The following is a 72,089-nucleotide window of genomic DNA, read 5'->3' as shown; positions in this document are numbered from 1 at the left end:
AGGGAAATCGGCGCCAATGGCAGCTTCCAAGGGATCTTCAAATTCCCTCAACTTCGATTTAGGTTCCCGATCCACTCGTTCTTCTAATTCCTTCACTGCCGATTCCGCTAATCAGAAGAATCCAAACCAAAACGCTGGTGGCTTTGACGATCTGTTCGGTGGCTCCGTCAAATCGGAGAATCGTGGACTCGATGCTCCCTTCGATTTGGACTCCATGTATCGGGGTTCCAGTGATTTTGGTTCCAAATCCGTGAATTTGCCTGTGTACGACAAACCGGTCTACGACGACGACATATTTGACGGCGTCCCGGGCCTAAAGAGCTCCTCTAAGGTCACATACGATGGCGTTTTCGCTTCGGGAGGGAGCTCCGGTGGTGCGTTTGATGATCTTCTGGGCGGGTTCGGTAAATCGAAGAGATCGGAAAAGGATGAGAAAGTTGCCACTGATTTTGATGATTTGATCCCTGGATTCGGGAGCGCTAAGCCTTCCAGTGATAGGTATGGATACAGTGTGTAGTTTTAATTAAGCTTGTTTACTTGCATAGTGGAATGCATTTTACTTGAAAGCAAAGTATGGATTTTTTTTTTTTCTTTCTTTCTATGGTAGCTCTTTAATGTAACGTTTAAGCTAGTGAATGTTGTGTAGTGAGACCTGAGGTTTATTGATATGAGGGAAAACCTATTCATGTGGTAAAATAACATGTGAAACTATGAGATTATAATAAGCTCGAAAGATGAGTGATAAATGCTACAATTGACTATAAATTTGGCAGAGGCCTTGTCTTCCTCCCTCCTAATCAAAAAAACCAGAGAAGTCACGGGGAGTTTCAAATTCTACCCTCTTTGTTTAAATGTAACATGCACAAAAGTATAACAGAATGTTTCGTTGAAGGGTTTAGAAGCTTTTGACAAAATATTGATTAGAATAGTGATGGCCTATTAATTGTGTTTAAACTTATTTGATGGAAAAATAAATAAATCGTTGGCAATAATCTTAGTGAAATTTTGGATTGTTTATGTAACTATGGAGTATGATCTACTAACTATGTCTTTTGAGATGCCTTCATGTAGCATTCTTCTATACTTCATAGTTCATCATACCCGTGAATATAAAAAAGTTCACCACCATGATATACTAAACATGTTATAAAATATTATTTGTCTGCTGATTATTGTTGTAATCAAACAAGGAATCATAAGCCTACTAATGTCATCGGTGGATTATTGTCTAAATATATATATATATATATATATATATATATATATATATATATATTTTTATCTTCTGAAATTGTTCTTAGTTGTTTGGAACAAAGTAGTTATTTGCACCGCAATAGCGCCACGAGCTGTTGTGCCGTATGGGCGTTGCGGTACCTCGCCGCAAGAAACCGCGCCGCATAGCTATAGCGGCTATTGCAATCGCATTTGTGGCCAAATCCCGGCCATATTGTTGTCAGGTAAAATGTCAATTTTGTTCTAAATTTAAATGTGTAACAGAAAATTTGTAAGGGTTTTTTAGTCTATCGGCGTCTCTCTCTGTCACTTCTTCTCTCTGTCACTTATGCTATCTCTGCCTTTAAAAAATGTTTCTTTTTGTCATTATTTCTGTTATATATCTATTCCGCTATTTCCGCAACCGTAACCCGCTATAGCGTTTTTTGGGGTTGGCTGCGACATGCCGCAATCCGTATTTGATAACTTTGGTTTGGAACTTGGAGGTAGCTATTCTGGAATATGCCTAGTTTATACAGGTTTCATTTGGAGGGGAAGGAGATACTTTTTGCTGATTATGTATTCTCTTCTCCTATGCTGGCACAAACTGTCTGTTTGGCAATGAAGATTCAGGTGTATTGTTTCTAGGAGCTCACTATTGTAGTTAATGCATTATTCTTGTTGAATAGGTCTGTCAAGCACATTGGGTGTGTCTTGTGCATTTTGAAATATCGGACTGAGATTATTGTCTGTATGATATCAATTTTCGTGGTAATCTATCCAATAGATATTTAAGTTGGCACTGCATCATTTGAAAGCTAACGTATAGTTATGCTTGCTGATTTTATTCATTAAAGTCGACAATTGAATGAAGCTCAAAGGAGTTTGGAAGAAGTAGAAGAGGCACCAATGAGCTGATTTTCTTCAGTGGTTTAATTTTTTGTACTACATTTTCAAATTGGGTCATTATAGGTGGACACTCCCGAGTCTCATGGGAACTTTTTGATACAAAAGAGCATGAGTGGCACAGATAAAATTGTGTTCCTAAATTACTTCAAGAATTTGAGAATGCCATACACCTTGGGAAGATTAAGTTCAACATTTTTGTTTCTAGCTCAAGTTTTAATTTTTTCAGTAGTAACTTTTGAAATGTCAGGTAATAATTTTCCTTTTCCATGAATTTCTATCTAGGAAGTGCATTCATCATTTTATCTGGTTGCTGATGTGATCAGGTCTATACAGAAAGCAAATTATTGAGTCTTATGACTTCATTGTTGCTAAGCATCTCATTTGGTTAAACTATTGGTTGATGTATCGTAATCATTTTACATATCGTTTTATTCACAGGCCCACTCCTGATATTGGTGTGTCATCAGAACCTACTGTCAGTGCATCTAAAACATCCTCCATTGCAACAGAAGACCCTTTCAATGTATTTGAATCAGCTTCCACCCCAGTGGATTCATCCTCAGGTCACTTTAAAGACCCGTTGGAAGAAATTAGTAAATTTACTAGTTCTAGAAGCACAAAAAATGATAGTTCGTCAAATTCTAATGGTGGATTATATGATGATATTGATCCCTTCGATGGACTTGGAAAATCTGTTCCAGCATTCTCATCAGAGAGAAATAGCAGGAAGGGTAGCAGTTCCCCGACTCCAATGTCAAACTCAAGTTCAAGTTGGACCGGAGATAAAGAATCAATTGAGAAATCGTCTGTGAGGAGTCCTGAGAGACACTCACAAAACAAGATTCCTGTTGAACATGATCAGGAGTTTCATCGAGCTCCATTTGACATGCCTACATATTCATCTGAATCTAATAAACCAGTTGGTCAAAGGTCTACTTCCCCTTCATATGATAATGATGGTTTTAGACAGGCCAATACTAAGGGGGATATGTCTCCGAGATTTGAAGAAAAGATGGAATCAAATGATGATATATGGCTGACGGTATCAGAGATTCCTCTTTTTACACAACCAACTGCTGCTCCACCACCTTCAAGACCGCCTCCTCCCCGACCAGTACATATCCCCAAGTCAGGAACAGCTTCATCTGCTTTTGCCAATGCCAGAAAGAAGGATAATGAATTTTCTTCTTTCCCAAGTTCTACTCGATTTTCTCAGGGTCCTAAATCTGCTCCTGCAGCAGCCAAGTTATCTCCTGCAACTCAGTTTGATGAACTAGAAGATTTCGCTATGGGAAGGAGTCGTGGCAATGATGATGAACATGGAAGTGGTCTTCTTGACGAAGAATTAGAGATGAACTCAGCTGCTGCAGCTATGAAGGAGGCTATGGATAGAGCTGAAGCTAAATTTAGGCAGGCAAAGGAAGTTAGGGAGAGAGAAAGTACAAAAGCTGCTAGAAGCAAAGAACCTGTGCAATTGGAAAAAGATGACATAGCTGTGCCAGAGGAGAGAGAAAAACAGGAAAGGTTAGACCATGAGCGGCAGCAAAAGGAGTGGGAGGAAAAGGAGCAAAGAAGACTTGAGAGGGAAAGGGAGGAGAAAGAAAGAGAGCGACAGAGACTTGAGAGGGAAAGAGAAAGGGCAAGACAGGCAGTAGAAAGAGCTACTAGAGAAGCACGTGAAAGAGCAGCTGCTGAAGCTCGACAAAGAGCTGAGAGGGCTGCTGTTGGGAAAGCTAATGCTGAAGCTAGAGAACGTGCTGAGAGAGCTGCAGTTCAGAGGGCACAAGCTGAAGCCCGTGAAAGGGCTGCTGCTGAGGCAAAGGAAAGGGCTGAAAAGGCTGCTGCAGAGGCAAAGGAGAGGGAAGCGCGGGAAAAAACTGCAGCTGCAAAAGCTGAAGCTGAAGTGCGAGTTAAGGCAGAACGTGCTGCTGTAGAAAGGGCTGCCGCAGAGGCCCGAGAAAGAGCAGCTGCGGAGGCTCGAGAAAGGGCTGCCGCCGCTGCAAGGATGAACCAACAAAAGAATGAAAATGATCTTGAATCATTCTTCAGCATGGGTGCACGAGCCAACAGTGCTCCAAGGCCTCCTAGGCCTAGCTCTTCAGTAAGTACCTATTAGTGTCAAAAATTATTTATACTAATATATAGTGGCCAATGCTTGGCTTTGGTGTTGGTCTCTTTCCATCATGCGCCATTTATCCTAAAACTAGGAAGTTATATTTAGTGGGTTGTTATTTTAGTCCTTCCCCAAGTATTATAAATAAAAAAGTATAAATAATTGACAAGGGGGTATATGTAGTTATTTAAAGTTTAAAAATTATTTTCATGTTTCAAATAAAAACAAAAGATGGATTGACATGCACGTTAACTCTAGTATTGTACTATTGCAAATTCTTTTTACTAATTTCCTGGACCTCTTTGCTTTCAGGACTCTGTATTTGATGCCCAATTTCAGCCAGATGCAACCCGGAAATCTACGGGTGTATCTTCAAACATTAAGAAAGCATCATCATCCACTAATATTGTTGATGATCTTTCCTCAATTTTTGGAGGTAGGGTTGCGGTTTGCAACATATTCATTATTGATGCACAAGTTGTCTGAATGTTTTGGTCTCAATGTGTAAAGCACTAATTCAACCCCAAAGCTTAATCTATTAGGTGAAGGCCAAATTAATAATTTTATATTATATTTCTCTTACTCGTCACCTTACACGAGCCCATTGGGTTTGAAAGGTGGATAATGCGTTAAGAAATTCCACAACATTCAATCGTTTAGGAATATAATGTGGGGCTTTGAGGATCGAACTTGTGACCACTTGGTCATAGAAGCTTGATATCATATTAAGAACCAATTCAACTCAAAAGCTTAAGTCGTTGTACACATTAATCGTTTGAATTTTTTGGTTCCAATGCTTACTTGCTCCTTTTGTCCATTCTCTTTTATGGTTTGAAGCTGCTCCATCATCTGGAGAATTTCAAGAAGTTGAAGGGGAAAGTGAAGAAAGACGAAGAGCTAGGTTGGAACGCCAACAGAGGGCTCATGAGCGTGCGGTATGTCTTACTGAATTTTGCTCCTTAACTTGATTTCTTCATTGTTTCTTAATGGAAAGAATAGATGAACAATGTACTCTTTTTGAATCAACTTGACATTGAATTTATGTGTAAGTATGTGCATTCTCAAAAAAATCTTTTTGAATTGGTTGTCTATGCTAATAATGATCATTATCCTTTTATACTAGGCAAAAGCATTGGCTGAGAAGAATCAACGAGACCTACAAACTCAAAGAGAGCAAGCTGAGAGACATGTAAGTAATTTCTTTTGTTGTTTTCCTTTTTATTTGGGCTTGGGTTTTTTTTTGCTCATACACTTGCATTGCACCCGTTGCATGTACACTATATATATCATGTTCATCCCAGTTAGCTCAGTAGATGCACAAAGGTCAGGTTATTGTTCAACTTACTGATTTTCTATTAAATTTTGGTAGGCCTCAGGTTTTTTTATTTTATTTTAAAATTACCATATACCTATACCTCTGTTATTCTCTCTCAAAAAACTGTTTTGTGAGTTGGGGAGGTTGAGATGGGATGAAAACAGGGCCTTACAATCCACACTTTTGCTTACGTTTTATATATTTAATGATGAAGGGATTCTTTTTATGATGGATGATGGTGGTTAGTTGGATTTTACTTCTCAGCTCTCTGTTAATTTGCTGAGTTTTTAATTTTATTATCTATTTTTTTCTATACATTGATTTCAGAGGCTTGGTGAAACACTGGATTTTGAAATTAAGCGCTGGTCTGCAGGAAAAGAGGGGAACTTGCGTGCTTTACTCTCCACCTTACAATATGTATGTGCTTTGTATAACCTCACTGAATTTTCTCCATATAATGCCCAGAAGTTTGTTGGTTTATGCTCTCTTCTTTCTTTTTTTATTTTGTCCAATGCTTGGGCCCAAATTTCAAGATATTGCATGCTGGATTTGTTTTGGATAATCTGTCGTGTGTCTCATCTGATCATCAGTCTACCTCCTAGGGCTAGAAGTGCATTGGGCGTGCTAACACTATATTGCCAAACTGATTTTATTTGTTTCATATGCTCTGATTATTACGGTTTCACCCAGTATTTCAATTTCCTCCATTAAATATTCATATTAGCTTTTTTCATCAGATATTTACTAACATAATACACATCTTTAGGGGGAAAAAAACCTGATTTTGCATAACATTTTAACGAAGTGCTTGTTATCAATATCGATTAGTCAATCCTGGTGAAACTAGAGTAAAAGCTACTTGCTTCCATTAATAAACTCTAAAAAGTTCCTGCATGTAAATCTTGAAGCAGCAAAACAGTCCCTTAATTTGTAGTGTTTTCTAGGTGACATTCTTTTTCTTCTATAATTTGTGTCTATCATGTTAACTTGTTTCCTTCATGAATGATGATCAGGTGTTGTGGCCTGAATGTGGTTGGCAGCCGGTTTCGTTGACTGATTTGATTACAGGCGCAGCTGTTAAAAAGGCTTACAGGAAAGCTACATTGTGCATTCATCCTGATAAAGTGCAACAGAAGGGTGCCACTCTTCAGCAGAAATACATTGCAGAGAAGGTGTTTGATCTACTCAAGGTATTTTGGCCTTTTTGTATTATTTCTACATGCTCTCTAATCAATGCTTCATAAAGAAAATAGTTGCCATTGACAAATAAAGATTAGGCTAACATTGTTTTGAACTTGAAGCGGCTTCTAAATGTGGGTTTCCATGTAACATTCTATGGCCAAATGATGTGCATGTAAGGGCAAGAATTGCAATATCTATATTATTTCATATAAGTAGCTTCCTCGTGAATAAATAATAAGTGGCTGGGTGTGGTTTTCTATAATGTGCTGCCTCTGCAGCTTATCAGTTTCTTATCCAGTTGTATCCACCTCACAATAAATCTGTTTGGTTTCATGATTTTGCTTTTTCTTTGTTCCTTGCTAACCTTGATTCATAACCTTGGGATGTTTTCCTGCTGGTGAGTGTCCACATGTTTCCTCGTCACCATCAATCTTTTTTCAGCCTAAAATAGTAGTTGTATTGAATGGGCATTATATCTTGTCATATAAGATGGGGCGTTTATTGTGAAGCAATAATTGAGTCAGTTAATTTTGTATCTTGGTCACTTGGGGTATTTTCTGTCCTTTCTGTTTAGAAAAGCTAAATTGGATAAAATATAAAATATGATATAATTAAAATTTTGATTTTAATGAACTGCAGTTAACTATGGTGAAATTTTTGTCTCTGTCCACAAATATATTATAACTTCCATTGTAGTTGTATATTGCAACTCAACATTTGAGTTAAGATTTTGGATTATTTGTGTATCCGATGCACCATTCTGTTTGTGCACTAACCAACAGGAGTTACAGTTGATTTGATATCGTCAAACTTGAGCAGCAGTATGTGTCAAGCTACTGTTTGTTCCTGTTGGTCTGGTGAACAGTGTTTTACATCATGTTGCACGCTATGTGATGTCTTCTCCATACATGGCTTTGAAGTAACGTGTAAATGCCAATTAACTACATGATACAAATATTGGGAGATCCTCACCCTAAAAGCTAGTTCAAGAAGTAGGAGAGCCCAAAGTCCATATAAACTCCACATTAGTCACCCATATAACCAATGTGGAACTCCAAGTCCCACCATACCTTAGAATAGGATCCTAACACTGTACTAATATATATGTCTCAAGTTGGGTTTGGTCTCATAGTGTCTCTAACATAAAAAATATCAATAAAAATAAAATTTGTGTTAGTCGTGATAGTCATTTGCAGTTTCATACTTCTATAGTTCTTCTCAATCTTTTAAATAAAACTAAGCTCAAAAGTTGATTGACTCACGTGCATGTCAATTTATATTGCTATGTCCAGAATACTACAATGCCTTTATTTTTTCCTAAAAAGTTTGATAATTTATATAACAGGAAGCATGGAATAAGTTCAATTCAGAGGAGCTTTTCTAATCTCTGATGAACTTAGCTTCTTCAAGGTAGTTTGCTCCACCCATTCTGTTGAGATGAAGGGGACCCCGCGACCCTGTTTCGGCTGCTCCCCCACTGCATATTTGTTTTGATTCAAAGTTATATTGCATCAATGGTAAAAAAAAATTGATTTCCTTTTGTGGCGTTAGGATGCCCAAAGTTTACACCGGCGAGCAATCTTTGATGTGATTGATGTTATTCCAGGGGGTGGTTGGGTTCTATACAAATGCTTATGAATGTAGCATGTTTTGTTGTAAAATATCTTTGTGGGCATCTCTGTCAATTTAATTCATTATTTCTGTCGAGTGTAAGAGGTCATGGGCGGTCTTTTTTTTTTTTTTGGTTTTGTTTATTGTTTTTTCAATTTTATTACTTGTGATATAGTATAATCCCCTGAATGTATATCACACCATCTTGTGAATTGACAGATGAAATTTTTCCATGGACCTACTTCGCACAAGCGTCTGCATGTTGTAATACCATATTTGGTTTCTAATTAGAATCCCAAAACCATGGATTGGGTAAACGATGGAAAGTGACAAGCTTTTGCTCAAATTATAATTCAGGGCTTTTCAATTTTGAAACTAAACGTACTAAATCTAAAATTATTTGTTATCAAAGGTTTTCACTCGACCATGGTCACTAGTGTCTATGTTGCTGTGACAAAGTTTGAAGTCTACGACTGAATCTAGTTATGGAAAAGTATCAAGACACTTCTCATTTGTTGTGTTTAGCTTTGTATTCAGTTGGTTGACAATATTTGGATGTGGTAGGGATGGGGATGGGGATTGAAAAGTGACTCAAACTTTTGTTTAATAGATTTTTCAGAAGGAAAATGGAAGGAAGAGAGATATGAGTAGTTCCATCAAGGCCCCAAAATCGGCCCTCCGGAATGGGGAATAAGTAAATTTTTATTTAATTGCAAGTAAACTTGAAGATTGTAATAAGGATAATATAGGAATAGCATTATTCAAAAGATAATGCTGCTCAATCCATAACTATCACCGCCCCAAGCAGTTTGTTCCCACGAGGCATAAGATGTTGGATGGGGTTTAATAGTTCCAGTTGAATGGTTTGTATTTCTTTTGGTCAAGCACGATACTGGCCTCTGAGCCAGCACCAGCCGCAACTGATACTATGAGGCAGACAACAGTAAACACTTGCAGACAAATCCATCTTACACCCCATTTTGGGATACTCTTCTGTTTAATATACATCTCCACCGGAAGGTAGACAGTCAAAGGCCAAAGCCACAATGCTCCAAGCAATCCCAAAACGTCATTGAAAAATGGAACCACCATTGCTATAACAGTGGTTCTGATAACAAAAACTGTTCTCCAAACTATTCTAAATGGGCTTAGATTGTAAGGAGGAAAACCAGGAATTGGAATCTTGTATTCCGCGTCAACTTTGGGCCATCTTTTTGTTGCCCAATTCTCGAAGAGGGCGAAGAGAGGTTGGGCATACACTTGGTATGCACCCACAAGGTGAATTACGATAGCAGCATTAGCAATATCAATAAACCAATATGGGTTATAAAAACCAAATCCAGACTTAGCAGATTCCCAGGTGCTGTGTCTCCAAAAGGAGAAGAGTTTTGGTGCTTCCGAAGCACATCAACTCAGTAGCCAGGATCAATCGAAATCAAACTATGATTGAGGAAAGAGAAAAATTATTATTTTTATCTAAATGTCAGTCCCTTAATGAAAAGAGCACATATTCCTGGAGCACTAAAATGCTGTCGTTACTCCAATACTTATCTTTGCAGCCTTCTTCATTGTTTTTGTTTCATATGGTGGAGATTTTATTGTGTCCTGTGTAGTCACAGTATTATATATTAAGGGATAAGTGTGTGTCATTATAAATGGTATAAGTTATGTTATTTTATAAATATAATGAGGTGTGACCTACATCTTTATTTTTTTAATGGGACTCACACTTCTTTGTGTCTATGAAATGACACAACTTGTATCATTTAAAATGATACACTTTTCCTATATATTAAATAGTTTCACTGACAAAATTTTCTTTTGTTTTTTTGTTATTTTTAAAATAGGAAAAAAATGGTGGACCTGAATTTCAACGAGAACAAAACAATATGAATAGGCGAAAGTCCCCCGTACTTTTTGGGCTTTTGTCACATTTTTTATGATTACTCCAGTGAGGCTACCCTTGAAAGTACTTGTTTCTGTTCCAGAGCCAATTAAACAAAAAATATTAGCCGAGGTTTTTTTTTAATTTTATCAAACAAATTAAAAAATGGAATAAAAGGAACTTTGATCACTGTGCCACGATTCCCAATACAATTTACCTGATGCCACAAGGCTAATTTTTTTTTGCCAAACTACCACAACTCAAAATGTGCTGGCAGTTGTAGCGGGTATGGTTTACCATGTGGCATATTTCTTGAGGCCACCAAACTTGCTGCTAGTTGCAGCAACTTTCGTGGTTAAAGTGCTCGGTCTCTTTTCTACAACAGGGACATGTGGCAAACAGACATAAACTCGTTGTCAGTTGCATCAAGTATAGTTTGACGTGTCAGAAAAGAACTTGCTGCCACTTACATCGAGTCTGCCACGTCTAAGAAACTGCCATTAGACAGAGCGAGTTTAGTGCTATATAAACCTCCTCCCACTTCCCCCCATCATACATCTTCGAGTTCAGTAAAACAATTCCTCTCATTTCTCTCGATTTGAAACATCCCCCTGTTTTTGTACTTGTTATTTCTTCCTCCCATTTTTTTTTTGTTTTAATTTTTACAAAATGAGTGACAACAATGATTCAGTAATTGCCATCGTGTACTACACTGGGAGGAGATATTTTCGTCCTAATGGTCAGGTTTTTGAAGGATATACAAAAATGTTCCTCATGAGCCCCCAATGTAGTTATAATGATATGAAGAAGACAATATACAAGAAGTTGAGATCACAAATCTCTATCTCGATTGATTGCTAGACGTGTCTTGGGTAAAGAAAGTTGGGTTCCCGTGGAGATTGTTGAGGATGAAGATGTCGTGTTAGTAGTAAATGGATTTCAAAATGATTGAGACTCCACATTTATTGAACTGTATGCGGAAGTAGATTCCGGTGGATAATCTAGCAGTCATCATTCCCTCCCTTCAATTCACTCCATTGAATTAACAGGGAGCCGCATTTTGATCCTAAAGATAGGTATGTGTTACCCCTACCACTCCCACCCTTACCAATGTGAATCGAAATGGTCCCTGCCCAAGATGAGTATGAATCGATGTGGCGCAGATCCGAGGAAGAGAATGACGAATGTGTTGTTCCGGAGACTTATCAGACACCAACATCGAGGGTGATTTCGATTTATGTCTGTCTACCACAATGTGTCATTCGATTCCTTCACCGAGCATTGTTGGAATGCATGACCCGCCAATAACAGGTTAGTAACTGTAATTAATGAAATTTTTCTAAACATAATTGTTGACTACATAGTTGATTTATTACTACACAGGTGTGCTTATACGAGTCGTTATTTGCATATTAATTTGGCACACTCAAATCAGGAGTTGCATGCAATGGAGGGAATGCAAGTACCAAATTGGCAGATGAGTCAGGAGTTGTATAAGGATTAGGTCTTTGAGTTCAAGAACGATGTGCGGATAACAATGAAGTAATTTTGTATGACGGACTATCATACAACCGTTGTAGCAAAAAGTGATATCACAAGATTGATCATAGTATGTGAAAATCACAATGACAATTATCCGTGGAGGGTGAAGGCACACATGAAAAAGGGCGGCACTAAATAGGTTATCGACAAATAGGTTAACGAACATACATGTGTTAACCAAACTCTTTCCGAATATCACAAGTAGCTGGACTCTAATTTTATTTGTTCAATGATCATAGGTTAGGATTGTGCGTATCTTGTTGGACCATCACAAAGTCAGAGAAAAGAAGGGACTACATGCCAGATCTTCTTCTCTATCACCTATTCTGAAAATGGCAGCCTCAACGATGGGAGCATGATGGCTCATGGGGCTTAACCCCAGCATAAATAGGCTAGAGAAGGGAACTAGCCAAATACCCTAAAAAGAGTTTTGTGTCCATTGCCATCACAGAAAACCAATGTCACACTAAAACCTACATTGATGCCTAACTAGACCCAATACCAATAGATGCCATAAGCCTAACTCAATATGATAATAGTCAAAATAATATAATTGAAATATTCATTAACCCGATTAATTTTAAAACACAAAACTAATTAATTAATATTGCCCACATAAAGGAAATTTTCTAACATTTATGAGATTTTTTTTACTTTGAACAAGGAGAGATTGCTCCATTGTTGTTTGAACGAATTAGACTGCTATGAATAATTCTTGACTGTATTGAGAGAGCTTATAGGTGATAGGTTGAGAGTGGTCAAATGTGTTGATCATAGACTTGTAAAAACTCTTCGTAAAATAATTTTCTGGCACCGGTTGGAAACTAGAACATAGTGGAATCAACGACATCAGTCTGGACGTAGCTCTCAAGTGGTTAGAGAATGAACTAGGATAAATATTGGTGTGATTCTTCCTTTCTTTTCATCTTTTTTAATATCGGTATAATCTCTGTTATTGGACGACATTTGGTATGTATTAATTTAGTTTTTATATAAGGGAAGATTTAAATTCTGTTCTATTTCGTTTTGGTTGATTTTCTTGATCAAAGGTTTGATTTTCATTGATTTCTTGCGAAATGAGTTACTGCACAATTCACCCCCCTCTTGTGCTTTTGTATTAGTTATCTTTTCTTTACAATCTGGACCTCATTTTTGCGAGATATAAAGCCCAATCAAAGGCAAGCCCAATGAGCCCAAAAGACCATTTCTTAGTATAGGAAGAAAATGCATTAATCTCGCGTAATGTTAGTATCTCGCAACTTCCTGACACATGTAACTAGCGGCTCAGGCAAAAGGATCATGTAACATCAACTGCTTAAATTAACTTGACCTTTACATGAACCAATAACTAAAAGACAGCACTTGCACACCACAACATCTATAAGGGCTCTTAGCCTGACTGTAAGCACCTTGCCCACATCATAGCCTATGAAAGCTATCATTCTCCTCCAATAGGAATGAATACTGTCATATTAAGGCAGCAAAAGGAAGGAACCCCTCTACTATAATTACAGAAGTATTAAGCCCAGGTATAATCATCTTTCCATAAATACTTGAATTAGGGATGGCAAAACGGGCCAACTCGGCTTGACCCAGCCTAACCTGTTTGTAACCCAAAAAAAATGAGTCGGGTTAGGGTTGACTCGAAAAAAAATGAGTCAGAAAACCCAACCTGAGCCGAGTTAGGGTTGGCTCAAAAAATTGGGGATAAAAATAGTTTTTGTCACACTGCGTATTTAGAAGAGGTAAGAGGAGCATAGAGAAACACAAACACAAAAAATAGTGCAAATCTTCATAGATAATGCAGTGAAACTAATAAAGTAATGCATAACCTTACAATAAATAAAGCCACATTGTTTTAAAGTAATGAACAATGTTTATAATTTGAGGGGATATTTAAAAATAAAAATAAAATAAATAAAAAAGAAACTTGGGTAAAAGGATAGAACCATCATGCAATGGAAGTATGGAATCGAGACATTGATACTAGAATAACCATCACGTCGGAACAATGCTCGGCCGGCGGCGATGGCAGCTGCGATCACGGTGGTGAAATGGGAAAGGCAACAGCGAAGTGCAGCGATGACAATGTATGCGTTTGGGATTTAGCCTTTAGGTTTCTACTTTTTTTGAACAAATCTGGCTCCCTTATTATTATTTTGTATTTTTTAATAAATAAAAAAGATAACGTGTGAACTAACTTGTTTTACCTGAGGGTTGGCTTGGTTTTTTTCGAGCTGGCACGAGTTGTTAACTCATTTTTGCCAACCCAACCCGACTCATTTTATGCGGATTACGGGTTGGCTCATTTTTTCCATCCCTAACTTAAATACATTGAACTTATATTGACTTTAGCGTCGGAGTGCCTTCCAGGTATCCCCATCTCCTCAGATGATCTCAAAGACACAAACCCCAGTTCAACCATCTCGCGACATATCTCACCAATAATCAAAGCATCTTGCAAAGGAATATTCAGGCTAGATACTTACCAAATAATTATTGGGCTAATAAGGTTACATTCTAAATATACTTTGTTTATAAATAAATGAGTAAATACCCTTTTAGTCCCTGATGAACTTCACGAAGCCCCTTTTGGTCCCCAACAATAAAAAAGGCTCTTTTGGTTCCTTAATTTTGGAAAAAAAAGTGCCACGTTTGTCCTTCTGTTACTTGGCATCCAATGGCCAAACTAACGGAGCACACGTGGAACATTAGTTTCCTGAGTCACTGTTGGGTGTGAACTTGTTGGTTGCTTAAAATATTATGATGGAGGACGTTCCTTTACTTTATTCATTAAGAGAAAACACATTCATTCTCTTAACTTCAACCCAAGTGCGCAAGTTCACGCATCAAGTAATAAGTGGGACTATTAGTGCCCAGATTATCGTTCCCACGAGGATAGTATTCTAATTAATGCCTTAAACTATTTTACAAAGAATGAAAATGAAAAGAAAAGTTAGTAATTGACCTGTTTGGTCAAACATTCCCTACTATCTTGACAATGTTCCTAAAAAACAGTAGGTTCGATCTGACAGCAAACAGCTCATCGCGTCGTTATATATGAAATCCTTCTTGATGAGAGAAGGAACGACAATATTCATTGGAGATTTATAGATACAAGATTGAATAAAGCAAGAGTAATAATAGAAATAATATATTTAAGAGAAAACAATATGGAGGGTTTAAAACAGTTTTAACTTTTAACACAAGGAACGAATCCACTGTTCCATTCTTAAATAGTTATAATATCCACTCAGGACTTAAGCATTCTGCATTTGATCAGGTCTTTTCACTGCCAACTCTGATTCCTCAGCTCATGGACTAAATGGCTCACAAGTTTTCATATTCCTATGGCTCCCTTGACTCCAACAGTTACTTAGCACATAACTTTTAATGAACGAGGTGGTCCCTTATTCCTAAGACAACCAGCAATGTTGTTTCCACAACACTACCTTCTCCCTCTAGTTAAGTTGTCTGAAATCCCTTCCTTATGGAAGTTCCTTTCTCAGTATGCGTTCAATTTCCATTCATACACAATGAATATAGCTTACTTAACCAGAAAAATACAAAAGCTTTAGTACAAGAGTTTTAAAAATAGTTCTTTAAGAACTTCACAGTTTTTCCGTTCTACAGATAGCTTAGCCCATGGCTACTACTTCAAACATAATTATTCCAAACTAAAATCCCATAGACCCGAGATTCAGTTCAGAGATAACGAGTGGAAAAGAAGAGAAATAACACATATATTTAACTGGAAACAGATTAGGTTACAATAAAATAAAAAGTGGAGAAGTATGGTTGCTGCTCGTAAGGAGTCTCAAGTGGGTGATACATAATAGAGAAGAAGTTATTGTCACTTAACTAATGCTAAAACTATACAACTGAAATGTAAAAACTACAAAATAAACCAATTGATCTCTTCTTAAGGAATTTGATGATCTTCTTCGTGCTGGAACGTCCTATTTATAGGCATAAGAGTGAATGGAAAAGCTTGTAATTTCCCTGGAGTTGTTTTCTTGACTGCATGAAAGGGGCGGTGTGAACAGTGCTCCGAGGGCTGCAAGTTGCTGGATGGGACACTTATTGTTGAGATTTGTCATTTCTTCTGCAGTCCTCCATGCCTTGCTTTCCACTTATCCAATGAGAACTCTTTATTTCCTGCTGTACACATTTCTTCGTGCTTGATTGTTGTACCCCTTATGCTTTATGGAAAACGTTTCTTGCAGAGTGGTCAGAGACATTGAGTTAGTGGAGCAGGTGTATTTAATGTTCTCAATCCGTTCCCCTTTTTCTATATTTTCCAAAGGATTACGTCATCATCCGTTCCCCACTGTGTTTTTGTCATAAAGATATAAAACATGTGTTTTTAATGCTGAAATTGCTCATCGGGTGAGGGAACAAATAGTATTTTGCCATCAAAATGGGCTTAGATGGGAACGAATTTTCGTCCTATCAGTCACTAACGTCACAAGCCACGTTGGATGAACAAATGATGTCGTTGTGTATATGCGAAGGTTAGCTGCTGTAATTAGAAGCGGACGACATCGTTTCTGTAGAGGAGACATCTTCCACCTTGGTCTTAACTTAGGTGACATACTCAGACAACAACAAGTAACTTCTCCATACCCCTCATTTCCTTTGCTCGTGAGCTACATTTTCGATGAAGGTTGTGAGGAACGGTGGTTTGTGGGTCAACATCTCCTCTGCAGTTGCAAGGATTTGGAAGTAGTGTGGTTATTTGGTCAACATCAGAAAAACAATTGTGAGCGTGGTCATATTTGAACAAGGTACGTGGAACAAGTCATTTCTTTATTATCTGTGATTCCCCTTGTGAATGGGCCATTGTTTTTTGTTTAATGTGGTCCCCCATGTGCGGTACCTGGTAAAGATATTGTTAGGGTTTTACTTTGTAAGAAACTTGTTACATGTGGTCCCCTTTTCGTGTTTTATATTTGCTATGTGTAGTGTTTTGTGGACCCGAGTTTTTAGCAATCGACTTCTTGACCATTTCAAAAATCTTTATGTGGTTGTCCTTGACTGTTACAGTATTATTGTAATATTGATATATGGATGCAGGATTTGATACCAGCTTTGCAGGAGGTGTGCCTGGTGCACATCACAGGTTTTGTGTGCAGCATGTCTGGAAGAATTTCATTAAGCAGTGGAAGGACAAGGCCATTAGGGAAATAGTTTGGGAATGTACAAGATGCACTACTGTACCTCAATTCCCAAGGGCTATGCATAAATTGAAAGATTTGAATGAAGATGTTTGGGCATATCTACACAAGATTGACCTGTCATGCTGGGTCAAAGCCTATTTTAGTCACTGGCCCAAGGGTGACAACATTTCAAACAACATGGCAGAGGTTTGGAATGCGAAAATTGTAGGATATAGGTCCAAGCCCATAATCAGTCTATATGAAGAACTTAGGTGTTACATCATAAGGAGGATGGCAGCACATCAAAGAATTCTTGGAATAGTTAGGGGTAAAATTGCCCCTGCACAACAGAAGAAGCTTGATCAATTGAAGGTCCTAAGCAATTCCTGGACCCCTACATGGACAAGGAATTTGAATCAAGACATATATGAAGTTAGTGGAAAGGGTGAAAGGGTTAGAGTAAATTTAACATATAAGACATGTGCATGCAATCTGTGGCAGCTGACTGGATTTCCATGTGAGCATGCAATTGCTGCAATATGCCACAAGAATGAACCAGCAGAGTTGTATGTGCATCAATGGCTAACAGTGGATGCTTTGCATGCCACTTATGCACACACCTTGAACCCTGTCAATTCTGCTAAGTATTGGCCTACCTTAACAAAGCCTAAATCTATTCCTCCACCATTGAAAAGGCCAATTGGCCGTCCCAAGAAACATAGGAAAAAGGATCCAAGTTAGGAACATGGAAGCAATACCAAAAGAGTGAAAAAGACATATGCTACTAAACGTGGACAGGCTGGTCACTATGCAAAGACTTGTAAGGGACCAGCAGCAAGCAAGAAAGGGAAGAGACCAGCAGCTCCTTCAACTCCAATTACTGTAAACATTCCATCAAGACCTGAAGAGGAGCTCCCTCTCAGTCAAGGAGGACCTGCACTACCAAGTTCTCAGACAGCTGAAGAATCAATTAAAGGCAACAGGCCACCACCTTCTGCCCCACCACCACCTGAAGTTTTGTCCAGTGAAACTCTCAATGCAACAAGCAGTGGCACAAGGACCAGGCTAATGGCCTTCATGACCACACCTGGGTTTAAGCCACCAAGGCCAGCTTGAAGGGCATGATCAGTTGTAGGTTCAGTGTTTTTTGTATAGGCAACACTGGTATCTTTGGCCATTTTTTTGTATTGTTGGCCATTATGAATTGTACCCCCACATTTTTTTGTATTTAAGGTCATTAGGTGAATTACATGCTGCTTTGTATTACAATTGACAGGCCCTGTTTTTGTTTTGGGTCTGTAATCATGACTTAGTCATGTGGATACTGTTTGACAGTTGGGTTTTGAATTGTAAATGGTTACATTAATCCTGATTTATCAACCTTGGTCAATTGCTTTATTTCCCATTGTTTATACTCAAATTATCTTTGATACTAACAACTAATATTTGAAAGAGTTTAGCCTCTTAGATGGATACATTTGTGGTTGGTGGTTTGTGATACAATGATTTCATGATTTACAAATCCAACTTATGATATAGGTCCAACTTCTGGTTGCTGGAAATATGATTGCCTTGCAACTTCTGTTTTCATGTCCATTTTTTTAGTGCTAAGGACCAAATAAGGCCTCGATGAATTTGTCAAGGACCATAATGGGATTCGTGTAATTTGTTAGGGACCAAAACGAGTCCACACAATCCTATTTTGAAACAAATATAACTGCATTCCAACTTCTGATTTGCAGATTGATTGACTTAACATAAAAAGGTATGGTATGTGGTTTGTGACACAATGCTTCTAGCAGATACGTTCATTCCAGCCTAATTATGTAGATAAATAACAAAATGGTTATAATCCATCATGGCATTGGATTCATAATAGGACTAAAACATATGATGCAAACAGATGGCAAGGAATAATCCATGACCTTGTTCATGGCATTTACATATAGTGTAAGCTTGACCACAGAAATGAGTCTACACAAAAACACATTTTCGAACCAATACAGAATAAGCCATATAATAAAAGCATCTTGATTCATTTGCTCATTAAAGTACAGAGAACTCATTACACTTCATTCAAGAAAAAATACATTTGGTACACTAGTTTTGATTGTTACCACACTTGCAACAAAAATACAAATCATGATCACACCTACACAAGCACCAACTATGACCCTAGCTGACCTACCAACATGGCTAATTTCATTGTACATCCTATCTAACTCTGAAACCATCTTCAGGTATAGCTCATTCAGCTTTTATTCCTGGTCATTAATCTTCAGTTCTTGCTCAATAATCTTCACACATTGGTCTTTCAGCTTAACTTGCAATTTCTCACTCATCAGCATGTCCACATACTTCAACTTGAAATCCATTTCAGCAACATCCAACTCCACCTTGTGTATTCTTCCATCTTCAAGCTCCAGCCTTTCATTACATACGGCATCTACCCATCTAAGAAAATCACAAAACGACTTCTTCTCCTGCCAAAATTATAAACCACGGTGAGCAAATATTTCAACTTAAATAAATTCAAATTACACATGTATACCATGAAATTAGGGCACCCAAAGAATGCCCTATTTGGGTTCAACTCTTTTTTTGGAGGTATAGAAGATAACTTGCCTCCCATATTTGCACCTTCGATCGACAGTCCTTGTCGTTGTTCTACCCCCTATTGAAGTACTCCCATTTGAGCCCCCATGTCAGATGAAAGACTCATCTTCTCCAACTCCCCAGCAAATCCAGTAAATAATTTCTACTCTCCTCAATTTTCAGTCATCAACGTGCGGAGCTTATGGGGATTTTTTTTGTTTATTGTTGATTTAGGGTTCTCAAATTGACAAGGTTGTGTGGGTCAGTTACCCTTCGATGCTAGGGTCAGGTGTCCAAAACTCCAAGAAGACATAAGGCATGTTCAAAACGTCGTCGTATTACTTCCACGCTGGACTACTTAATTCTGAGTCAGGAAACTAACGTCCCACGTGTGCACCGTTAGTTGGGCCGTTGGATGCCAACTAACAGAAGGACAAACGTGGCACTTTGTTTTCAAATGCAAGGACCTAACAAAGCCTTTTGTATTGTTGTGGACCAATATGGGCTTCGTGAAAATTGTCAGGGACGAAAAAAGGTATTTACTCTAAATACATTTAATTTCTTATTTACGATTTCAAAGATATTTTTTAAATCAAAACTCAAATCATGATAATGGAAGGCACAATTGTCTATCTGATTACAAAGCCATAAAGATTTGAGTATTGAACCGACACACAAAATGTAGCATTGTACTCGCTTGCAAAATATATCAAATGCATGTATGCTGCATAATATTAAGGGCAATGAACTTAGATTCCCACACTGGGTCTTTTTTTTTAATATGTGAGCCCCACATGTTTTTCTCTCTCAATGGCATAAGACAATACTTCTCCTGTATTAGGAGAAGTATAAAACCCTAACATTAATGCATTCCATTTCAAACAAAATGTTTGAATGGACGGTGCAACACATGGTTATATTTTCAAACAGAAATCGTTTTATCAGTAAAGTGGAAAATCCACATCATTCTTACTTGAATTCCAAAAAATATTTAGTGGAATAATGTGCTACTCATATATTAAATGTATATATACTTTACCTAGAATGGTGTGAACTGTGTCTATGAAAGTACAATTTCTCTTCTCGATTTGGGTCACCAATACAGTAACAATCAACTAGAAGCGATGAAGTATACAAAGTGATGACTGATATGCATTCAGCATATAGAGAAATCTAAGCCAAAAAGAGAAAGAATGTTGATTAATCTTAAGCAAAAAGGGCAAATATGACTGATAATCTGTTAAAATCTCAATCAGAGATTGCATATTGATTTTGTGTTGATTTCGTAGGAAAAACAGACAAACTGGAGCTAAAAAAGAAATTGCTAAACTGAAGGCCCACGCTGAGAGCGTGGGTATGACGCTGTAAGCGTGAGAAGACAATTTCAGACAGAGGCATCAACGCTACTAGCGTGGGACTCACGCTAGTAGCGCCAGATATCAAAAACAGGCAGAAGCTACCACGCTACTAGCGTGGCACTGACGCTAGTAGCGCCAGACATTTCACAAACCCACGCTAGTTGCGTGGTGCTCCAGGACTATGAAGAAAATCTCCCACGCTCACAGCGTGGGAACCACGCTAGTGGAGTGGGAGGTGCAGACATTCAGCTTCAAATCCTTTTGATATCAAAGACAGATTGCACTAAGATTGCGACAAAGATTAGATCAAGATTCTACACAAGGTCAAAGACTCTATAAATAGAGACTCAGACCTCAAGAGAAATAATAACTTTTGCACAGAGAGGAAGACGGAGGCAGAATGCAGAGCAAGCTTCTTCTCCAATTTTCTGGTTTTATTATTTTATTTTATGAATTCTTTTCAATTCTTTGAATTGTCAGACATGAATATGTCTGGCTAGTTTTTAATATTGTGGTAAGGGTCACAACCCTTGATGTGAACCCCTTGTAGTTTGGTTAAATTTATATTTAATTATTTCAATTGCATTTATTTTATCCTGTTCTTCATCTATAATTCTTTTAGAATTGATCACTTATTAGGATTGCGAGGGTTAGGGTTTTCAATAGGAATATTGGGATTCTAGTTCCTGACAAGGGTAAAATAACAATTCATGTACGCACTAGGGATAGGTACATGAACTGCAAACGTGAAAAATTCACTGGGTTAAAGGATTAACTTGAAAAAGGATTTCTAAGGGATTAGGATTCTAATAGGGTTAATAAAGTTAAGATCACTAAGGGATTAGGGCTTAACTAATTAATTAATAGATGGTGAATTGTTTGATCAATTGAGTAATTAAATGTAAACATTAATTAATATTACAAGGTAGGGATCGAAAAGGTATTGGCGTCCTTTACTGCAATAGCTTTTAAATATTTTTCATAATCTTAATCTTTTATTCTCAAGTTTTCAAAAATCATCTTCTGAATTGTTCATAAGTTTTGAATAGTTCACAATTTTCACAAGCACAATTACTCTCAAACCAACTTTTGTTCAATGACACTAACCAAGAGCATCACTACAGGACCAGACACCCAACTGATCTGAGCCATGGCCCAAGCTAAAGAGAGAACTCCACATCTTGCCACAGATGTTATTATGTACGAGCTTGTAGTCCAAATGATTCTTGCCTCATATTAATGCATTAAATATTGGAAAATATGTTTGTGACACAATTTTGTCTTATACACATACCAAAAATAGGTGAGATACATTTTTTTCTCTCTATTTCTTAGTGGGTCCTAACTATAATAATTTGAATAATTAAATTATATAAATAGAAATTATATAGTAATTAAAAAGGGTTAATTAGATGAAAAACTTAATTTTTAGTTAAGCCCTAATTTGGGGCAAAAGTGCAAATATCCAAAAGTTTCGGGTAAAAGTACAATTAAACAAAAGTTATGTAAGACTTAGAATTAGTTTTATGAAACCCATTTCATAAGAATAAGTTGAACTTTAATGTAATAGTTATTAGATTAAAAGATGATTGAATGATTAAAAATACAAGATTAAGATGGAAGAATGCATAGAATGGGTGTGGAATTGATTCCATGGGATCATGACCCTAAGACTTAATGACTAAGTCTTAGAATAAAAAAATATCTCAACATACCTTGTCTCCTTCTCTCCTTACGGTCTCTCCCCCTCTTTTTCATCTTCATGAAGCTTTTTATTCCTTCCATTTCTAGTCAAGTCATCAATTTTTTAAAGGTGTGTTGGTTAATGACTTGAATGATTGGTTGATTGTTAGATGAATGGTATAATTGTATGCATATAGAGTTGTTGTATCATTATTAGACGAGCCAATGGACAAGCACTAAGGGATAAATTGCATAATTAGTGTATAAACTAATACGCAATTGAAAACTTATGTGATGATTTGGTTATTTAGTTCTTTAGCCAATTGAACACATACATGGACTTTCCTTGGGGATTTTTTCCATTGGGACAACCCTTGAAATTTTATGTATGGATTTTTCTTTGGGATTTCATCTGTTGGGACAACCCTTAGAAGTTTTCTGTATGGACCCTTCTTGGGGATTTCATCCTTTGGAACAGCCCTTGGAAGTTTCATATTATGCCTCTTACTATATATTGTTATTATGATATGTGATCTAACCATCAATGCATGAAAGTGAACTTAAGGGTGGAGTGATTCCCCAAGAACCCTTAGTTTACTGAGATTTTTATTCTTGTCCTGTTTAGGGATATATTGCAGGTTCTCAAGGAGGAATAGCCAATACTCCCATAAGAAAAGGACATGTTTAGTTTATTTAGAGTAATTGATGGTATTATCATGTATTTTGGAGAACTATTTGTAAAGCCATATATTTTGATAGAATTAGTATTTGAGTTAAAAGCTTGTAAATATAATATGTATGATAAGATTCAAGTTCATATGTATTGGCTTATTGTTCAAGTGTTTGAGTAACATGTATATGAGAAGTTTGATTTATTTCATTATGACATGATAAAGGATAGTTGAATGCATGTGATATACTAGTGAATGATTGAAGCCAAAATTGATGCATCTATGGATGAATGTTGTATGTTAAGCTTTTGGGTAGATAGATGTATGTATTTTATATGAACTACTTAGAGTTTGAATGTATTTAGTAGAGTTAAATACCATGTTAAAGAAAGGAGAAACTTAACTCACATTTCTAAAGGAGATTAATTGATTATTAAGTTACAAGTATATGTGGCAAAGTTAAGCAACCTTATTATTAGTTTTCTTAATTATTTTTGCTAGCTTAATACAATAATGAGTTAATACATCGATGTACACGAGTGTACACAAACCATTTTTTGTGTGATGTAAGAAATAAAATTATCTCATGTAATATGATATTTCTCCTTGAATATTACCCCATACAATTGAAGAAAGAAAGGTAACATAAAAAAACTCAAACCCTACACATAAGGGAGAGGATTGTACATGGCCTTGCTTTTAGTTACAAGCAACAATTTTACCACTACTAGAAAACTCACCTTCTAATGCAAAAAATAAAAATGTACATAAATTAATGCTTACATGTTCGTTTAAGATGACCATCATCGTCTTAGCATTTGGAGTCAGTTTGTGAAAAGACACCATCTCTTGAGTCCTCCTCGATTTCAAAATTCCTATATGGATAAGGTTGTTTGTTGAAGTATTTTCAACCATCTTTTGTGGACTAAAGAAAACAAATATAATATGATTGAGGGACTACTGTTAATAATAATCTTGTTTTGTTCGTCCCAATAACTAATTTGCATTCACAAATAAAAAGCAAACTATAAGGGTCCGTTTGGTGCACCTGATAAAAGAGATAGGATAGGATAATTTATCCTATTATGTTTGTATAAGTTATTTGGTGTGTTCAACAGATATGATAATGTTATCATATTGGCTAGTATTATCCTACCGAGAGCCTGATAACTTATACCAAGGGGTTAGGTTGGGTTAGCATCTGGTAGGATAGGATAGCAAAAATAATTTTTATTTTTTCCAACAAAACCCCTGAAATGTCATAAACAGTGCAATTGATCATTCACCATCAATTTAACTATGCTAACACCGACATCTTTTTCTCCCCGCCGCTACCGACGAAACCATTCGCCCATGGTTTTCCAACGACCACAATGCTCCGTGAGCTCCATTGTTCTTTCATTTTCTTCGTCGCCAGTGATGGCATCAGGAACATAGCGACTCATTTCTATTGCTATGGGTACGCCATCGACTCTGACGCTTCTCCGATGCTCCATCAGAAGGTTGTAGTTGAAAAGAGGGAAATTGGTGTCCGATGAGGGGGGCAATTTAGGTTTGTGAGAGGATTAGGGTTTCAGCAAAGGTCTTATGGATTTGTAGTGTTTATAATTGAGGGGCTTAGAATGCTTTAGCTGGTGATTTAATTGAAATCAGGGTTATTTTTCTTTTCTGAAACGAGACAAGGTTTGGTCTTGGTTTTTCCTTTGGGGGATTGATGATGGTAGATTGAGAATGGTGAGGGTTTTAGGATTAATTTGTAAGGAAGCAAATGAACCAAGGGAAACTGTCTTTGAGGTCCAAACCTGACCAGTGACTCCAATGAAAATGGTTGGCTTGTTAGGTTCTTTAATTTTGTTCTTCTACGAGGGCATTGTTGTTAGCTACCTGTGCAAACATGATCACTTATGTCTTGTTTTTTCTTTTTGTATTTTTTTCTACTTCAAGCACAATCTAAAGTGTTGTTTCGGATAATTTTTTTCTACTTTTGCATTTGGTCCACCACCTTCAACACCTCTATTGTCAGAGGTAATGCCTTTGATACCGTCACTGAATAATCCTCCTTCATCTTTTCCTATTCCATTCACATAATCTCTCCTAACAAATGTTGCTTTAATTTAAAAAATTTAGGAACTTATAACAAAAATTAATTTTTAGAGTAAAAAATGTTTAAAAGTTAATTAAAAAAATTATAAAATTATGTTATAAAGCGTATTTTTTTCTATTTAAAGCGTGTTTGCGCGCTACTTCATTCTGATGTCCGATGACTTTGGTTTGGATGGGACCACCGTTGGGGATAGTGCTATTGTAGATCGACCGTTTCGGCTTTTGATTTCATTGGCAACGTGTAATGAGCGCATTTTCTGACGACCAGATATTAATGATTGACATGAGCCAAAAGAAAATCGGCATAGGCACAAAAGCCTTACGCCCGAATATAGCTAACCGGCATGAGCGACACGATGCTGTAAGATCTCTTGAGAAGTATACACAAAATGGAGAAATTGATTGTGGGCATGCTTTACATGCTAAAGCAACTACTCTTGGAAAATCTATAAGCAGACGTTTTTTGTGATATAAGATTTGAAGATATAAAGCCATACACTGGGTGTTCAAGAGAGAATACCTTTAGAGAAAGTTGGCGTTGCCAGGTCATGATATTTGTAGAATTCGATCTTTATGATGTTGAGGTCTTCATTACAATTGGATCTCTCTTGCCATCAAAAATATCATATTGGTCAACAAGATTAAGTGCATGTTATTATACTAATTGGACAAATAATATTAATAAAAATTTACTGCGAAAATGGTGACCGAAATAAAGTGGTGTCATGATCATTAGATAAGAAGAAATGTTTATGCATTGATCAAACCAGGATGATAGGTGCAACTCCCAGAGTAATGTTGCTGTTGAAAGCCTCTAGAACGGATAATGTGTTCCGAGAGAGAAGACACTCCAAGATTTCGATAATAAATACATATCCCCATCCTTTGTGAAAAGCATTGGTGGAGGCAAATAATACCCGATATTTGTGGGTCTTTGATGTCCAGTTGCATAGATTTTGAACCTGTAATAGCTAATATAGAGGCATTTAAATGACAATAAAAATATGCCTATATGGGACTTTGGCCAAACGCTGGTTGTTAGGTGTGAACTTGTTGGTTACTTAAAATATTATGATGAAGGACGTTCCTTTACTTTAGTTCATTAAGAAAAAATACATTCGTTCTCTTAACTTCAACCCAAGTGCGCAAGTGCACGCATCAAGTAATAAGTGGGACTATTAGTGCCCAGATTATCGTTCCCACGAGGATAGTACTCTAATAAATGTCTTAAACTATTTTAAAAAGAATGAAAATAAAAAAAAGTTAGTAAATGACCTATTTGGTCAAACGTTCCCTACTGTCTTGACAACGTTCCTCAAAAATAGTAGGTTCAATCTGACAGCAAACAGCTCCTTGCGTCGTTATATATGAAATCCTTTTTGATGAGAGAAGGAACGACAATATTCATTAGAGATTTATAGATACAAGATTGAATAAAGCAAAAATAATAATAGTAATAATAATATTTAAGAGACAACAGTATGGATGGTTTAAAACAGTTTTAACACAAGGAACAAATCCACTGTTCCATTCTTAAATAGTTATAATCTCCACTCAGGACTTAAGTATTTTGCATTTGTTCAGGTCTTTTCACTGACAACTCATAGGCTAACAAGAACAAAATTCCTTAATCATCTCAACCAATGCATGCATCACAGAGAAATAAATCAAGTTCTAGAGTGTTATAACAGTGAGGTCTCTCAACAAAAAATTTCAGTGTTTAAGCTCAAACCTGACAAGTTGTGGTCTCAAATATAGACTCATGAAAATTAACCTCAAACATTATCAGAATTTTACAACATCAATTCAGACAAACGAGCAATCACGTAATCCAATTATACCTATGCAATGTTATTAAAATTGATTCGGTGACCCGGCCAAGGTAATGGGTCATTGAGTTACCAGTTCAACCAGTGGGTCACTGGTTGAACCGCATGACCTGGTAAATATATATAAATTTATAATTATATTAAAAAAAATTATAATTATATTTAAATATCTATAAAAAATAATATTAGTTCTAAATATTTTAACTTTATTAATCATATTCCAAAAAAAAATATCACGTTTAAAATAAATTTGACAACTGTGGCTGGCTCCCAGACTGATTTGTCTGGGAGCAGTTGGCTTTTTTTTAGGGGATTCAACAAGAATCCCATTTCCTTTGTCAATCTTTTTCTGTGGCTGAGATCTTGCTCAGCCACTTGTTCTTCTGCAGCAGGTGCTGCTTCTGTTTCTTTAATTCCCTCTCCTTGTTGTTGCCTAGGAGAGGGTTGTTGTAGTATTGGTGGTGGTGAAGAATAAGCAGGTGACGTAGGAGGGGACGAAACGTCAGAAAACTCAGATGTAGCAGAGCTACTCGGGGACGTCTCCCTTGTAGCTGGTTTAGGTTTTGATGTTCCTCCTTTCTTTAGCCTCTTTGAGATAGGCTCATTGTCTTCACTGTCCTCCTCCTTGTCAAAGAGGGTAATAGGTTTCTCAGAGGATGCTCCTTCTGTTCTTTTTGTGCTCCTGAAGGATCTCTTAAGCCTCTTACTAGAACGTCCCCCTTTTCTTGGGGGTGCTTTGGCAGGAGATTTCTTCTTGCCCTGCTTGCTCTCAGTAGCAACAGGGGCTTCTTTCTTTACCTTGGAAGGAAGGGTAATGGATTTTCTTGCCTGGGTGCGGGAGGAAGTGGTTGCAGATTTTGAAGGGGTTGCCTTCGTGGTTTTCTTCTTTGGGGCCTCAGGGCCCTCTTCATCATCAATCTCATCAACGTTACGTCTGACGTTGTAACCTTCAGGGAATGGAATGTCTGACTCAATGTAGGTTCTCCTCAGACCATTCCATGTTTTGAAATTTACGACAGACCCCAGAACTAGGTCTTCATCGTCAAAAGTCTTCACTCCAGCTCTTAGACAGAGCTTTGTAATCAGGCAGGGAAGGCAGACAATAGTTTTCCTGATCTCCTTCTTCAGGCTGCCATATATGAGGGGTACTGCATCGATGGAAAAAATTTTCATGATGCAATAGAGTTGCACCTGCAGTACCCACTTGACAGTGGCATCATGAGTGGAGAGGTGAGATTGGTGTTAGCAAACAAAGACCAGAATCTGGCTTCGTCTTTCAAACTGCCCTTGCAGAGGGCTCCCTTGGAATAAACGGGGTCACCAATGGTGATCGAGTTCTTTATGTCCAGCACGAACTCGGGGACCTATCTGCTCTCTATGTACCCCTGGTACGGGCAATTGGCAACAATTGGAAGATGGAGTACTTCCTTGATGGCTACAGGGGAAAATGATACTTTTCCCCCTCACAGTCACCACATCAGTTGTGTACCCTTGAGGAAGTCTCTTTGTCAGGTACAAGAACTCAGCCACCAAGGCAGGGTTGAATTCTCGTGCGTCTGTGGCAAACCAGGTCCATTTGAGTTTGCTCAAAGCCCTCTTCACGAAGGATGGCAGAGGAGCTTTGTCTTGTAGGAAGATGTTCCTCTCTAAGTAGAGAGATACATTTTCTACTGTGATTTCTGGTTTCTGGCCACAGGGGTGACGGTTACTGAAAGTCTGGTCATGGTTATAGATGAAGGAAAGGTTAGGGCAAAATGCAGAGGAGGGTGATGAAGAGTAAAAAGTTTCTAAGTTAGCAAGAGAAATGGTAAGGTTCGAGAAAGAGAAGAGTTTAAATAAGCATGCAAAGGAGGGAAAATGAGGAGTTTTTCAGGACGTGGAGGTTAAAGAAAGGATGTTGAGAAAGTAGTGGATGAGGAACGTTATAAAACGAGTGGTCAGGGATAGTGGAATGCAACTGATGATGGTGGTTTCAGGAGATGGAACGGTTTAGGGCATAATCATGGGAAATAGAAAGAGAAGTGGAGTAGTTGCATTAATGGCTGAGGGGATGGTTGCTTTTGCAGAGCACGTTTTCAATATCTGCAATGAGTGCAAATTTGATAACGGCTGCGCAAATTTGTTTGACTCAGCAGGGACAAGTGTCCCTTTCATTCTTATTTCCTAAGCCAGGGAACGTTCCCTTTTGTCTTTTATACCATAAAAAAAATATACCAAGCTAATAATCATCTGAATAATTATTATTTGATATGGAAAAGAAAAATAAAATATATTAGAAAATAATAATGCAGAAATAATTAAAGGAATAATAATTATGTATATCATTATATTATTACATATTTATATTATATATATATATATATTTTAAATGAGGGTATGTGGTTATTGAACCACCACAAAACTACGTTCCTGCTATGGAACATATTTCAATTATTTTGGATTAGAGGTAACCTTCAGACGTTCCCTCTCTTTTGGGAGCTTTGTGGTTAAGTTTAACCACCCCAAAACTTTGCTCTTATTAGAGGGCAAAGGTATCCACTGGGTTGCCTCCCAGTCAGCGCTTAGTTTAGTGTCTTTAGCTAGACATGGTACTTACCTCTCATTCTTGTGGAGAAGATGTTGAGGGAACTTCAGTGTCCCCTGGCAGTTTTTCTAGTGTTCTGGTGTTAAGGCTAGCAGTTATCTGTCCCAGATGGGATTCAATGTTTCTGACCACAGCATTGTTCCTAGTAACATATTCCTTGACATAATTCTCCAAGGTGTTGATGCGTTGATCATCTTTGTGGAACGCAGCATAGTCGGATCTTCTCTATTGGTCATATGCTCCATTTCCCATACTACTGCCTTATTGGTATTGTTGTTGCTGGTTGTTGTATGGTTTCTGGTTTATGGGTGGTCTCCATTGAGGGTTATGGTCCTGATCTTTCACTATGGTGCCTCTAGGGTTCTAGTTGTTGTTGCGTCCTGCATGTTGATTGTCTCTGGCCTGGGTGAAGTTTCTGTTCCCAAAATTTTATGCATAACACACCAAGGCTGTAGATGGACAGTCTGTTGAATCATGATTATCACCATAGGCTGAGCATGGTTCACTCTCAGTAGCTGTGAGTTGTAAGACTTTCATTCTTGGTTATTCTTGGTCAGTTTTCAGATTCTTCACCTCGTTCATCAGTGTGGCCAGTTGGGCTTCCATGGCAGTTTGTTTGTCTAATTCTAGCATGCATGGCTTCCTTACTGGGCTCATCCTTTCTAGTGGCCATTGGAGACATTTTTCTGCAGTGCCTTCTATTATTTTATACCTGGATTCAAGAATTCATGTAAAGAAATATCCTCCTGCAGCAAAGTCTAAATGTGATTGAGAAGTATGATCAATCCCTTTATAGAAAGACTGTAAAATTCCCCATTTCTCCACCCCATGGTTTGGACATTTTCTAATGATATCTTTATATCTCTCCCAAGCTTCATAGAGATTTTCTCAATAAAACATTCTAAAGTTAGAAAGCTCTGCTCTAACCTCAGCTTGGCGAGACATAGGGAGAAATCTCTCTATAAACTTATTATAGAGTTCCTCCCATGAGTGTATGGATCCAGGGGTGAGAGTTTTTATCCAGATTTTGGCTTTTGAGCCCAAAGAGTGAGGAAACAGCCTCATTCTTATACTTTCTTCTGTCACACCCTCGGTTCTGAAATTATCGCAGATATCTTGAAAGTTTGTGAGGTGTGTGTAAGGATCTTCTGCAGGGAGTCCATTGAAGACTCCAGCTTCCCTGATCGTGTGAAACATGATGGATTTTAGTTCAAAATTGGGAGCTACAGGGGGGATTACTCCTCTTTCTGGTCTGTTCCTTGAAGGATCCAGTGCTCTGAAGTTCTATTCAGGAGCAAAAACTTTTTGTGCAATTTGCAATCAATTAAATCAATCACACAAATACGCAAGTGCACGTGTCACAAGTAATAAAGGGATGTGTGAGTCCAAGTATCGTTCCCACAGAGATGATTTATAAAGCAATGATTATTTAAGTAAAGAAACTAGAAAATGATTAATTTTTATGGTTGGGTTTGTAAAATAAAATATAATTAAACTAAGAAACAGTAAACTAAAATTCAAAGGTATTAAGATGATGGATGAGATATAGGTCAGATTCAATTTTCCTGATACAGCAATACTGAAACGATGCTATATCAATGCTTAATTAGTAACCGAACACTAAAGTATGTTGGGGCTTTTGGCCAACCTAACATATATACCCAATAACTAATTCCCACATCTCTATGGCCAAACTAATCACTGAATTGTTCAAGTTCAAGTTCTAGGCTATGTGGTGTGAATGATCTCTCTACCCACAACTTAATCAAGTTAACTTTCTTAACCTAATTAAGCCACACAATTCAACAAGGGTCTGGATTTGGAAACCTCTCGGCCCCAACCTCCTCAATATCATATATGTATCTCTCGACATACACACATGAATAAGATTAAGCAAACTCGTTGAATAACTAATTAAACATTAATAAAAATAAAGTTTAGGCATACATCTCAATGTTACAGCATAGGTACTTTATCACCTAACCTATAGAGCAATTTAGCTCATAATGGAATTAAATAAAATAGAGAAAAGAAAGAAAGAACTCATTGGAAAACAGAAAAGAAGATGAAAACGAATGCTGTAGGAAAACGTCGTCACTGTTTTGCTCCAGCACTGCTCCAGCAGCTCTTCCTCCTCCAATAACCTTACTTTCTCTCTCTAAAACGTGGGAGGGGTACTACATTCTTCCCCTCCCTTCTTTCTTGCCTTTCTGACTCTCTCTCGCTTATTGAATCCATGGGGGAACTCCTCTTTAAATAGGAAAAGTGGTTGGATAATTGGGCTTTAGGGTTAGGAGTGAAAATCCATGAATCTTGTTGTTGCAGCCTTATTGTATCCCTAGATTCTTGGGCTGTTGGCACTTGCTTGGATAAGATCTTGATCTTCTTGATTTTCTTGTGCTGTTGGCACTTGATTGGATAAAATCTTGATCTTCTTGGATTTCTTGTGCCAATATTGTTGTTGACCGAGTAAAGGTTTGTTGTCCTTGTTCCTTGGGATTTTGGGATAAGAATATATCTTTGAAATCGTCCTTGATCCTTGCTTGCTGGTGTCTTATCCATTTGTTGGGAATTAACTAACTTTTGAATTTCAAAAGTTTGGTTGTTCCTTTGTCCACGCTGTCATGCTGTAGCGCTTGCTATATCATCATTTCGTCAGCTTCTCTGCTACAGCATTCTGACGTCAACTTTTCCTGCAAAGACAAACACTCAACAAATCATCTTTTCTTATACAAAATCAAGGAATATTATCTCATTTTCCATACTTAGTCATCTCAAAGCACTTAATCAAGAATATGCAACATTTAGCTCAATTATCATGCAATTAAGACACTTTATATGGAATTTATGCAGCAGATTCATCATAAAAATACCAAATTAACTCTCATTTGGGAGAGTTAACAGGAGGGATCTCTTCATTATTATTATTGTGATCAGCCATGTTTTCAAAAATATTTTCCCTGAGATCTCTTCTTCTCCTGTGTAAAGTACATTCTGGTTCAGAATCAAAGAAGAACTCAGGTATTTCAGTGGAGTGGTGAGAATCTGTTTCAGATTCTTCACTCATAAACCATAAAACACAGATAGTATGAACAGAAAAATATGTGACAAAATTTAATAAACGAAATATACACAGAGTATGTACTTAAAACAGTAATAAGGACAAAATTTAGTGTAACTATCCCCGACAACGACGCCAAAAACTTGTTGAGTGTGAACTTGTTGGTTACTTAAAATATTAAGATGAAGGAAGTTCCTTTACTTTAGTTCATTAAGAGAAAAAACATTCGTTCTCTTAACTTCAACCCAAGTGCGCAAGTGCACGCATCAAGTAATAAGTGGGACTATTAGTGCCCAAATTATCGTTTCCACGAGGATAGTAGTCTAATTAATGCCCTAAACTATTTTAAAAAGAATGAAAATGAAAAGAAAAGTTAGTAAATGACCTGTTTGGTCAAACGTTTCCTACTGTCTTGACAACGTTCCTAAAAAATAGTAGGTTCAATCTGACAGCAAATAGCTCCTCGCGTCGTTATATATGAAATCCTTCTTGATGAGAGAAGGAACGACAGTATTCATTGGAGATTTATACATACAAGATTGAATAAAGGAAAAATAACAATAGTAATAACAATATTTAAGAGACAACTGTATGGAAGATTTAAAACAGTTTTAACACAAGGAACGGGTCCATTGTTCCATTCTTAAATAGTTATAATCTCCACTTAGGACTTAAGCATTTTGCATTTGTTCAGGTCTTTTCACAGCCAACACTGATTCCTCAACTCATGGACTAAATGGCTCATAAATTTTCATATTCCTATGGCTCCCTTGACTCCAACCGTTACTTAGCACAAGACCTTTAGTGAACGAGGTGGTCCCTTATTCCTAAGGCAACCAGCAGTGTTGTTTCCATAACACTGCCTTCCCCCTCTAGTTAAGCTGTCTGAAATCCCTTCCTTATGGAAGTTCCTTTCTCAGTATGTGTTCAATTTCCATTGATACACAATGAATATAGCTCACTTAACGAGAGAAATACAAAAGCTTCAGTACAAGAGTTTTGAAAATAGTTCTTTAAGAACTTCACAGTTTTTTCGTTTCACAGATAGCTTAGCCCATACATGGCTACTACTTTAAACATAATTATTCCAAACTGAAATCTCATAGACCCGAGATTCAGTTTAGAGATAACGAGTAGAAAAGAAGAGAAATAACACGTATATTTAACTGGAAACAGATAAGGTTACAATAAAATGAAAAGTAGAGAAGTATGGTTGTTGCTCGTGAAGAGTCTCAAGTGGGTGAAACAGAATAGAGAAGAAGTTGTTGTCACTTAACTAAAGCTAAAACTATACAACTGAAATGTAAAAACTATAAAATAAACTAAGTGATCTCTTCTTAAGAAATTCGATGATCTTCTTCGTGCAGGAATGTCCTATTTATAGGCAGAAGGGTGAATCGCAAAGCTTGTAATTTCCCTGGAGTTGTTTGCTTGACTGCATGGAAGAGGCGGTGCGAACAGTGTTCAGAGGGTTGCAAGTTGCTGGATGGGACACTTATTGTTGAGATTTGTCGTTTCTTCTGCAGTCCTCCATGTCTTGCTTTCCTCTTATCCAATGAAAACTCTTTATTTTCTGCTGTACATGTTTCTTCGTGCTTGATTGTTGTACCCTTTATGCTTTATGGAAACTTCTTTTCAACGTTTCCTGCAAAGTGGTCAGAGAGATTAAGTTAGTGGAGCAGGTGTATTTAATGTCCCCAATCCGTTCCCATTTTTCTATATTTTCCCAAGGATTACGTCATCATCCATTTTCCATTGTATTTTTGTGATAAAGATATAAAACCTGTGTTTTTAGTGCTAAAGTTGCTCATCAAATGAGGGAACAAATGGTATTTTGCCATCAAAATGGGCTTAGATGGGAACGAATTTTTGTCCCATCACTGGCCATCTAGAACTTTTACCTAGGGTGAGAACTGGCTCGGCCTTCATTGTATACCGGGGGTGAAAATTGTCCCATCCTTCATTTTTTAACAGGGGTGAGAACCGTCTCGTCCTTCATTATATATCGGGAGTGAGAACCATCACAGCCTTCATTTGGGGTTTATAATAGTCACCCATAAATTATGGGAATAGTAAACTTGTGAGTGAACTTTATGTTTGTTAATTGTAAGGGTGCTCAAATAAATGTTGCAAGCACAAGGGGAAGTATAAAATACTCAATGATAAACATAAATATGCTAGTGAAGAAATATTCTCATTGAATGTCAAAAATGAACATAGACAATTAGAATATTACATGAAGTTTGGCGTGTAAATGCTGCTTGGATAGCTTCAAATATATTGGTAAATGTTGATCATTATGCCGGCTTGAAGGTTGGTCAGCTAGTGCAAAAGTTGGTCATCATGTTGGCTAGTCGGATGAGTAGCGTGAAGGCTGGTCTTCCTATTGGCCGGGTTGGCTGGCAACGTGCTGGTTGGTCATCTTGTAGGTCGGGCGGATAGGCAGCGCTTTTGTTCATCTTGTTGGCCGGGCTGGCGATCAACTTGTTGGCTGGTCATCCTGTTGGCCGGGCGGACGGGTTGGTCATCCTATTGGTCGGGCTGGCAGTCAGCATGTTGGCTGGTCATCCTGCTGGTCGGGCAAATGGGCAGGTCATCTTGTTGGTCGTGCTAGCGGTCAGCGTGAAGGCTTGTCATCCTGTTGGCGATCTAATGAGCACAAAGGTGACATTTCTCGAGAAATTATGTTTCTTTATTGGCTTAGGGGATAGCAGTAACATTACAGATGCTTCGTGCATTCATTTTCATGGGTCTAGCTTTAATTTGGCAAAAGTTATTTTGGCATTCATTTGTGTAGGGCCCGCCTTCAATTTATCCTTGGCAAGCTCTTAGAATAATTAATAGTGTACTTCTCAACGCATCAAACCTGTTGTGGATGGCTTTGTTGAATTCGGCTTTAATGAATTTATTTGGAGGTCTCACTTTTGATGGATGTTGCTAAACTTCAAAGGATTTTCCTTCAATGACAAAAGCTATTATTATTAAGCCTTAACCAATATAAGCACGTGATGCATTCTTTTCATAAAAAGGAGGGAAACAATGTTGGTGGGCCTAGGTGTATATATGTAAAAGGGAGAGAGACATAAGCAATGCACATCAAATGTTAGCTTTGGTTTGCACGGTTTCCAGAGTAGCAATTTAGGTGGCTTTACAATTAGAGGCGGACCCCTTATCAAACTTGTGAATGCTTCAAGAGAAGGGAGAAGCTTAAGCAATGCACTTCCTAAAGCATTGAAGAAGTGGACCCTACGAGGGATTTTCCAGAGGCCTCTAATTTGTTGGCTTTGTTTTAATTTCAGATTGTTGGATTCGAGTATCTGGTCGACATCAAGAAGGACCCCTCTGGTTGGTTTCCATGGTGGGTTTTCAACATTTGGGGGGCGTTTGGTACACTGCATTTGGCCGGATTTCCGGAAAACTAAATTTTTTTAAATTTTAAATTTTTGAATATTATCGTAAACTGAATGTAAAAATTATATTTTCAAAAATTGAGATTCCCACAAATAAAAATTTCTGTTGTACCAAACGCATCCTTAAAGTTTGCTTTGGACCGATTTCTTATTCTTTCTGCCACTTTTTTGACTTTTCGTTTGTTGGGGGCGAGTTGTAGCTGAGAAGTTGTATTGGAGAATAAAGCTTCTCACACGTCCAAGTCCACGTCAGCAAAGAGTGTACCTGACTAACTGCATATAGTTGTAAAGTTAGTTTTTCTGTTTTCAAGTATTAGATTGGTTAAGCTCAATCCTCTGTTTTCTGAGCTTCTATAAATATTGTATAATCAACGTGTAAAAGTTAGCGAGTTGAATTCACTTAATACATGAGGTATTTCAATATGGTATCAGAGCTCTAATCTGGAGCTCTGGTATCGCAGGAGAGAGAAAAACTTTTCGATCATGGTGAATGAAGATTGAATCAAGAATCGATGGCGAATGAAGTTCCTGTTGTTGAGCAAAGTTCTGCAAATTCACAAACTACACTTCCAGATTTTCACACCAATCCTTCCAATCCATTTTTCTTGCATCCAAACGAATCACCTTCTATAGTATTGGTTTCTCCTTTACTCAATACAAGCAATTATCACACATGGTGTAGAGCGATGACAGTAGCTCTTGTCTCCAAAAACAAGATTGGATTCGTGGATGGTAGTATTGTTCAACCGTCCGAGACAGATCCGAATTATTTTGCATGGCAGAGGTGCAATAATATGGTGAATGAATGGATTCATAGATCCATATCACAGTCGATTGTACAATCTGTGATCTGGATTGAGAAAGCCAGAGATGTGTGGTTAGACCTTCAGAAAAGATTTTCTCGTTCTGATGTGTTTCATATATCAGATCTTCAAGAAGAAATATACCGATTGCAACAAGGAGATAAAAATGTGACTGATTATTTCACAGAGATGAAAGTTCTATGGGATGAGCTGAATAATCTCAAGCCAGTTCCTGTTTGCAGCTGTAATGTTCGATGCTTATGCGGAGGCTATGCTAAAATAAAGGAATATCGAGAAAGAGATCATATGGTCCGGTTCCTTAAAGGATTAAATGACCAATATTCACAAGTTAGATCTCAAATTATGCTCATTAGTCCTTTACCGGATGTTACTCAAGCTTTTTCAATGGTGGTGCAACAAGAAAGACAGTTCCAAACAGAGGTCCGTATCATGAATCCACCCAATGCTCAAGCATTTGCTATTGCTAATGATCAAAATACTTTTCGGAGGAATCATGATGGACGAGGCTTTAGAGGAAGAGGCCGAGGTCCATTCAATAGCTATGGTGGACGTACTCAATTCAGCAAGATGTGTACACACTGTGGGAGATCAAACCACACAATTGATACATGTTTTCACGTCCACGGGTTTCCACCTGGATACAAACCAAGAAGTAATGCACTTCACAGTGCAAATAGTGTTGCATAAGAATCCCGCACTGAAGAATCAATAAATGCCTCTAGAGTCTCCCTTTCCAATGATCAGTACCAACACCTTGTCAATCTCTTGGAGAAAAATGCAGCAATCTCAAATTCAGCTGTACATACAGCAAATTTTACACAAGTTGCCAATGTCAATACTGATTTACCACAACAGCCAGGTATCTCAGATGCAAAATGGATACTAGACACAGGTGCTACCGATCATGTTACTTTTCTAAAGTCTCAGCTTTCACATATACAGAAAATTTATCCCGTCTTAATTAATTTGCCTAATGGTAGTCATGTTACTGCATCGTATTCTGGTTCTGTTTTTATTTCTTCTAAGCTCACACTGATGAATGTCCTTTATGTACCTGACTTCAAGGTCAATCTGATATCTGTTACCAAACTCTTAAATACCATGTCATGCACCTTACTTTTTCGTAGTTCATTGTGTATTATCCAGGGACTGCATTCCCAAGTGAAGATTGGTATTGCTGAGCAAAAGGATGGGCTGTATGTGATAAATAAGAAGGCTGGTCCAGATATTTCTGTTACAACAGTAGGAGACAATTATAAGACTGCATATGGTTGTAATGCAAATAAAGATGATTCCATTTTATGGCATCGAAGGCTTGGCCATGTACCCCATACTGTAATGAAAGAAATGGCATATAGATTTCCCTTTATTTCTTCTATGAATGTCAATCCATGTGACGCGTGCCATTTGGCTAAACAAAGGCAGCTGCCCTTTTGTTCTAGTCAAAATCAGTCTTCAAAAATTCTGCAACTTGTCCATGTTGATATATGGGGACCCTACTCTATTCCTTCCATTGAAGGTCATCGATATTTTCTTACTATTGTCGATGACTTTTCAAGATTTACTTGGATTATGATGATGAAAACCAAAGCTGAGACAAGAACTCACTTACAGCATTTTACTGCATATGCTGAAAATCAATTCCAAACTCCAATCAACACCATTAGAAGTGATAATGGTAATGAGTTTCTCATGTCAGATTTCTACCTTAAAAAGGGAATCATCCATCAACGAAGTTGTGTAGAGTGCCCACAACAAAATGGAAGGGTAGAGCGCAAACATCAACATGTTTTGAATGTGGCTCGTGCATTGTTAATTCAATCGAAAATACCAATTCAACTTTGGAATTATGCCATTACTCATGCAGTTCACTTAATTAACCACACCTGTACACCCCTCTTAAACCATAAAACACCTTATGAGCTTTTGTATCACATGCCTCCAGCTCTAATGCATCTGCGAGTCTTTGGCTGCTTAGTATATGCTTCAACTTTGCATAATCAGCGCACAAAATTTTCTCATAGAGCTCGAAAGGCAGTCTATCTTGGACATAAGGCAGGTTTGAAAGGTGACTTGCTCTATGACCTTAATTCCAGAAATATTTTCATTTCCAGAAATACCATATTTTATGAAAGCCATTTCCCTTTTCACAATATTTTTCTGAAACCTCACCTCAAACGACCAACCTTGAACCAACACCGGTCGTTGAAACACTACCCATTGAGTTTGACAGTTACCTTCCACCAACCATTTTGTCTACACAGCCATATTGCACCCTGCCATCACATACCCAAGAGCAACCTTCCCCACCACAGCAATCCCATTCCATCCCTTTTGTCACAGATTCACCACAATCTTCACCCTCACAACAACCTGTCTCACACCATCCTCGAAGATCAACCAGAGTGAGAGTACCTCCAAAATATCTGGATCAGTATCATTGTGGCCCATCCAATGCTCAACATGTCAATCTTTGCCAAGGTATGTTTTCCTCAACCCCTTCTAAATATCCCTTATCTAATGTTCTGTCCTATGACGCCTGTTCACCCACGTACACCCATTTCTGTTTTAACATATCCTCTAATGTGGAGCCAAGTTCTTTTACTCAAGCCATCAAATCTGATCATTGGTGTAAGGCAATGGAATCTGAGCTCCATGCCTTAGAACAGAACCAGACTTGGCGTTTAGTTGACTTACCTGAAGGAAAACAACCCATTGGATGCAAATGGGTTTATAAGATCAAATATCATTCGGATGGAAGCATTGAACGTTACAAAGCACGTTTAGTAGCGAAAGGATTTACACAAACGAAAGGTGTAGATTTTTTTGAAACCTTCAGTCCGGTTGCAAAGCTCTCATCCATTCGCATCTTACTAGCTGTTGCTTCTGCTAAAAGCTGGTTTCTTCATCAGCTTGACGTGAATAACGCCTTCCTTCATGGCGGTCTTAATGAAGAAGTTTACATGATGCCTCATCCGGGTCTTCATTTGCAGAAACATGGTCAAGTGTGTCGCTTACAAAAATCACTTTATGGCTTACGACAAGCGAGTAGACAGTGGCATGCTAAGTTGTCCTCTTTCTTATTCTCCCTTGGTTATAAACAAGCACAAGCTGATAGTTCAGTTTTTACCTTTAAAACTGAAACTTCATTTACAGTGTTGCTTGTCTATGTTGACGACATAGTCTTATGTGGAACTGACCTTTCTGAGATTTCTAGGGTAAAGAGGTTGCTAGATGATAAATTCAAAATTAAAGACTTGGGTGAGCTTCGATATTTTCTATGTCTGGAGGTGTCCCGCTCCTCTCGTGGCATCGTTCTTAACCAACGAAAATACGCACTCGAGCTTATTTCTGATGCGGGTCTCCTTGGTGGTAAACCAGTTAGCTCACCAATGGATTCTTCTGTGAAGCTTTGTCGTTCACAAGGTGCTCTGCTTTCCGACCCTACTTGCTACAGACGCTTGATTGGACGTCTTTTGTATTTGACAAATACTCACCCAGATATTTGTTATGCTGTCCATCATCTTAGCCAGTACGTGGCAGCTCCAATGGATACCCACTTTGCAGCTGCTAAACGCGTTTTACGCTATTTGAAGACAGCTCCTGGTCGTGGTTTATTTTTTCCAGCACATAATGACTTGCGAGTCCAAGCCTTCTCCGATGCTGATTGGGCCACTTGTCCCGACACCAGAAAATCAGTAACTGGCTTGTGCATATTTCTCGGTTCAGCTCTCGTTACTTGGCGTTCGAAGAAACAAACCACCATAAGTTGTTCCTCCTCCGAAGCCGAGTATAGAGCTCTTGCTAGCCTCTCCTGCGAGCTCCAGTGGGTCCAATTTCTTTTTCAAGACCTTTGTCTCTCGTGGTCTCGCCCAGCTTCTGTGTACTGCGATAGTCATTCGGCTATTCACCTTGCTCATAATTCTACCTTTCATGAACGATCGAAACATATTGAAATCGATTGTCATGTAACTCGTAGCAAGATTCAGTCCGGTTTTCTGCATCTTCTTCCCATCAACTCTGGTAATCAGCTTGCAGATATGTTTACAAAACCATTGAGCCCTAGCGTGTTTTCTCTTGCTGTATCCAAGCTGGGGATGCTTGACATACATCGCCCAGCTTGTGGGGGGCTATTGGAGAATAAAGCTTCTCACACGTCCAAGTCCACGTCAGCAAAGAGTGTACCTGACTAAGTGCATATAGTTGTAAAGTTAGTTTTTCTGTTTTCAAGTATTAGATTGGTTAAGCTCAATCCTCTGTTTTCTGAGCTTCTATAAATATTGTATAATCAACGTGTAAAAGTTAGCAAGTTGAATTCACTTAATACATGAGGTATTTCAATAAGTTGAACGACAGTGGTTGTCGCCGTGAAGAGGTTTGCATCCATCGATTGCACGCTCCCTCGAATTTTTTGATACGCTAAACCGTTGAAGTTTTCATCAGCATGGTGAAAGGTGGAATGGAAGTTCCCAGTATGACGGATATGCTGAAGGCTTGACCAGCAAGAGGCGATCGGTAAAAAGTCATGAACGATCGGTAAGAGACTATTAATGGTTGGTGTGGTGAACGACAGACATGAGGCAATGAACGACCGATGCTGAGCTTTGGCTAATAATCTCATTGAACTCCATTGTTGAAGGGTGAGAGGGGTGATTTTCTTCTTCATGTTGGGAGCGGATTTAGCCTTTGAGGTGGATGAGGGCAGCGGTGTTGTTGTTCTAGTTCGGACCTAGGAGCTCAGATATGGAAGTGTCTGGTCCTAAATTTGTGGGTGATGTGCAATGAGGAAGGAAAGAATAGCATGTCGACTCTGATAGACACGAGGATGCCGACTCTAATAGACGGGAGGATGGAAGCATCTGGTCCTAAATTTGTGGGTCATTATTTCTCTTTTAAGGAATCCATTGATCGACCGAAAAAGAGGGACTGGCGAGGAGGACGATCAGCGAACTAGCGAAGGGTTGGACCCCATGATGGGTGCGGTGTGAGAAGTTGCTGGGCGGTCAGTTGAAGTTGAGTGTTGGAAGGTCGGTTGGAGTTAAGTGTGGGGCGGTCGGTTCACACTTGATTTCATTTCGCCTTGATTCTTCATTTCTAATATTTAAGGTCGGTTGTTCTCATGGTTTTCGTTACACGAGATATGCAAAATTCTTGTGGAGTCATATTTTGAGGCTGCCCATAAGTTATGATGACCAAAAGCTATTTAGCAAAGCCTTCACACGACTTTGTTAGGCTGGGTAGTGTTGTTTTAATTTTGGTTTCTATTGTTTTGTAGCTTGTTTCTTTGTGAAGTTGGGTCGGATGAACATGTTGAAGGCGGTGCGGCCCCTATTAATGCATCTGACTGGTGGAGGTTGATGAACGTGTTCAGATCAGCTTTTTATTTTTGTCAATGGATTATGGAGTTGATTTCATTTTAATTTTTGGGAACTCTGATTTCTTGCTCTTCTTTCTTATTTTTGCTCTGGGACTCTGGTTTTCGTTGTGCTCTTCTTTCTGATTTTCTGGAACTCTTATTTCTTGTTCTTCTTTCTTATTTTACTCTGGAACTCTAGTTTTCATTTTGCTCTTCTTTCTTATTTTTGCTCTAATCACAGTTTACAGATTCACACAAACGTGCCAATGTACTAGCAGGAGTACATAGATATGTCCCATAAAAGGTGAAGTATGTTGATATAAGGGTGTTTATAGTAGCAATAGTAAAAATTAAGGCTCTAGTGAAGCTTCCTACGGTGCTGGAAAGCATACTGCAAAGGGTAAGTGTGTGTGTGTGTGGGGCTAAGGTGGCTCCACAAATGTGCAAAGTTACACCATGAATGGAGAAGAAGATCATATGCCCCCTTAATGTGAGTGGAGAGAAAGTCTCCGTCTGTCAAGCGTGGGAGAGAAGTTATGTGGTTGTACCACCTAGCCTGCCTAATAACTAAGGCTAGGCTTGGTGCCCGACTGTCATTGTGCAGTTGGCAAGAATGCATGGGAATGAGGAGGAATAATATGTTTCCCTCTAGAAGGATCTAAAAGTGGATCCAACTGGTGGGCTTGTGAAATGGGCCGGCCAGAACACTATGAAAGTCTTCATTTTCAAAGAAATTGAATAGAGTTTTACACTTAGCGCAAAAATTGGAGGCTATCTTGTGTAATTAATCGGGTGCACACTCGTTGCAGCTAGGACAAAATTTCAAGTCTGTAAGTCTAATTACCTAGGGAAATTACTTTCATATGTTTTGGGGTAATATTCAATTGTAGACTTTTAATGATAGAAATGGAAGCAAAAGGAGAATGAGTTATGCCATCAAGGCTTCAAAATTGTTCCTCCAATTTAGGATATAACATGACACAGTTGAAACACAACGCGACTAAGAGATATATATAAAAATATTTACATAAATTTTTTAAATTAAAATAAAGACAAAGCAGTAAAAAATATTAATATCATTTATCTAAATTTGTACAAAAACTCAAAAACTATTTTAAAAAGATGAAGAATAAAAGCAACTCAAAAGCATTCGACATCAATTAATTTGAAGAACCAATTCTTCTTAAATATACCAAAGTGATAATTTTGATTGAGCACCAATTATGAGAACACAACCATCACAACCCACAACCCGCAAGGAGGCAATAGATGTTGGATGGGGGTTTAATAGTCTACGCTGAATGGTTTGTATTTCTTTAGATCAAGAACGATACTGGCCACTGAGCCAGCACCAGCCACAACTGATACTATGAGGCATGCAACACTAAACACTTGCAGATAAATCCATTTTCTACTCCATTTTGGGATCATCTTCTGTGCAATATACATCTCCACTGGAAAATAGACAGTAAGAGGCCAAAACCCCATTGCTCCAAGCAATCCCAACACGTCATTGAAGAATGGAATTAACATTGCCAGAACAGTTGTTGTAATAACAAACACTGTTCTCCAAATTAATCTTAATGGGCTTAGATTGTAAGGAGGTAAACCAGGAATTGGAATTTTGTATTCAGTGTCAACTTTGGGCCATCTTTTTGCTGCCCCTTTCTCGATTACGGCAAAGAGGGGTTGGGCATACACTTGGTATGCTCCCACAAGGTGAATTACAATAGCAGCATTAGCAATATCAATAAGCCAATATGGGTTATAGAAACCAAATCCAGTTAGCAGATTCCCAGGTGCTGCGTCTCCAAAAGCAGCATAACCCATGCAGCCACAAAGCATGTAAAATGCTGTCGTCACTCCAATACTTATCTTTGCAGCCTTTTTCATTGTTTTTGCTTCAGATGGAGGAGGAGATTTTATTGTGTCCTGTGTAGTCACAATAGTATATATTAGTTTACGGGTTAGGTTATATTTACTACCTTTTTTTCTTACTTACTAAATTTTAATCGTTGATTTTCGTCAATCTAACAATTGATTAATAAATATGACTTCATAAATTACAACCGTTAGATTGACGGAAATAAACGGTTAAAATTTAGTAGTAAGAAAAAAAGATAGTAAATATAATATTTTCCTTACTTTATATGATAAACATACTTTCTAAACAGAGAAAAAAAAAGTATACCTGAATTTCAATGAGAATTTGAGAATATGAATAGGCAAAGGCTGTGTCACCAAGAGATTGGAAAATTCCCCATATTTTTTCGGCTTTTGTCACAGTTCCAATGCTGACTCCTGTGAGGCTACCCTTGAAAGTACCCGTTTCTGTTCCATGCCAGTTTTAAAAAAAATAAAAATCAGCTGAGATTTTTTATTATTATTTCATAAAAAGAACTTGCATGAAACAAATAATATATAACCTGCAACTTTGGCAATTCCAAGAGCGAGACCAATTGTGGAATAGGTGAAAGACATGATTGCTGCAAGTATTGAGAGCCACCACATTTCATGAAAATCAGGAATTTGAGAAAAGAAAATTTGCATTACGCCAAAACCGATCATGTATGGGTTGCTTGAAATGTGACATGGGTTGTTTCCGCCTGAGGAATGGAAACAGTTTGACCTTTTTATTGCCCTGTCAACCAAAACCAGTTAAATTTAAACAAACCCCTCAGCCACAATCAAACTAGATAATAATATCATTAAGAGGTCATTGATATTACTATTAACTATAAAATACAATATTATTTTGAGAAGCAGTAATTACGGTATTGAAGATATTTTTATAAAAAATAACATTTTGTTAATAATAAGTTAAATTTATTTGTTATTAAATTTTTTGAAAAATCGAATATAAAATAAAATTATGTAGGTTAAATGGTTAATGTAATAAAAAAAAAGTCACTTAACATGTCATGGTTAATTTATTTTGTACTTTAAAAAATTTCAATTAACAGTTTTATTTAAACTATTTGGATTCAAAAAAATTTAAAAAGAAATAAACTTAACCTAAAAGTTGAGGAATAAATTACTTCTTCGAAATGTACTAAGTCTATGCGAATTTATTACTTAGCCTTAATTGATAAGAAACCAGCTAATTAAAAGTTAGAAACGCGTGCTATATAATTTGTATCACCCACGGTATGATAATTAATAAGATGCAACTTTTTCAATGACAGAATTAATTGCAATTGATTATTAAAAAAATGATAAAATCCGTGTCCATATTGAAATACATTAAAGATAAATTATCTTTCCTTAAAACTGCTGATATGGTCAAATTAATATGAACAAAATTATCGATTCAAATACAAAAAAAGTAAATGAAATCTATTCAAATCTGATTTATATTTACAACTATAATCAAGACGATTTTAAAATTAAAGTAATTCTTAATTTGTAACTTTCTAAATATATTTCGTTTATAAATAAAATCAATTTCTAAATTTCATAATTTCAATTTTCAAAGATAACGTTAAAAGTGTTTAACTCACATCATGCTAATGGAAGCAGCAATTGTGTATCCTATTGCAGTGCCATAAAGATTTGAGTACTGAACCAACGCACAAAACGTAGCTTTGTACCCGCCTGCAAAATACATTATGATGCATTAATGCTTTCCATTTTAAACAAAACGTTTGAATGGACGGTGCACGGTACATGGTGATATTGTCAAAAAGAAATTGTTTTATTAGTAAAGTACAAAACCACGTCATTCTTATTTGAATTTCAAAAAAATATTTAGTGTAACATGGTGCTACTCATATATTAAAGGGTCAATTATACACATAAAATGTTTTTACGTGTATTTTTTTTTTTTCTCTTTTATTTTTACATGACTTCGTACAAATTTCACGCATTTTTACATCACACATTTGTATGTGTATAAAAGATAAAATTATCTCGATGCGATAATTGTATGAAATATGTATATATGTTACCTAGAATGGTGCGAACTGCATCCATGAATGTATAATTTCTCTTTCCGGAAATGGGATCTCCAATACGATAACAATCAGCTAGAAGCGATGAAGTATACAAAGTGACGACACTGAAGAAGAGCATCACAATAGGACCAGCAACCCATCCAACCTGAGCTATGGCCCAAGCTAAAGAGAGAACACCAGATCCTACCACAGCTGTTATTATGTGCGAGCTTGTGGTCCAAACGGTTCCTGGTCCATAGTTAGGCATCAAATATCATCATCCCATAGAATCAAAGAAACAAAGTTAATGTTAAAAAATGATATATTATATAAATTAATGTGTACCTGTTCGTTTGAGACGACCATCATCGTCATAGCATTTGGAGTCAGTTTGTGAAGAGACACCATCTCTAGTGTGTTCCTCGATTTCGAAATTCCGAGGAGGGTGTCTGGAAGCGTTTCCAACCATCTTTTACGGACCAGAGATAGCAGATATAATATAACTGAGCGACTATTGATAATAATCTTGTTTTATTCGTCCCAACTCTCTGGGTTGAGTTGGATTCACAAATATATGATGAACTTAAAAAAACGTACCCGATAGAAACGTGTCAGTGCAATTAATTATACGGACCAGGCAAGCTGACCAGTGAGCGATATTGAGACAAATCAATTCTTGGGTTGAAAATGGAGGGTATTTATAGGGGTGAATTCTATTATCCAGTGATGATGATGTGCTCATATTATTTGATCACAAACTCTTATTTAAAAATTATACAATTTTTTCTCTCTTATTTCATCATCAACGAGTGATTATGATCAAATAACATGACCACATGACCAATTATACACTTTTCTCTCTTTTATTTCATCATCAATGAGTGATTATGATCAAATAACATGACAACATGACCATTTTTCCATATGAGACGATCCACTCCCATTTATAGGGGTTTAATTACATTTTAAGAAATGCAAATTTTCAGATTTAGATCGCCACGAAACCTAAATAAATAAATAAAATAAAATAAAAAATTGAGTCATTACTACTTTTATTAAAAAATTAAAATTCAAAAAACTCTTTTTATTAAAAATAGTCTTTTTTAAAAATATATTATTAATTATGCATGAGGAATCATGAAACTAGAAAAAAAAAAATCTATGGATATGTTTGGACTTGATTTTTTTTATTCTCATAATTGTTTTGTAATATAAATTTTGAAAATAACAGAATTTTTTTTTCAAATATAATTAAATCTACAATTGAAAAGAAATTATATTTATTTACGAAAATATTATTAATGAATTTTTATAATTACAATATTATTATCGCAAAATATTTTGTTCCCATAAATAACCTCCCTCAAACATATTATCCCAAGCCCAACAAAGTATATTTCGATTAACCAAAGAAAACACTGATTTTTGCTATATATTTTTAGATTTATTTCCTATTACAAAACTCTCATTTATTATTAATTCATATTATCTATCTATTAAATTAATTTTATTCTATTTATTTTTAATGACATAACATGCCCATTAACAAAATGTTTAAACTTTAAACTATTTTAAGTAAAATATATTATCCCAAGCCCAACAAAGTATATTGCGATTAACCAAAGAAAACACAGTGTTGATTTTTGCTATATATTTTTAGATTTATTTCCTATTATAAATCTCTCATTTATTATTAATTCATATTATCTATCTATTAAATTAATTTTATTCTATTTCTTTTTAATGAGATATCATGCCCGTTAATCGAAAGAAAACATAGTGTTGATTTTTGCTATACATATATGGGAAATACTACTCTCATTTTACATGAGGTAGTTATCTCATGTTGTCTCACATCGAAAATTTCACCCACTTTTTTTTTCCTTTTTTTATCTTTTAATGATGTGTCCCACATGATTTCTTTGCAACATGAGAGAGCTACTGTCATGTAAAATGAGAGTAGCATTCCCCTATATATATATATATATATATATATATATATATATATATATATATATATATATGATCCTTTGACACCGGTGTCAAACTTTAAAATTTGACACCAAATCCTAACCGTTGATTTCCGCCAATCAACGGGTATGATTTATTGGGAAGTGATGATTAATTAATAAGGGTAACGCTCAATAAATGATAACCGTTGATTGGCGAAAATCAACGGTTAAGATTTGGTGTCAAATTTTAAATTTTGACACAAGTGTCAAGGAATCTTATATATATATATATATATATATATATATATATATATATATATATATATATATATATATAGGATCCTTTGACACCGGTGTCAAATTTGAAGTTTGACACCTCATCTGAGAGTCGTTAGATCAAAAAAGATCAATGGTATTATATGCTTACAAATCAGAGTCGTTGATCTTCTTTGATCTAACTGCTCTCATATGAGGTGTCAAACTTCAAATTTGACACTGGTGTCAAAGGATCCTACCTCTATATATATATATATATATATATATATATATATATATATATATATATATATTTATATTTCCTATTAAAAATCTATCATTTATTATTACTTCATATTATCTATCTATTAAATTAATTTAACATGGCCATTAACAAAAGGTTTAAACTTTAAACTATTTTTAAGTAAAATATATTATCCCAAGCCCAACTAAGAAAGAGAAAAATTAAGCTGGTTGGCCTAATCCATCCACTTTCACCCCGCATTAATTTTAAAAGTCAAAGAATAACCTCCTTTCTTCCCTTTAATTGCATAAACCCAAAATGGAGGCACCAAACAAGTTCCGTGTTTCAAATCAAAACCTAGGCTAGACCCTATCATCCTTAAATCTGCAAGCAAATTCGACTCAATGGAAAAAGTACGAGGATTCAGGTCGCGGTGTCCGTCCAGGCGCACCATTTTGCAAATGAAGATCTTGCTTGCTACTGTTATTTTTTAAAGCATGGGTTTCTACATAACATTTTATGACTAAATGATGTGCATGTAAACATAGGAATCCAATATCTATATCGTTTCTTATCCAGTGCTATCCTCATGAATAATGAGGAGCTGGGTGTGTTTTCACATGTGTTAAGTTCAATAAAAGAGAGTTTCATTCAGCTGAATCTGAATTCCGGTGAAACTCAAAGAAAACCAAGTATTGTGATCAATAAGGCATTCATATTAAGTAGAAATCAGCAATGAATTTCAGAAGCATATAAAAGAGAAGAGCAGGATCAAAATAAAAGAGAAGGAAGGCAACTTTACCGAGAATGTGAAATTGAAAGACCAGGTTTATCGGCTGTTCTTGCTCGGAGGAGAGAATTCCCCTCCCTTCAGCTCTTTTTGGACCCTCGTCAAGAAATTGAACCGCCCATTACACTTGCTTATAGCTGTCCTGTCTGTCTATTTGGTCAAATTTGGCGTGTGGAACAACCGCCATTCGCTCTGCCACGGTCCACACTCAGTTTCCAACCACTTTTTCATTGAATTACATTTTTTTAATTTTAATTTTTTAATCTAAAACGATGTCATTTTAAAAGTACATAATTTATAGAAATATTAAATATATATATATATATATATATATATATATATATAGAAGAAGAAGCTTTTGACAACACTTATAAATCTTACTTGATGTCCTAACCATTGATTTATGCCATATAATGGTTGTCATTTATTGAGTTAATTAATTAATTTCAAATAAATGACAATTGTTACAAGGACGAAAATTAACGATTTGAATGGAGAGTAAGATTTTTAAACTTTACACAGGATTCAAAATATATATATATATATATATATATATATATATATATATATATATATATATATATGAGGTAGGATCCTTTGACATTGATGTCAAATTTTAATTTTGACACCTCATTTCAGAACCGTTAGATAAAAAAAATCAATGACTCTGATTTGTAAGCATGTGACACCATTGATTTTTATCTTTTTTATCTAACGATTCTGAGATGAAGTGTTAAAATTAAGAATACTACCTCTATATATATATATATGAGTGTTTTTGTGTGGTGAAAGTTATTAATATAGGGAGTCTTTATTTTTCTCACTATATATATTTGTGTTTGTGTGATGAAGGTTATTAATAAAGGGAGTCTTTGTTTTTCTCTCTCTCTATATATTTATAGAGAGAAAAACAAAGACCGCCTGTATTAATAACCTCCATCACACAAACACACAAATATATATAGTGAGAAAAATAAAGACTCCCTATGTTAATAACCTTCACCACACAAACACACATATATATATATATAGATATATAGAGAGAGAGAGAAAGGGAGGTTATTAATTGTGATACTTACTTTTTATTAATCTATTAATTATTAAGAAATGGCAGAGTTTTTTAGTTCGATTTTTCTACAGTTAATACAGATAAGTTATCTACAGTAAGTATAATACGACGTCGTTTTAGGGCGAAAATCATGGTATTTTTATAATTTTGATATATTTCAGGGTTATTATAATCTTTGTAATTATAATTATTTAATTTTTCAATCTCAAAATGATGTCGTTTTAAGAATAAATGCAGATAACTTATCTTCCGTAATTGTAGAAATATTATTCTCTTTTTTTTATATAAGGGGCTAAATTATATATAATTAAATTTATAATTAAAATAAAAAAACTGATTAATTGGATGTGAATATTTATAATACATTCCAGTGTACGATTTGAGCTTAAATTTATCCCTGGATCTTAGCATAAGCTTCTGCATTTTACGTCTAAAATTGTTTCTCACATGCGGTGTTCAACCGAGCATGTACAACATTTTATTTATTTCTGAGACGAAGTATGAAGTATATGACTCCAATTACTTAGGGAAATTAGTTTTGCACCTATTTTTCATTTGGTTTGGGGTAATATTCAATTGTAGATTATTAATGATGGAAATGGGAGCAACGAGGAATGAGTTATACCATCAATCCTAAAATATTGCTCCTCCTCTTATTTCCAAAAAAAAAAAATATTGCTCCTCCCAAATTTGGGACTAGAAAATATTTATAAATTAAATTTAAGTGAGAAGGTTGTAACTAGGGGTGAAAGTGGACTGGGTTGGGCCAAGCTTTGCCCCGAAAAGCCCAAGCCTACGTCAAAAAAATTTTAATATGGCCTGGCCCAAGCCTATTACGAGTCTAACTGTTAGCCTGACTTGACCCGTTTATAAAAAAAAATGAATAGCCTGGCCTAGCCCATTAACCTGTTAATTTTTAACTTTCAAACAGAACCATGAATCAACTTTACAAAATACTCAAATTATGTTGTTAAACTAAAAATCATAATTTCAACGTCCAAACAGAATCATGAATCACAGCAAAATTCATACAATCTGCATTTAAGCCATTTTCAAAAGCAAAATGCTCAAACTAAATAACAAACATTTCATCAGATCCAACAAACAAATCCATACTATATAAATTAAAATAATTACATGAATCCAACAACACATCATGATGTTTGTAGTAAGTATAATCTCTCCCAAAAACTTTTTAATATATTCATATACACAATTTAACATTTTGATATGTTGGTTCCTCCTTAATAAGAAATAAAGTTAGATTTCTATTAAAATATAATCAAATATAATTAAGTTATAAATAATTACAATTGATTAAATTTATATCTTTTGTTTTTTTTTCAAGCCATACTTATTCTATTTTATTTTATTTAAAATAAATAGTACAATATAGGTCGGTCTGTAGGCTTATAGGCCAGGCCTTGTGAAAGTGGGCCTACGGCCTTTTTAATAAACAAGTTTTTTCAAAGCCCAAGTTCGACCTATTTTACGAAATATACTAGGTCAGGTCTGGCCTGACGTAGGCCGAGCCGTAGGCCCCTGTGGGCTGGCCCGGCCCAGTTTCACCCCTACATGACACTATAGATTTGTCTCAAACACCGGATATGATAATATTATCTTATCATCAGATTGTTTATCTACTGCACATTAAACACATAATAAAATATGAGCTTATCAGTCCGATATCTTATCGTACTCTTATTTGGCACTCTTATCCTCTTTATTCCTATCATGTTCATGAAGGCAAAAAAAATTAATTATTGTATTTTAATTAAATAATTACGTATTTATTGCAGTTTTGAAAATAATTACGGATCTATTGCACAATGTGACGCCTTTTTTGGGTGTCACATGTGACGCCTCTTTTAGGCGTCTCTCACCAAAGGGAAGACGCCCCAATGGGGCGTCTCTCATGAGGTGTTGACACGTGTCATTTTTTTTCAAAAAAAATAATAATTTAATCATAAAACTTCTGAAGGCCATAACTTTTGACTTAGATATCCAATTCAGGTCATTCTTTTTTTGATTCCACATAACTTTTCGAGATCTACGCAATGACATCTCATTTGATATATTTTGTTCTCACAAACATAATTTAAATTTAAATCCGGTAATCCTTCTTCCTTAGAGATTTAGAATATTTATTTAATGTGGATATCCATCATTGGACAAATAATTACCAAATCGTGATTGATCTCAATTGATTCAGAATCCTTATTTCCAATTGAGAACCCTCTCTAAGCGATCGCTTAGCGTTTGGTCGAATACGGCGCGTCTACTCGAGCAATCGCGGAGTATCAACCCGTTCGACTTGAGTTCATTGGGTTAATCAACCTAACCATTAAATCTAATGGTTAATCTCTTTCCTAAGAACGCAATCGCGTATCTCAGATTGAACACCCACAATCGCGCGATGCCAAACCGAGCTGGAAAGAGAAACATATTTGGTTCAAAATGAGGCGCAGGTCCTCAAGATTCAACTATGGAATCCTCAACCCTTGGGTTGATTAAAGAAAAGAGGAGAGAAAAGAGACGAAAATTATATTAATTTCAAAACTGTATAATTCAAACTCAAACAAAAGATTCTTCCCAAGGTCCTTACTCTCGCCCTTTTAACCCCTAATCAAGCTGGGCTTCGGGCTCTACAAATCCAACCCAAAATAAAAGGAAACAAAACATAAATAATGGCTCTGGGTCTCATGTACATTGGGTTCAAAATTATAACTTAAGTTCAAATGTCAAAATAAATTTCCAGCAAAACACGTCCATCTTGGGCTCAGGTTTCGACAATCTTCTCGTCCGAATTGGGCTTTAGTTGATGAAATAGCAACGACGCCAAATTTGACACGAGCTGTCGAACTCGCGCAAATTAATTAAATTAGGTTTATTAAAAATTTGTAGTAAAACGTCAACCTAAGTCGTCTCTTAGGGAGTTTGCATCGTTCTCTATCGTTCTTTACCCTCTTCCTCCTTTTGTTTCAATTATGCAGAAAATTAATCATAGGGAGTGGTGTGATAAGCAGACTGAGAGGATTTTCACATGCGGATGGACATTGCTTCAAGCCTTTTTATGAGGGACTCCAGCAGCTTGTGGAGACACTAATCAGGCTCACTGATGCCACTTACCTTCCCTAAGGAGGATATGGAGTCTTCTTTTCATTTTTCTTTATTTCCTTTTTCTTTGCATTTTTTATTTTAACTTTAATTGTCAATAAGTGGATTTTCCTTTTCTTTCTGATAATTGTTAAGGTATACATGGAATGAACTTGGACATATTTCTTTTGATAGATTATTCTGATCAGGCTTAATTCTTGACTCTTGGATTATATTACTTGTTGACTGATATTGTTATGCTGATTGCGTAATTTGGTTTTACCCTTGTGAGATTTTGGGTCTTTATGAATGGATTACATCTTTTGTCATTCTCTCTTTCTTGTGTGTTTCTGCTCATGATCTTTATTCTCTAGAACTTGATCTTGTTCTTTTTGAAGCTGCATTTTTCATTTACATGAATGAATATGATAGAGGCATTTTTTCTTTTATTTTTTCCTTTAGCCAGATAGCCATCCCTTACATTATTATCCCTTGGTGAGCCCCTTTGAGCCTTTATATCCTTTGTTTCTTAAGCCACTTTACTTGCCTAAGTGAAAAAACTAATTAATTCAACACCCTGGAGATTTACTGAGCATTGGTTTTCACTGTGATGTTGTGTTTAAGTGTGGGGGTTTGCCCGAGACGTACAAAAATTTAAGTGTGGGGGGTGACCATCTGATTCTTTTCTGCTATGTGTTTTACTGTATTGATTCAAAAAAAAAAAGCAAAAAAAAAAAAGCAAAAAAAAGAAGAGAAAAAGCAAAAAAAAAAATGTTTATTTCTATCTTTTCATTATCTTTGTTTTATTTTCTTAGTGTCGTTCTTAACTTTTGCTCTTGTAGATTTCTGGGGTGTTGAATCTTCTTTTCCATATTTTATTCATACATTCACCTCAGTCCCATTACAGCCCTGCATAAAGCCCTCTTGATTTGTGCATGCATGTGTTAGTAGCAGTGGAGAAATAGAATTTGAGCAAACCTATGGTAGAATGATTTTCTTGAGTAGATTTGAGTGATACACTGATTACCTGATACACTTGAGAGAAAAATATTGAGAGTATCTTGTAAGGATCCATTTTCAGTAATTGGCATGTACAATTGAAATTAGCAGGTCTTGTGATTTGAGATTAGGGAATTTCTGTCCTTATTGGTTAATCTGTTGAAGACTTGTGATCTTTGTATATTTCATGTATGCTTGATAATTGTTATAAGGGATTGGTTGATCTTAGTCTTTGCTTTCTATTTTAGTTTTAGCCCAGGAGTGCAAAAAGATAAGTGTGGGGGAATTTGATAACACATATTTTGTTACACTTATTTATTACTCTTGGGTGATATTTTTATGATTTATTTGAATCAAATAAAGGTCTTTTGGGTCAAATCAGAATTCTAGATTTTAATTGGGTTTAATTGATTTTCGTCATAATTTTCCAGACTTGGGTTTAATTTCTCTTTCCAACTCGGTTTGACATCGCGCGATTGTGGGTGTTCAATCTGAGATACGCGATTGCGTTCTTAGGAAAGAGATTAACCATTAGATTTAATGGTTAGGTTGATTAACCCAATGAACTCAAGTCGAACGGGTTGATACTCCGCGATTGCTCGAGTAGACGCACCGTATTCGACCAAACGCTAAAATTATAACTTAAGTCCAAACGTAAAAATAAATTTTGACATTAAACCTATATTTAATGTGAAAGCATTAAATATGGAAAATCATAACCATACAAAAGTTTAAATAAATATAAAATATTAAATATGAGAAATCATAACCATACAAATATGGAAATAAATATAACCGTTGGATCAACATAACGATGTAACGGTGAAATTAATTGATAATAACATTAATTAGTTATTACAATATCCTTTTTCATTTCTGAATATCTTACAATTATGTTTACTTTGTTTAATATCCGGCTTTTTGATCTATGTAGGTCTATATTTCAAAAGTTTGACCTAAATAAATCTATCAGGATAATATTGCCCATATTAATGCATGGCAACAGCGTTGTTGTAGGTATCTATTGAGACACGTTAGCTTTGCAAACGTTTTACAAAATGTCACACTCATTATCGTGTTTCATTTCAAAAGAACGCGCCTTGTACAAAAACGTTTGTAGGTGTCAGGTTATAAAACGTGAGGAGACCTACCGTTTTTGAAAACGGCACTGCACCAACCAGTTATCCTGATGTGACAATATGAAAAAAGCCTATAGCTCATATATATGAAATTTGATGTAGAAAACAAGTGAGACAAAAGATAACCAAATAAACTACTCAGAGAAACTATTAAGTAATAATAATGAAACAGTACGCATATCCTTGTGAGTAGAGCTGGCAAAATGGGCCGAGCCCGCCAAGCCGGCCCGCCCCGCCCGCCAAACGGGGCGGGGCGGGCTGAGTTTTCTAAACTCGCTGCCCGCTAAGCCCGCCAGCCCGCCCGGGCTGATTTTTTTATTTATTTATTTTTAGTGTAAAATGTGACGGGCTTGGCGGGCAGCCCGCCCCGCCCGCCCAAACGGGGCGGGGCTGGCCAGCCCGCTTTTTGGCGGGCTTTTGGCGGGCAGGGGCGGGGCGGGCAGCCCGCTTTGCCACCTCTACTTGTGAGTCAGGTTCTGTACTTAATTTGGCACAATTGTGTATACACGTAGAGTTATGACGACAACGCGCAAAACATATTTTCCTATTTACGTATAGTTATTTTTTTTAAAATTTAGGAGAAAAAATTAAAAAAGATAAGATAAAGATGCTTAGCAGCCTTTTTTTATTTTTAAAAATAAAAAATATTTTACCCATTTATTTCAAAATTTCATAATAAAAAAATTTATATGTAACTTCAGTGTACAAGAATTTTATATTAACATCCAATAAGATTTTGACTCATTATTATTAATTTTTTATTTTAATTAATAAAAACATGATATGATACAATAGCAAATAATGATATGTCAAATATTAACAAATGCCCAAATATTTTATACAAATATCAAATACCAAATACCAATTAAAAGGATTTGATATTTGTTAATATTTTTGATACAATTTTTAAAAAAAAGTTAAAAAATGCAGAGAGACATACATCCAACATGCCGCATCTAAAATTTTTGTTTTTTTAATTCAGGGAAAAACAAAAATCTAAAAGGTTTTGGATATAAAAGTTGGCAAAGGTTGGGTGTTGGTTGTTAGAGAAAAGGAAATGGGGGACAGAAACAGAAAGCAAGCAACAAAGAAAATTAAAATATCAAATCCTTTTAATTGGTATTTGACATTTGCAACTGCGGAGCCACATGTAGTAATGTAGGTGTGACTTCGGTCTAGGTTAAATTTTAATAAATTTTATTTAATATATAATTATTTAATTAATTATATTTTGGCCCGAATTAAAATTATAATTTGGCCCGGGCTACAATTTGTAATTTGACTCTATGTAAAATTTAAACTATTTTTTGTGAAAGATTTGGGTAAGTTATATTAGATTATGTGTCTAATTTTTATTTGTATAAAAATATATATTAATTTTTATTAAAATTAATAAATAGGTTCTGTCCCACCATGACTACGAAAATCAACAACAAGCTTTGACCTTTCACCATCAAAATGGATTCTTGAAGCCTCAAAGAACAAGAACAAGGCTCCCTCCACAAGACTCAACAACTCAGCCCTCAACCACCCAAAGGCAGCAGCAAACACTCAAAAGGCTACACCACACTCCCTCACAATGCCCAACAAGACAGTGTTTACAACTTCAAAGAGGACGAATAAATTGTTATCAAAAAAAAAAAAAAGAGGAAGAATAAAAGGAAATGTGAGACCTTGAGGAGATTCTAAAGAGAAAACTCAAGTTTGAAAGGAGGAGAGGGTGGCTGATTGAGAGCTTCAGCAAGTGACTCACGTAGGATAAAATGTGGCCTAGGGTTTTGGGCCAAAGAGAGTATTTATAGTTCACTTAAAATTAAACACACAGTATTAACGAAAATAGCTACGCTTAGCATTTTAATCTCAAACTTTAGATTCTGAATCTACTCATTTTTCTAAGATTTATCATATTTTTATTTTATTTTTCGGAGTACTGTTTCGGTACGCGCTTTTTCGTAGCCAGTATCAGTTCTGGCACCAGTTCTCATTATTTTGACTTGAAACTTGTTTTACAAGTCCTATATATTATTCCCATAATATATAATCACTTTTCATAATTTTCCGAGATACTTCGTCGGTACGCATTTATACCGACTAGCAGAATCGGTATCTGCACTTTTCGTCAGAAAAGCGACTTTCAACATTATTACTCACTTACTATAATTATTAGAGCCTCATAATAATTATTAGGTCAATTATGGAATTATCTCATAATTATCTAATTAATTTCCTTAATTAGCGGTGCAGGTTCTTACAGGTGGCAGACAAGTCATTGAATGTTCCACTGCCCATCACATTGGAATTGGTCAGCTGATTTAATTGCTTTTTGCATTGGAATTGACTCATCTGATCTAAAATTCGAACTTTGAAATGGAATGACTCAGTTGTTTTAATTGCTCATTTGATCTAAAAATTCGAGTTTTGAAATGGAATGACTCAGCTGTTTTAATTGCTTTTTACATTAGAATTGCTTATCTGATCAAAAATTTGAATTTTGAAATGGTTTCAAATTTTGAATTTAAAATATGGATGGTGGGAAAAGATTTGAATTTAACAACACACCATAAGCTGCCATTTACTTATCAATCAATTTCTCACCAAAACACAATTAAAAATTAAAACAGAAATTAATTTAAATTTGGAAATTAAATGAAAAATAAATTAAAAATTTAACTTAAAAAATAATTCAAAAATAAAATAAAATTCCTATGAGTATTTTTTTAAAAAAATTAATATAAACGCTTTTAATTTATATGTATAACTAGGGGTGTTAACGGGCCGAGCCGAGCCGAGCTTTGATCTTAACGGGTCAAGCCTGTAATTAAACGTGTCTGACTGGCCTTAGCCTGTTACCTGTTACGAATATAATATTGGCCTGTGGCCTGGTTTATTTACAAAACATAAAAGCCTGTGTGAAGCCTGTCTTAGCCTGTTAGCATGTTAAAGAATAAAAATAAGAGAACAGAATTTCACAAAAAAATCAATTTCCAGATAGAAACCTTAGCTTCCAATTTGCAGCAATAATTTACAAAGTCTACAATAAATAAATAAAATTAAAGTGAGAGAAGGTAGATAACGGGTTATATTATCTTAGCCCATTATAAAAAAAGTGCCAACAAAAATAAAAATAAAATAAATAAAATAAAAAATAAATTGACACAAACGAGCAGTGCACAGTGGAACAAACCATAAATATACATAAATTCAATAGATATCCAAATAGCATAATATAGAATAAAATCATTCAAAAAGTCTGTTAAACCAATAAAATGGGGTGAAATAAATTGATGAGAGAGAGTTATTACAAGTAGTATAAAAAGTATAAATAAATATTTATATACTAGGCTAGCCTGGGAGGCTCTAAGGCCGACCTTCTGAATTAGAGCCTGAGATTTTTTTATTAAACGAGCTTTTATACAAGTCTAAGTCTGGTTCCAACTCGAGCTTTTATTAAACGAGCTCATGCCTTTACGAGCCGAGGCAAAGGCCCCTGGCTCGTTTACCACCCTATGTATAACCAATTTAAAAAATATAAATTTTAAATTAAAAGAGAAAAACTTACTTTAAAAAAAAATATGTATAATTAATATAAATGATTTTAAAATTTAAATTTTAATAAAAAATTAAAAAATTACATCTATGATTTTGTAAAAAATAAATTATTAAAATTTAATCACTATAAAAATGAATGACCATTTAGTGAAAAAAATTACTTTTAAAAAAATGTATAATTAATATAAAAGAATTTAAAATTTAACTTTTAAATTTAAAAGTTATTAGGAGATTTTTAATGCACATATTTCGATTTTCTTCTCATTCCTCACTCTTTTGAAATTCGAATTCTGAATTGATTTCAAATTTTGGATTTTAATTTTAAATTTCAAATTGTAATGGTGGAAATGATTTAGAAATAAAAAATTAAATACTTAATAATTTCTTTTAAAAATCGAACTAAAAAATCAATGGAAAATTAAGTTAATTATTTATGGTGGCAGACAACTCATTCAATGTCCCACTGATTTGTACATTGGAATTATTACGTTCTTTTAAATGCTTTCTGCATTGGAATTGCTCACTCTTTTAAAATTCGAATTTTGAATTAATTTCAAATTTTGGATTTCAATTTTAAATTTCAAATTGTAATGGTGGGAACAGATTTGGAAATAAAAAATAAAATAAATAATAATTTCTTTTAAAAATCAAAATAAAAGTCAATGGAAAATTAAGTTAATTATTTATGGTAGCAGACAACTCATTCAATGTCTCACTCATTTGTACATTGAAATTATTCAGCTCTTTTAAATGCTTTCTCCAATGAAATTGCTCATTCTTTTGAAATTCGAATTCTGAATTGATTTCAAATTTTAGATTTAAATTTTAAATTTCAAATTGTAATGGTGGGAAAGGATTTGGAAATAAAAAAATTAAATAATTAATAATTTATTTTAAAAATCAAAATAAAATCAATAAAAAATAAGTTAATCATTTATGGTGGCAGACAACTCATTCAATGTCCCACTATTTTTTACATGGATATTTGTTAGCCCTATTAATGCTGCATAAAAAAACAAAAACATTAAAAAAATTGTAAAATAACAAAATTATTTATATTGTAAAATAAATTCAAAATCTGAAAATATATTAAATGAAAAATTATGTGAACTTGATATGTGGAAAAAGAGTTCAGCATTTAATATTTATGCAGCGGAAAAAATATATATAATAAATTTAAATTTAATATAAAATTATAGATTAAACAATAAAATATTTAAAATTATAAAAATACATTTATAGTCGATAAAAATTATTTAAAATTTCAAATTTAAAGGAAAAAAATAAGAAATGGCGTAATTTATACTTTACTAAAAATAAATTAAAATTTTAACATAAAAATTTTAAATATACATCTATAACCAATTAAAATAATATACATGTATTTTTTAAATTATATTTAACATAAAAAATTTAAATATACATGTATAACCAATTAAAAAATATATAAAATCATAAATTAAAATGGAAAAAAATTATATAAAAATATGTATAATTAATATAAAAAGTTTTAAATTTTAAATTTAAATAAAACATGACAGTTAGAGGTGGAAAACTGAGCTCGACCCGGAGGGCCGGCCCGCCAATATATTTTAATAATTCAACTGAAATTTTATCCTTCTTCTTTTATAATTAAATTACTAAATCTGACTTCAATTTTTGTAAATACAAATTTGTGAAATTCCAAAGACTAACGACACTAATCATTGCAATAATAATTATCATTTATTATTATTTTATAAATCTGATTGTAGTAAATGAAAGTTCATTTCTGAGATAAAATATAAAAACCTAGATGAAAACGGTTGTGTTACAAATAGTACCCTTAATATAATTTACAGGGAAGTATTTCAAAGATTAATGTCGTGAATTTATTTCTGTTTACTATGAGATAACATCACTCCTTGGGACAGGTAAAGACAAAAAAAAATGACAATGAAGTGATTTTTTATTTATATTTGTTAACATTAGGTTTTTTAATTGCTATTTTTTTTTTCTCATGCAGGAATTGCTTTTCATGCACACATGGTATATTGTTAACTGCTATTTTTGAACAAACAATATTTCATGGTCATCAATATATGGATGTATTGTTATAACACTTTTTATTTGTACTCACATGTTCATGTTTTTTTTTCATACTTTCATTTGTAGATTATTACTAATTCATTTATAAGAAGATGAAGGATCACAAATGTAGGTTCGGCATCTTGCATGTGTTGCGTTAATTTTTATGAGACAAACAAATCGTTTTTTTTTCCTCCGTGCAACCACGGGTAATACACTAGTAGCTCATATATATGAAATTTGATGTAGAAAACAAGTGAGACAAAAGATAACCAAATAAACTACTCAGAGAAACTATTATATACAAGAGAAACTATTAAGTAATAATAATGAAACAGTACGCATATCCTTGTGAGTCAGGTTCTGTAATTAATTTGGCACAATTGTGTATACACGTAGAGTTATGATGACAATGCACAGAACATGTTTTCCTATTTACGTATAGTTTTTTTTTTTAATTTAGGAGAACAAATTAAAAAAAAGAAGATAAAGATGCTTAGCAGCCTTTTTTTATTTTTAAAAATAAAAAATATTGTACCCATTTATTTCGAAATTTCATAATAAAAAAATTTATATGTAACTTCAGTGTACAAGAATTTTATATTAACATCCAATAAGATTTTGCCTCATTATTATTAATTTTTTATTTTAATTAATAAAAACATGATATGATACAATAGCAAATAATGATATATCAAATATTAACAAATGCCCAAATATTTTATACAAATATCAAATACCAAATACCAAATACCAATTAAAAGGATTTGATATTTGTTAATATTTTTGATACAATTTTTAAAAAAAGTTAAAAAAATGCAGAGAGACATACATCCAACATGCCGCATCTAAAATTTTTGTTTTTTTAATTCAGGGAAAAACAAAAATCTAAAAGGTTTTGGATATAAAAGTTGGCAAATGTTGGGTGTTGGTTGTTAGAGAAAAGGAAATGGGGGGCAGAAACAGAAAGCAAGCAACAAAGAAAATTAAAATATCAAATCCTTTTAATTGGTATTTGACATTTGCAACTGCGGAGCCACATGTAGTAATGTAGGTGTGACTTCGGTCTAGGTTAAATTTTAATAATTTTTATTTAATATATATAATTATTTAATATATATAATTTGGCCCGAATTAAAATTATAATTTGGTCCGGGCTACAATTTATTATTTGACCCTATGTAAAATTTAAACTATTTTTGGTGAAAGATTTGGGTAAGTTATGTTAGATTATATGTCTAATTTTTATTTGTATAAAAATATATATTAATTTTTTGTAAAATTAATAAATATTCAATAAAATTATAACTCTTCTTAATGCTACTTGCTTAGGTATTTTGTATTTAATATAATTTAAATATATTTAATATGAACTAACTAAAATTAAAAAAAAAATATACATATAATTTTTTAGTCTGAACTCAAATTGGAACCTGGTTCCACCACTGGATATTTGTATAAAATATTTGAGCATTTGTTAATATTTGATATATCATTATTTGCTATTGTATCATATCATGTTTTTATTAATTAAAATAAAAAATTAATAATAATGAGTCAAAATCTTATTGGATGTTAATATAAAATTCTTGTACACTGAAGTTACATATAAATTTTTTTATTATGAAATTTCGAAATAAAAGAGTAAAATATTTTTTATTTTTAATGAGTGTGACATTAAAAATAAAACGTTTGCAAAGATAATGAGTGTGACATTTTGTAAAACGTTTGCAAAGCTAACGTGTCTCGATACGATATCTACAACAGGGCGTTGGCAATAATATCCTGATAGATTTGTTTAGGTCATATATTTCAATAGACATGCGTTAAAAAGCCCAATACCCCTTAGACGAATTCTGAAACAATTTTTATAAATTCTAATCGAACAGCACACACAGGAATTCTTTTATTAAAATTTCAATCCCATACATCGGCTTAAACTGATTCTAGGGTTTCTGCCCGAAAACTCTCCGTGTCTGGGACCAACTGCTTCATTGATTTTCGTCTCTTTCATCCAAATCAACAATGGGCAAAAGGAAAGCAAAGGATCCGCAACAAACCCCTCAAAGCGACTCCGTTTCATCCCCTTCCGGTATTTTCAACACGCTCTTTGGCAACGCGCCGGAACAGACCACCGCCACCGCTGCTGCCGCTTCTCTATTTTCCGATTTCAACCCCTTTCGTAGAAAGCCTCAACAACATGCTTCGGTTTCTTACCCAACCATTCCCTCTCAAAGCCCTAACAATGGCGGCTCCGGGAGCCACGATTCCGGCGAAGATAAAAAGAGGAAGAGGAAGAAGAACAAGGAGGAAAGACCCATTCTTGATTCGGATTCCGTAACTGAAGCTTCGGAGAAGGAGAGGAAACGCGGTTCCGATGAAAGGGGAGGGGAAGGGAAAGATCATAATTTGGGTACCCAAACAAAAAAGGGCGAGGTTGTAATCGAAGGTGAGGAGGGAAAGATGAAGGAGAAGAAGAGGAAAAGGGAAGAGCTTGAGAAAGAGTGGGAGGAGAAGAAGTATGGTGTGGTGGTGGAAGGAGAGGAAGATGAAAAGGAAAGGTTTGGGAATAAAACTGTTGGCAGCAAGAGGAAGATGATATATAACCCAGCTGATATGTTGGTTTCAAAGGAAGGTTTTGATGACGAGGATAAGCTTTTGAGGACTATTTTTGTTGGGAATTTGCCTCTCAAGTTGAAAAAGAAGACTTTGTTGAAGGAGTTTAAGAAATTTGGTGAGGTTGAGTCTGTGAGGATTCGTTCTGTTCCAATACAAGATGTAGGTTTTCTTTTTGTTGAATGTTTGCTTTCGTTTGGTACTCTTTAAGGCTTCGATATATTTTTATTTTTTTGGGTGCTAAATTTATGTTTGTTACTTTTCTTGATGAACCAGACCAAAAAACCTAGGAAGGGGTTGGATCAAATATGGTGTTTGCTTTGTATTTTTGGTGAAGACTGCAGTTGACAGTTTTCTAATACTATTGTTTAATTATCTGACTGTAGGTTGAAGGAAATCACATTCGTGTTGATAGGGCTTGCCCACCCCGCAAGAAACATAAAGTGAAGATTGCTTCGCTTTATGATAACAAGAGAACTGTTTTTGTGGGCAACCTCCCATTTGATGTTAAGGTGTGTTTCCAATCAATGGATTTATTTTTGCGGTCACATAACCACATCATTTCTGTGTGTGTATTGTCTAATGGATCTCACGTATCTTTTTGTGTAGGATGAAGAACTATATCAGTTATTTTGTGGTATATCCAACCTGGAATCAAGTATAGAAGCTGTTAGAGTCATTAGAGATCCTCATCTTAATGTTGGAAAGGGTATTGCCTATGTGCTGTTTAAAACAAGGGTATGCTGCTTTGGTGCCAGATTAGTTATGCATTTTGATAAAATTTCTTACTTTGTGCTCTTTTACATTTTTAGCTCAAACATGTTATAATTCATCTTGTCATGTTTTTCCCTTTCGGTGGTAAAACTAAAGGGCTGTTTGTGGCTGATAAGCCCATGAAGACCTCGTTTTGTTACGTAGAAACCAACTTATTTGTGTGATTACTTTTAGAAATGCATGTTATCTATTTATGAAAAGATATATTTTGTGATATAAATATAATCTAGAACATTAGGATTGAAATGGGCGGTTGCTAGTGTAGGGTTTGTTTACTTTGGTGTAGATTGGCTGCTTCGTTTATTGTATTGTGTCTTTTTGTGTAACTAGGTACATGTTATTTTTGGAAGTTGCTTCTTTCATTCAGAATATAAGTGGTTAGAGACTGATATGTATAGGACTGAATTTCTGTAATGGTTGAGTGAAGCTGCATATCACACTTTTTAAGTCCACATGTGGGCTTGAAAATCTGATTCAGGTCCTGGGTACCAATGTCTGACTATTTCAGTCCACATTGTTGAAAACTCTCTCAGATTTGACAATACTTTACCTTTAGATTTAAGAATGATGCCTCTAGGACATTTTCTTATGATGAAGAAACCTTTTAAACTGCGAAATTAGTGATGGTGCACTTGCAGTGCATGGGCTGAAACCGCTGGAACCATTAGTTCTTTCTTTATTCTGTATTGGGAATAAATTCTACTTGCTTTATGGTGACTTTATATATATAAATATATAACGTGTTTTTTAATTTCTAAGCTAATGGTTGCAAAATGATTTTCCTTTTCTTTTTCATTTGGGTTCTTTCACCTCCGACCCCCACTAATTTGAGATAAATTTGTTTTTGATGTTGATGTTGGAGGACTTTTTTTTCTATCTACCATTATACAGAAGGTTTGGTATTAAAGTTGTGCCTGTGTATTCTTGCTCCTCAGTGCTGGACTGTTTGTAAATACTGCACGTATTGTTTAAAATTTGATTGTACAATTAAGAGAAAAAAATTCCATGAGAAAAACTGGTTACTAATTTCCAAATAAGCATGAATTTCAAACTGGTTAAATGAGAAAAACTACTGACTTGTGATATTTTTTATGCAATTAATTATTCTTTGCTTTGCATAATGAATTCCTGAAGGTATTACTGGCATAAAACCATATGGTATTGATATGCAAATTGGTGTTTGACTGGATCTAATTTGAGACATCTTAGATTGTTATCATCAAAGGAAATGTTATCACGTGCAAAAAGTGGCATAAAGAATGTTCAAAAACTTCTTTCCAAGTCTTATCACCAGGAATTCTGTCTATAAATATTTATTAAAGTTGTGTCTTGTAAATGCAGGAAGCTGCTAATTTTGCTGTTAAGAAACGGAGCTTGAAGCTTCGAGACCGAAAGTTGAAAATCTGTCATGCGAGAATCTGTCGTGCCAAAGCGGATGCCACCCCATCTAAAAGGCCAAACCCATCACCAGCTCCTAGTACCCCTGCAAAGAAGTTGGCTGTGGCTTCACGATCTCCTTCCAACAGTAATAACAAGTCAAACAAAAAAACTAATGCATCTTATCAAGGTCTGCATGCAACCAAATCTGATATCAACAAGAAAGTTCATGGAAGAGAAAAACGAAAAGAGCGCATGACGAAAAGGGCAGCAGTAGCTGCGAAAAAGGCTAAAGCAAAATTGTTCAAGGATGGTGGTACACCAAAACAAGCAGGGGTAAAACGCAAGCTTGATAGTCGTACTCCAGATAGCTCCCTACGAAATAAGAAGGGTGGTACACCAAAACAAGCAGGGGTAAAACGCAAGCTTAATAGTCGTACTCCAGATAGCTCCCTACGAAATAAGAAGGGTGGTACACCAAAACAAGCAGGGGTAAAACGCAAGCTTGATAGTCGTACTCCAGATAGCTCCCTACGAAATAAGAAGGCCAAGAAGAATAACAGATAGCGTGTTCCTAATTTTCCAGAATTTTGTGAGATTTCCCCCTTAATATTTTACAGTAGTTAGTTACCAAACTAAGTTTCTTTATTGTGTTCCTTTGATGATCAACATCAACAACACCTTTATCTCAAACTAGTTGGGGTCTTGTGTTCCTTTGATAGTATCCTGAAAAATATGATTGACAAATACACAGGTTTCGGCCACGTATTCTTATCGATGTGAGCAAGATAGACATGGCAACTACTGTCCTGGGCTTCAAAATATCCATGCCAATCATGATTGCCCCAACAGCCATGCAGAAAATGGCTCATCCTGAGGGTATAATTGTTGTCCTTTTACATTCTCATAGATTAGTGAAATGCTAGATGACGTTGTGCAATATTGTCCATTTTGCCAAAAGGAAAGATTTCATGAGAAATGATGTATGATATGTTACTGTACTGGTGCCTGAAAGAGTAGGGAAATGATTACTAATACTTGATTTGTGTACAAAACTACCATTGAAATTGAGAACTTAAAAAGGTTGGTATTATTATGAGTGCAGAAAAGACATAGAAGATAATGCTCATACTTTCTAATAATTTGTTTGTTTGATGCGTGCACAGTTCTAATCCTAATCAGCTTCAGCTAGATAAAATCCTTGCAATTGAATTTACAGAGACCTTTTATGCATACTCACTAAATGACACATTCTAGAGAAACTAACAGAGACCTTTTATGCACACATGTAGTGCCATCAACTAATGTCTTGATAGTCATAACTTGTTTTGTATTGCTTTTATGTGGCTCCATTTATTTGTTGCACGTAAGAGATTATACAGGACTCAAATACAGTAACATGAAATTTAAATTTGTTGACGTTTTTATATGGAATAGTTTAATTCCAAATCCCCTTACACAGCTAAACCAACTAACAAGAGCATGGTTTGTGTTGGATGATATATATAATATATTTTCTTATGCAATATGCAACAGCAAGAGCCGCATCAGCAGCTGGAACAAGAGTCTATATTCCTGTGTTGATGATATATTTTGTAATATATTCAATTAGACAATTTTGTAACTAATTGAGGGTTTTGTTGAGTATCTGTTAGTTGCTGCCTTGTACATGATGCATTTGTTACTTCATGCAGAATATTTCATATTACAAGCACTCGATTAGCTTAAAAAGATTATATCCTTCTGAATTTATGTTTTGTTTATCATTGTGTGCCCATTGGGCTATGAGATAATATGCTCTAAGTTCTTTACTTATGAGTAGCCTTGTGGTTCTTTCAGACTTTGTCATCATGGGCTACTTCAAGTGTTGAAGAGGTGGCTTCAACAGGACCTGGCATTCGCTTTTTCCAGCTATATGTAAGCTTGAAAAGCTTTCTTTATAGTTCCATTTATTGTTCATTTGAATACATGGTGTAATAGGTTTCTTTTTCTTACATAATATGTTCTCCTATCATCATTTTCTGTAGGTTACAAGGACAGGCATGTGGTTGCTCAGCTTGTAAAAGAAGAGCTGAAAGGGCTGGATTCAAAGCTATTGCCCTTACTGTTGATACCCCAAGACTAGGACGCAGAGAAGCTGATATCAAGAACAGGTACAACTCTTCAACCTTGTTATATCACTTTCTTAATGGATATGATTTGGTAAGTAAAATACTTATAAATTGTCTCTTACAGGTTCACTCTTCCACCTTTTTTGACATTGAAGAACTTTGAAGGTTTGGACCTTGGAAAGATGGACGAAGTAAGATCAGTTATTACAAATATTATTTATGAAGGTTTAATGTTCTTACCTTCATCACTAATTGAATTTGTTATCTTGGTCCTTTCAGGGTAATGATTCTGGACTTGCTTCATATGTTGCTGGTCAAATTGATCGTACTCTAAGCTGGAAGGTTTGTCAGATAATCAAACAAAGCATTTTTTTTCCATTTGTAGTTATTCAGTTCCTATAACAGGCAAGAATTTATTAAAGTGAAATCCAAGTGACAACAAATTTACTTGCCCAATTCATTGATTTGATTCATAAGTTGCACGCATGCTGACATTAGATAAAGAATACTCCTGCATCCCTCAAAGAAGAGTGCAGAGTAGTAAGTTCAATTTGATTAATATAAGTTTACATTTGATTTCTACATTATTTTTGTATATCTAATGAAATTTTCGAAGAGGGCAAACCTAGAGCAGTGGTAAAACTGCTTCTTTGTGACTGAAAGGTCACATATCCGAATCTGGAAAACAGCTTCCTTGCATATATTTGCAAGGGTAAGTTCGTGTATAAGAATTGCTCTTATCCCAATCCTCGTTAGTTGAGGTTTAATCGGAAGTGGTTTTATCTATAAAATTTTCAAGGTTCCACTGACATCTAGATAATCTTTGTTAATTTTGTAGGATGTGCAGTGGCTTCAGACAATCACCAAGCTGCCAATTCTGGTGAAGGGTGTATTGACTGCTGAGGATAGTAAGGAAAACAAAAGTTGTTTTCATCTGTTCTCCCTCAATGAAATATTTAATTAATGCCTTCTTCATGTTAATTTGGCAGCAAGGCTAGCAATACAAGCTGGTTCAGCTGGAATAATTGTGTCTAATCATGGAGCTAGACAACTTGATTATGTCCCAGCCACTATATCAGCCTTAGAAGAGGTACATCAAACTTCAATTTACATCTCAATTAACTTGAAACTTATACAAACCTAAATTTAAGGATCTTTATATACTTTTGTTATTGAAACTTAGGTTGTTAAAGCTGCTCAAGGACGTGTTCCTGTATTTTTGGATGGTGGTGTACGCCGTGGAACTGATGTCTTCAAGGCTTTGGCACTAGGTGCTTCTGGCATATTTGTGAGTACATCATAATCCCAAAAGCATTTTTTTATAATGGACTTCTCACGTTTATTGTAAGAACCAACTACTAATAAATAGTAATAATAAATATATAACTACTAATAAACACTATTTCCCATTCCCCACTCCGATTGCAGGACAAAATATCCATATCATAGAATATCTTCCCCTTTTCTCCGCATAACCACTTTTTTGAGAATTTTTTTAGTGCTATTATTGCACTGAGTTATCAATGCTATTTCCATTCACAATATGATATGTGTCCATAGTGTGGGGTGTGTGTGCTCAGTGACAGCTAAAAGAGAGAGTTTACAATGTATGTACCTTATTGGCTTAACTATTTATTTATACATGAGTTACCTGGAAGGATGTATTTATGGGCCTCTTAGAAATATTGAGGGTCCAAGTTCAATGGCTTAGCTATCAGGATAGAATCGTCATTAATATAGGATTCTCTTTCCTATTTGCATGACTTTTCTTTTATGTTGTCCTTTATTGAACCTTCTAAAATGTAGGCATTTGTCAAGTTCATAACAACCCTCTTACTTGGCATTAAAATAAATTTTTTATTTTATTTTTTTCAAAATTTAGACACATATCATACTATGAGTGAAAGTAGCACTTAAGAAATTCTCGAATCTTTCACAACTACCTATATGTCTCACAGTCCTGCCTTAAGACAATTTTAGTGGTTTACTTATTGCACTCTCTCGCATACTCACCTCCAGCATCTTAAGCAATAAGCATTATGTAGGTCAACATATCACCACCCTTTCTCTTCCGTGTATACGGAAGAAACCACCACATTGCACCCTAGACTGACCATTATTGAGACTTGGTTCTTCCTATACCAGCCACTCTCATCAGACCACCTAATGAAACACCAGTGAAAAAATTTAGGGCCGGGCATGGTTTAACCCGAGTAAGTTTTTTCATTGAACCAAACCGAATAGGTTTATTCTGATTCGGTTCAAAGAACCGAACTGTTTTATTTTTATAAACTGGTTCGAAATTGGAACCGGTTTATGTTTCAAAATCAGTTTATGATTTATAAACGGTTTCGAACCCAATTCGTGTATGCAAACATGTTCTGAACTGATTTTGAACCTATTTTTCTAGTCAATTCTTTTAGTTCTTTTCAATTTTTAAATTGGTTTAATAAACTAGTTCGATTCTAAAAATTGGTTCAGAAAAATACCATTCGTTATTTTGCACAGCCCTTTAAACAGTGCATGAAAAAAATAGTGTTACGGAAACAACCTCCTAGTTTTATTGTTATCTTAACTGTATGTAAAAGTATGGTTAACAAACTTTGTTCTATGTTAGATTGGACGCCCTGTGGTGTTCTCTTTGGCTGCTGAAGGAGAGGTTGGTGTGAGGAAAGTGCTGCAGATGCTACGTGACGAGTTTGAGCTAACCATCCTTAAGTGGTTGCCGCTCACTCAAGGAAATTACTCGTGATCACATTGTAACAGAATGGGACCTCCCTCGCACTCAACCACGTGTATCACCAAGATTATGAAAAGATCTTGCTCTTCATTTGAGCTAAGTGGTGCAGAACAATTAATGGGGAAACAGTTTGTATGTCTCATGAACCTGTTCTTGTCCTTTCTTTTTCCTTTTTTGTAGAACTCATTTAATGTTATATTTGGAAAACTATATCCTTTCTTTGTAAGGATTGTATGATATGATACTTTTAGTAGCTACTATTGCTGCATTCCCTCATTTGTATATTGTTTCTTACCAAAATACAAAACTTCTTTTGAATTATATAGTAAGACAGGCATTTCACAAATATTTATCTGCACCAACCAAATGACCGGAGTGGGGACTTCTTTCATTCATGTTAATCATATTCTTACATAAAACTTTCAATTCAAGTTTGCAGCTATAAGATGATCTTACATATGTGTGGTGAATTCGTAATATGTTGAATGGCATATTGGTAGGGTTAAATGGTTGAGTAAGATAATTTTTTTGTTGTTGTTAGCCCCTTAATTTTTTTGTGTTGTTAGCCCCTTGCATGACCAATGCATAGAACTAAACTTTTTGTGATATCCATAGAATATTATAGTAAAATTTAGGGGGGAATTCACTAATGCCGTTTTAGTTTGCTTCAGAATTGTCTATGCCTCTGTAGATTTTTTTGTATCACATATTGCTCCGTGGTTTGTAAAAAATAAAAAATCACAAGGGCATGTGTGATAAAAACATACCCTTTTGCAAATCACATGACATATGTGATAAAAAAAATCACAGGGGCATAGGTGATTCTAAAGCAAACTACAGGAGCATTGGTGAATTTTTTCCTAAAATTCAAGGGAAATCGTTTCTCCTTTTGGGGGCCATCTATCATTATATCTGCAGCAACGAAAATTTTCTCCTGTATAATACCGGATACTCATTGCATCATTTTGCAGCACCAG

The 72,089-nt window shown here is 35.5% G+C and overlaps 3 protein-coding genes and 3 pseudogenes across 3 annotated transcripts in view; 4 read left to right on the top strand and 2 right to left on the bottom strand.

The window, feature by feature from the left end:
* Window positions 1–8,574, top strand: part of LOC133300646 (auxilin-related protein 2-like) — a 9,017-nt gene extending 443 nt beyond the window's left edge. The window contains exons 1-8 of the mRNA XM_061500220.1: window positions 1–498; window positions 2,560–4,222; window positions 4,547–4,670; window positions 5,072–5,169; window positions 5,358–5,423; window positions 5,877–5,966; window positions 6,563–6,739; window positions 8,077–8,574. The exon at window positions 1–498 is cut by the window's left edge and continues 443 nt beyond it. Of these exons, the coding sequence (XP_061356204.1) occupies window positions 1–498; window positions 2,560–4,222; window positions 4,547–4,670; window positions 5,072–5,169; window positions 5,358–5,423; window positions 5,877–5,966; window positions 6,563–6,739; window positions 8,077–8,115 (2,755 nt within the window). The 3' untranslated portion in view covers window positions 8,116–8,574. The remainder of the gene's footprint in view (window positions 499–2,559; window positions 4,223–4,546; window positions 4,671–5,071; window positions 5,170–5,357; window positions 5,424–5,876; window positions 5,967–6,562; window positions 6,740–8,076) is intronic.
* Window positions 8,575–9,185: 611 nt separating this feature from the next.
* Window positions 9,186–9,911, bottom strand: LOC133300644 (amino acid permease 3-like; annotated as a pseudogene).
* Window positions 9,912–16,835: 6,924 nt separating this feature from the next.
* Window positions 16,836–17,669, top strand: LOC133300643 (uncharacterized). Its single transcript, XM_061500218.1, has one exon. It carries the CDS (start codon window positions 16,836–16,838, stop codon window positions 17,667–17,669), a length of 834 nt encoding a protein of 277 aa, XP_061356202.1.
* Window positions 17,670–43,573: 25,904 nt separating this feature from the next.
* LOC133300655 (amino acid permease 3-like) lies at window positions 43,574–49,650 on the bottom strand. The gene is made up of 7 exons (XM_061500227.1): window positions 49,588–49,650; window positions 46,680–46,803; window positions 46,350–46,583; window positions 45,903–45,996; window positions 44,829–45,043; window positions 44,594–44,733; window positions 43,574–44,334 (listed from the first exon to the last, which is right to left on the bottom strand). The coding sequence occupies exons 2-7, from the start codon at window positions 46,801–46,803 to the stop codon at window positions 43,687–43,689; spliced, it is 1,455 nt and encodes a 484-aa protein (XP_061356211.1). The 5' UTR covers window positions 49,588–49,650; the 3' UTR covers window positions 43,574–43,686.
* Window positions 49,651–63,411: 13,761 nt separating this feature from the next.
* On the top strand, window positions 63,412–66,833 carry LOC133300652 (nucleolar protein 12-like; annotated as a pseudogene).
* A 13-nt stretch (window positions 66,834–66,846) lies between these two features.
* On the top strand, window positions 66,847–71,402 carry LOC133300651 (glycolate oxidase 1-like; annotated as a pseudogene).
* Window positions 71,403–72,089: the final 687 nt, after the last annotated feature.

The sequence above is a fragment of the Gastrolobium bilobum genome, unplaced genomic scaffold (genome assembly GCF_033153095.1).
Source record: "Gastrolobium bilobum isolate Gb01-03AN ecotype WA unplaced genomic scaffold, APGP_CSIRO_Gbil_v1 utg4554, whole genome shotgun sequence".
Taxonomy (NCBI): domain Eukaryota; kingdom Viridiplantae; phylum Streptophyta; class Magnoliopsida; order Fabales; family Fabaceae; genus Gastrolobium; species Gastrolobium bilobum.
This window is presented reverse-complemented; position numbering and strand designations above follow the sequence as displayed.

Coding starts and splice junctions, on each gene's coding strand:
- LOC133300655 (XM_061500227.1), bottom strand. CDS start 46,803: ATGGTTGGAAACGCTTCCAGACACCCTCCTCGGAATTTCGAAATCGAG. Junction 45,997..46,349: donor TGCAGTTCGCACCATTCTAG/GTAACATATATA, acceptor TGTATTTTGCAG/GCGGGTACAAAGCTACGTTT. Junction 45,044..45,902: donor GCTGCTTCCATTAGCATGAT/GTGAGTTAAACA, acceptor TTTGGTTGACAG/GGCAATAAAAAGGTCAAACT.
- LOC133300643 (XM_061500218.1), top strand. CDS start 16,836: ATGGATGCAGGATTTGATACCAGCTTTGCAGGAGGTGTGCCTGGTGCA.